Here is a 58974-nt window from a genome sequence, read left to right on the forward strand (position 1 = left end):
CCAGAGTTATGGCCCTTGAAAGGGCCAAAATTAGGTATTTTGACCTTGTCTGCACAATAGCAGCTTCATTTATGATTTGATTTTAACCAAACTTGCACACAATTTTTATCATCACAAGGTCTTGGTTCCTTTCTTGAACTGGCCAAATTCCATCATGGGTTCCAGAGTTATGGCCCCTTAAAGGTCAAAAATTGGCTATTTTGGCTTTGCAGCCATATAGAGACTTCATTTATGGTTTTATTTGATACAATCTTCCAAAATATCTTCAACAACAATAAATCTTAGATTCCATGACAAATCAGATCCAATCGTAGGTTCTAGAGTTAATTTATATCTGATTACCTCCCCTGATTGTAATGAAAATGGATTTATATCAGTAAGTACTTATAGGACTTATTTGAAATTTCATAATTGTCATATGTTGGACTGAGAAAATCAGGGTAGATAACTATGGACTGATTTTATGCCAAATTACCTCCCTTTATTTCAAATTAAAATGGGTATATCTCCGTAACTAATGAAGATGCTGATCTGAAATTTCATTTATGTCAACAGATTTATTTGGCAGAGCCTTCTATTGTTCACTTACAATTTTTTTTTTTTTTAATTACTTCCCTTTTACATTACTATAAATAGCTTATTTTTGGTAACTTTTTTATTATTGGCCGTAGGGAAAAACCGAGACCACTTTTCTGTGGTACAACATGGATGGTACCTCCAATTTGTAGGTGCATTTTGACATATCTGTACCTTGTAAGAATTGTTTTTTTCTTTTTGGTTAAATTTCTTCCCTTTGTTGTTCCTGTCCTTTGGACTTAAATATTTTTACTGAGGACCTTCTTGTCCTCAAGTGCAATGATAACAGGTGAGCGATATAGGGCCATCATGGCCCTCTTGTTGATACAAACTTCCAAAATATCTTCAGCAACAATAAATCTTGGATTCCATGGCAAATCAGATCCAATCGTAGGTTCCAGAGTTATTTTGTATCTGATTACCTTCCCTGATTGTAATCAAGAAGGATTTATATCAATAAGTACTTATAGGACTTATTTGAAATTTCATTATTATTATTAATTGGACTGAAACAATCAGGGTAGATAACTATGAACTGATTTTATGGCAAATTACCTCCCTTTATTTCAAATTAAAATAGGTATATCTCCATAACTAATGAAGATACTGATCTGAAATTTCATTTATGTCAACAGATTTATTTGGCAGATCCTTCTTTTGTTCACTTACAATATTTTTTTTTAATTACTTCCCTTTTATGTTACTATAAATAGCTTACTTTTAGTAACTTTTTATTATTGGTCATAGGGAAAAACCGAGACCACTTTTCTGTGGTACAACATGGATGGTACCTCCAATTTTTAGGTGTATTTTGACATATCTATACCTTGTAAGAATTTTTTTTTTCTTTTTGGTTAAATTTCTTCGCTTTGTTGTTCCTATCCTTAGATATTTTTCTGAGGACCTTCTTGTGCTCAAGTGCAATGATAACAGGTGAGCGATATAGGGCCATCATGGCCCTCTTGTTTCAGTTACTTCCCTTTTATGTTACTATAAATAGCTTATTAAGTAATTTTATTATTATTGGCCGTAGGTAAAAAACTGAGATCACTTTTCTGTGGTACAACATGGATGGTACCTCCAATTTTTAGGTGTATTTTGACATATCTGTACCTTGTAAGAATTTTTCATTTCTTTTTAGCTCACCTGTCACATAGTGACAAGGTGAGCTTTTGTGATCACCCTTCGTCCGTCTTCAGTCCGTGCGTCCGTCCGTCCGTGTGTGCGTCAACAATTTCGTGTCTGCACGATAGTGGTTTCATTTATGATTTTATTTTAACCAAACTTGCACACAACTTGTATCACCATAAGAGCTCTGTTCCTTTCTTGAACTGGCCAGATCCCATTACAGGTTCCAGAGTTATGGCCCCTGAAAGGGCCAAAATTAGCTATTTTGACCTTGTCTGCACAATAGCAGCTTTATTTATAATTTGATTTTTACCAAACTGGCACACAACTTGTATCACCATAAGATCTTAGTTCCTTTCTTGAACTGGTCAGATTCCATCATGGGTTCCAGAGTTATGGCCCCTGAAAGGCCAGAATTAGTTATTTTGACCTTGTCTACACAATAGCAGCTTCATTGATGATTTGATTTTAACCAAACTTGCACACAACTTGTATCACCATATGATCTTGGTTCCTTTCTTGAAGTGGCCAGATTCAGTTATGGGATCCAGAGTGATGGCCCCTGAAAGGGCCAGAATTAGCTATTTTGACCTTGTCTGCACAATAGCAGCTTCATTTATGATTTGAATTTAATCAAACTTGCACAAAACTTGTGTCACCATAAGATCTAGGTTCCTTTCTTGAACCAGCCAGATCCCATAATGGATTCCAGAGTTATGGCCCCTGAAAGGGCCAAAATTGGCTATTTGACCTTGTCTGCATAATAGCAGCTTCATTTATGATTTGATTTTAACCAAACTTGCACAAAACTTGTATCACTACAAGATCTTGGTTCCTTTCTTGAACTGGCCAGATTCCTTCATGGGTTCCAGAGTTATGGCCCCTTAAAGGTCCAAAATTGGCTATTTTTGGCTTTTGCAGCCATATAGACGTTGCGTACGTTGTTGGCGAACATCGGGAATTTGTAAGTTTCTTACACTTCAATGTTTCATGAAATTCGTTTTAGAAATACGGTTGTTTATATGCTTATATCACAAGAAAGGCAAAACAATCGCCCTGTTAATAAATGTGATCGCATCTACGTTAAATAATTAGTAAAAATTTAATTCGACATAGTATAATAGAAAAGAACACAAAAACATCATGTAAGATGTAACAAAATTTACCAATGCGCATTACATAACGGCTTAGTTAATTCATAAAATTATTTTTTTCCGTCCAATAAGAAGACTCGGTGACGTGACGTCAACTATATTTGACGTCATTTCAATCATTTGCTTCAATACTTTCTGTAACAAATCGGAAGCGAAAGACAGTTCCAACTGAAAACGTAAGATTTTATGTCTTTCCTCGATCGGATTTATTAAAACTTCTGTAGTTTCTTTAACTATTGTATGCTTTTTATAATATTTATTTTGACAAAAAGTACATAAATTCTACTTTTGAATTAGTAAGTTGTTGTCCTGTTTTAACTTGGATAATGGCGTTTAATATATGTATACTTTAATCTAGCCATATAGATGTGTCAAAAATTGCAAAAAATAAAATCACGAAGTTGTTACGTGCCGAAATATTTACAGAAATATGTATTTGTTTACAAATCTGCAACTACAGTCTGAAAGTACATACAATTAACTGCAAATTTATATGCATAAGTCTAACGTTGAATATAAATTAAATTTATCACATGAAAATTGCAAAAACTAGCCGAAATGTCACAACCGTGAAATTAATGTAACGTCGACGTTATGTTTGAAAACTAAATAACGTATACGCATTAAAATTGTATCTGAACATTGCAATATAATTCACTGTCTGATAAATAATTTGATTGAATAAGCATCATTCGACATCTATATCAAATATTTATTTTAAATATCGGAACGATATGTTTTATGAAAACTGTAGCCCAAACACCCCAAGTTATCCCTGTAACGTCAAAGCGGTTAAAAACGACGATAACGTCAGTTACGCTAATGTACGCCAACAATGAGCGTAACGTCATAGACTTCATTTATGGTTTTATTTGATACAAACTTCCAAAATATCTTCAACAACAATAAATCTTGGATTCCATGACAAATCAGATCCATTCGTAGGTTCCAGAGTTATTTTATATCTGATTACCTCCCCTGATTGTAATCAAAATGGATTTATATCAGTAAGTACTTATAGTACTTATTTGAAATTTCATTATTGTCATTAGTTGGACTGAGCCAATGAAGGTAGATAACTATGGACTGATTTTATGTCAAATTACCTCCCTTTATTTCAAATTAAAATGGGTATATCTCCGTAACTAATGAAGATACTGATCTGAAATTTCATTTATGTCAACAGATTTATTTGGCAGATCCTTCTTTTGTTAACTTACAATCATTTTTTTTTAAATTAATTCCCTTTTACGTTACTATAAATAGCTTGTTTTTAGTAACTTTTTTATTATTGGCCGTAGGGAAAAACCGAGACCACTTTTCTGTGATACAACATGGATGGTACCTCCAATTTTTAGGTGTATCTTGACATATCTGTACCTTGTAAGAATTTTTTTTTTGTTTTGTTTAATTTCTTCCCTTAGTTGTTCCTGTCCTTTGGACTTAGATATTTTTTCTGAGGACCTTCTTGTCCTCAAGTGCAATGATAACAGGTGAGCGATATAGGGCCATCATGGCCCTCTTGTTGGTTAAATTTTGCCGTTTGTTGTTCCTGTCCTTTGGACTTAGATATTTTTTCTGAGGACTTAGATTTACTTTTAATTTCTTCCCTTTGTTGTTCCTGTCCTTTGGGCTTCATCAGTCAAAATTTTGCTTGATGTAATCCTTTGGGCATAAAACTACTGGCCTGATTTGAAAATAATTTATTTGAAGTAACTTTAAGAAAATTTCAACTATATTTTCTCATAATTCTTTTGATTGATCTGGATTATGATTCTTTGATCTTCTTGTCCTTAAGTGCAATGATAACAGGTGAGCGATATAGGGCCATTTTGGCCCTCTTGTTGATTTTGTTGTTGACACATTTACAAATGTTTCCGCAAAAAAACAAAATGCTGTTGAACACAAAAAAAAAGAAGAAAGAAAAATTATATTATGTGTGAAATATCTGCGTTATTAGAATTGGCTCAGTTCTCACGAAAACTGCTGGCAAGAACAGTAAAAAGGTATGGAATCTTAGATTTATGCCAATTTCCTAATTTTTTTTTTTTTTTCAACCCAATAGTTTTTACAATGTCATTTTCCTTTATTTTTGTTAGCTCTCCTGTCACGTAGTTACAGGGTGAGCTTTGTGATCACATTTTGTCCGTCGTCCGCACATCCGTCCGTCGTCTGTTCACATTATTTCTTGTGAACATGATAGAGACCACATTTTGCGGTCAGTTTTAATCAAACGCACACACAACTTGTATTGGCATAATATCTTGGTTCCTTCCCAAAACTGGCCAGGTCCTGTCATGGGTTCCAGTTATGGCCCCTTAAAGGGCCAAAATTTGCTATTTTTGGCTTGTGAACACGATAGAGACAACATTTTGTAATCAACTTTAATCAAACTTGCACACAACTTGTATTGCATGATATCTCGGTTCCTTTTGAAAAGTTCCAGAGTTATTTGCCCTTAAAGGGCCAAAATTTGCTATTTTTGGATTGTGAACACGATAGAGACTACATTTTGCAATCAACTTCAATCAAACTTGCACACAACTTATATTTGCATACTATCTCAGTTCCTTTCGAAAACTGGCCAGATCCAGTCATGGGTTCAAGAGTTATGGCCCTCTGACTTCAGACAAGTTGTTGAGTACATTGGTGTAATTTGACCTTAAATTTACCTTAATTTTATGTTTTGCTTTATTTATCTGTTACTTTTGCACTAATGTTAGAGCCTTTCTCAGCGGGGGTTTTATTAATAATTTACATTGTGTTGTTTAACTTCATTGAAATGGGGTAAGTGCGAGGTTGGCATGCCCTAAATGTGTTTAATCCCCCAGTTTCCTTTATTTAGTTTACTGACTGTTCCAAGGCGGTGCCCCTATTTTCAACTGGTTGTTTTGTCTGTCTTGTATTGTCTGTTGCGTACGTTTTCTTGTTTGTTGTCAGCGTTTTTCCTCCGCCCCACTCCCCCTATTACCCTCTCCTTTCCCTTGCATTCACGCTACTTTTTGCATTCCCTCCCCCTTTACTTTCAGTAAGTTTTCGTGGCTCCCCTTTGTTTTGGCAGCCGAATCCCAAGACGGTACGCATGTAGAGACTTCATTTATTTCGAAACTGGGTCATATGGGGTCAAAAACTAGGTCACCAGGTCAAATCAAAGGAAAAGCTTGTTAATACTCTTGTTCATTTGATGTGCATGGAACTTGGTCAGAATGTTTGTGTGCAATAAATATTGGATAAATTTTTATTTGGGTTATGTAGGGTCAAAAGCTAGGTCACCAGGTCAAATCAAAGAATAAGCTTGTTTACACTCAAAATGGCCATGTTTTTTGGTCCAATCTTAATGAAAATTGGTCAGAATATTTGTCTCCATGAAATCACTAGGTAAAACATGTTTACACTGTTATTGTTTGTTACTCAGGTGAGTGATTAGGGCCATCTTGGCCCTCTTGTTTATTTATTTATTTTGGCACGAAAACTTGTTTGTAGCCAGTGTCCATAGCAATTAGGCTGAAAGTACACATAAAGATCATCCATTGGAAAAACGAAAGACTTATAAACTTTCCCTATGCTCTATCTGCAATCGGTCAACGCTGACACTAGTTTAGTCAATGCAGTTCATATTGAAATTAAAAATATCTTATGTTTGCCTCAAGGAATTTTACTTCAAATGGTCTCATTGCACACAGAGCAGGAAAGATTATGATTAATGTACATTGGCTGTTGGGAAAATCCGAAACCACCTTTCTGTGGTAAAACGTGGATGGTACCTCCAATTTTTAGGTGTACTTTGACATATCTGTACCTGGTAAGGACTTTTGTGTGGACTTTTTTAAAATTTCTATCCTTTGTTGTTCCTGTCCTTTGGGCTTCAACAGTCAAGTTCTTTAAATTTTGCTCCCATCCTCTGATAAAACCCTTCGGGCATATATTGTCCTGCTTGGCGGAGCTGTTGTCTTGATGTTCTCGAGGCCAAGTTCGAAACTGGGTCATATTGGGTCAAAACTAGGTCACCAGGTCAAATCAAAGGAGAAGCTTGTAAACACCCTAGAGGCCACATTTATGACCCTATCTTCATGAAACTTGGTTAGCATGTTTTTTTTTTATTATGATGAGTCCTATGCCAAATTCAAAACTGGGTCACCCAGTCAAATCAAAGGAAAAGCTTGTTAACATTTGAGGCTTCATTTATGACCATATTTTCATGAGACTTAGTCAGAATGTTTGACATGATGATTCCTTGGCCAAGTTGGCAACTGGGCCATGTGGGGTCAGAAACAAGATCACTTGGTCAGATGAAAGAAAAATCTTGTTAACACTCTAAAGACCACATTTTCAGTTTGAAACTCATGAGAATTGGTCAGAATGGTCTTGATGAAATTTATGACAAGTTCTAATATTGGTCATCTTGTGTCAAAAACTAGGGCACCTAGTCGAATCAAAGAAAATCGTGTATGCAATAGTGGCTGTATTTTTTCACAGAATATTTGTGGAATTTGATCAGAATGTTTGTCCAATCTGAGTAAAGTACTTGATCTTCTAAACAAAGATCTGAGAATGACCCATTTACATTCGTCTTCTGGATATTTTGGATTTCCAATATTGCTATTTTTATTTTCGCAAATGTATTTTTATTTGAACCAATCAGACAACTTGTTCGAATGTCAACGAGTAAGAAAAATGTGTAGTCAATCCAGGGCTCGAACCTGGGACCCCTCGCTTACAGAGCAAGTGGCCTACCGACTGAGCTAACCGGCTATCTGACACATTACGACATAAGAATTGTATACATCAAAAATCAAGGCTAACTATAGATTTGCAAAATATTGTAAGTTAAGCTCTGATTGGCTAGTGAAAGGGTCATCAGAACGAGGCTATCAATAGCTCGTTCTCAGATCCTAAGCGTAGCGTAATAGATGTACATTAGTCAAATTGAATGTTTGTCTTGATGAAATCTAGGTCAATTTTGAATATGGGTCATCTGAGGTCAAAAACTAGGTCACCTGGTCAAATAAAAGAAAAACTGTGTGTGCAATAGGGGCTGCAATTTTAACTGGATATTTGTGAAATTTGGTTTAGAATGATCTTGATGAAATCTAGGTCAAGTTTGAATATGGGTCATTTGAAGTCAAACTCTAGGTCATATTGTCAAAGAAAAAGCATGCATGCAATAGGGGCTGCATTTTTCACTGGATATTCATGGAATTTGAACAGATTGTCTTGATCAAATCTAGGTCAAGTTTGAATAGAGGTTATCTTGGGTAAAAAATTCAGGTTCGAATCTGGGTCATGTGGGGTCAAAAACTAGGGCACCGGGTCAAATCAAAGGAAAAGCTAGTTAACACTTTAGAGATCACATTTATGACCATAATTATCTTTATGAAACTTGGTCAGAATGTTAATTTTGATGATCAGGTGAGCGATACAGGGCCTTCATGGCCCTCTTGTTTAAGATAAAGCCTTGAAATTTAGATGATGTGTACAGTTTTGCACACTCAGATCTTAAAACTGACTTTCAGTTACCTTGAATGTGACCTACTGACCTGCCTTCTTAATATTTTAGCATCAATTTCCCATTTGAAACATGTGACTTATATCACTCAGGTGAGCGATTCAGGGACATCATGACCCTCTTGTTCTTTGTTATGCTCATAGCTCAAAAAGTACATGGCCTAGAATAATGAATCCTTTTTGTCGAGCCCGCTTGCGTTAACGAAGACATAGTTGTCCAAATGGCTGTTCGGTGTATGTGCGTGCATCAATGCGTGCGTGTGTCTGCATGCATGCGTCCGTGCATGCGTGCGTCCGGATTTGTTTGTCCGGACCATAACTTTGACATGCATGGAGCAATCTTGTTTATATTTGGCATGAATGTTAACCTCAGTGAGACGGAGTGTCATGCACAAGCCCCAGGTTCCTATCTCAAAGGTCAAGGTCACAGAGGTCAAAGGTCAAATTCAATAACGACTTTGTCTGGAGCATTGCTTCTTCATGCATGTAGGGATTTTGATGTAACTTGGCACAATTGTTCACTATCATGAGACGGAGTGTCATGCACAAGAATCAGGTCCCTAGGTCTAAGGTCAAGGTCACACTTAGAGGTCAAAGGATACAAGAATTACAACTTTGTCCGGAGCATTTCTTCTTCATGCATGGAGGGATTTTGATGTAACATGGCATAAATGTTCACCACCATGAGACGGAGTGTCATGCGCAAGAACCAGGTCCTTAGGTCTATGGTCAAGGTCACACTTAGAGGTCAAAGGTCAGATACAAGAATGACTTTGTCCGGAGCATTTCTTTTTCATGCATAGAGTAATTTTGATGTCACTTGGCACAATTGTTCACCATCATGAGACGGAGTGTCATGCGCAAGAACCTAGAATTACTTCCCTTTGTTGTTACTATAAATAGCTTATATTGTAACTTTTTTATTACTGGTCGTAGGGAAAATGACCACTTTTCTGCAGTACAACATGCATGTTACATCCAATGTTGAGGTGTATTTTGACCTATCTCTACTGGTAAGGATTTTTGTGTGGACTTATTATTTTTTTTTTTTTATTTTTTTTTTAAGATTTACTTCCCTTTGTTGTTACTACAAATAACTTATATTGTAACTTTTTGCAATTTTTTTTTTTATTTGGCATAAATGTTTGCCTCAATGCGACAGAGTGTCGTGTGCAACTCCCAGTCCTTTTGACAGCTGACGGGCTCGACATGTTGCCTGTGGGCATCTAGTTATAAAATGTTTTTTGAGGCTATACCTCCTTAGGACTGCAACATTTATATTATTGCCCCTGATTTGTGACAAATATACCAGTAGGGGTACACCCTGTGTCATACAGACACATTCTAGTTATATTTATATATTGAATGTCATTTTTCACTTATCGATGGCCATTTTGGGGGCCATCTTGAATTTGAGGACTTTGCCCAAGGGCTAGAAACTGGCATCAAATGATTTTGAATTTATTCTTTGTTTATCTTAACACTGAAGTATAGAAAGGGTGAGGTGAAGTTGACAAAGAAAACATTTTTAAAGACGTTAGGTTATGGACATACTTACATAATTATGACTTACATCAAATTATAGCAGTTTGTTTAGCATATAACTAGAAATTAGACGAGGTAATAATATGGCAGATAAATGTCTTCTTGATGCATCCAACCATCAAAAATTATTTTCATTTTTAAGTTGGTGTCTTGAGGATATGCAAACTAATCTAATGATCTAGTAGTGGAAACCGAGGTTGCTTAAATTATTAGAAAAACACTTGCAAAACGTAAGGTCATTTGATTTTTCTAATACCAAATACGTTTTTAACATGAAAGATTTATAATATAGGTCATGGTAGAAATCTCTATGAATTTCTTTCTTTCCAGGACGCCAGTATATGCTGATGAAGATGACAATGGTATGATAAACATTAAATTTTACATAATGCTTTATAAGAAAAAACTAGCCAAAAGACCTATAATTGTGTATACTTTGGTGAGCTATAGTAATTGTATAGGTTTATGGTTCGTTTGTTCTGTGTCAGCATTTTAGCTCACCTGAGCACAATGTACTTAAGGTGAGTTATTCTGATCACCCTATATCTGTCTTCTGTCTTTGTGTGTAGACTCAACAGTCTAGAGGTCACCATTGTAGCCCAGTTTTGATAACATTTAGTCAGAATATTACATGAATTTATATAAAACTGTGTTTACACCCTAGATGCCATGTTTTCTAATATCATCTTTATCAAATTTTATCAGAATGTTTGTCTTCATGAAATCTAGGACCAATAAAAGACTGGCATGCCTGAAGTAAAAAAAAAATAGGTCACTTGGTCAATGCATAGAAAAACGTTGTTGACACTCTAGAGGCCACAAATTCAGTTTAATCTTTAAACTTTCTCAGAATGTTTGTGTCAGTGAAATCTAGGTCAAGTTTAAAACAAGATTGTCAGCAGTCAAAAACTAGGGCACTTGGTTAAATCAAAGAAAAACCTTGTAAACACTCTAGAGGCAACATTGTCTGTTTGATCTTCAGTGTTTCTGTCTTTATGAAATCCAGGTCAGGTTCAAAACTTAATTTCCTGAGGTCAAAAGAACAACCTTCTTAACACTTTAGATGCCATATTTTCTTTTTTATGTTCTTAAAACTTTGTCAGAATGCTTGCCACTATTTAATTCAGATCAGGATCAAAACTGGGTTTTGAGATCAGAAACTAGTCAAATAAAGCAAAGACCTTGTAAATACTGAAGAAGTCTCATTTTCTCCTTGATCATCATCAATCTTTGTCACAGTGGTTTTTGTCAAGCCTGCTTGTGGTCAACTCGATATAGTCGTCACTTTCGGTGTATGTGTGTGCGTCCGTCCATGCAGATGTGCATCCGTGCGTCCATCCAATTTTGTCCGGACCATTATTAAACTTTGACATGTAAGGACCAATCTTGTTTATATTTGGCATGAATGTTAACCTCAATGAGAAGGCATGAAATGCGCAAACACCATGTTCCTGTCTCAAAGTTGAAGGTCACAGTTGGAGGTCAAAGGTTCAATTTAAGCTTGTTCGGACCATAACTTTTACATGCATGGACCAAATTTGTTTATATTTGGCATGAATGTTTTCCTCAATGAGAAGGAGTGTCATGCGCAAACCCCATGTTCCTATCTCAAAGGTCAAGGTCACAGTCGGAGGTCAAATTGAAGCTTGAAGCATTCCTTCTTCATGCATGGTTGATTTTTGATGTAACTTTGCTAGAATGTTCACCTTTATGAGACGGAGTGTCGTGCACAAGAGGGAGTCACTAGGTCAAAGGTCAAGATCACACTTAGAGGCCAAAGGTCAGATATGAGAATGACATTGTCTTCATGCATTAGGGGATTTTGATGTAACTTGGTACATATGTTCAACACTATGAGGCAATCTTGTTTTTAGAATTACTTCCCTTTGTTGTTACTATAAATAGCTTATATTGTAACTTTTTAGCTCACCTGTCACATAGTGACATGGTGAGCTTTTGTGATCACCCTTCGTCCATTGTCAGTCCGTGCGTGCGTGCGTCCGTCAACAATTTCTTGTCTGCACGATAGTGGTTTCATTTATGATTTTATTTTAACCAAACTTGCACACAACTTGTATCACCATAAGATCTCGGTTCCTTTCTTGAACTGGCTAGATCCCATTATGGGTTCCAGAGTTATGGCCGCTGAAAGGGCCAAAACCAGCTATTTTAACCTTGTCTGCTCAATAGCAGCTTCATTTATGATTTTATTTTAACCAAACTTGCACACAACTTGTATCACCGTAAGATCTTGGTTCCTTTCTTGAACTGGCCAGATCCCAATATGGGTTCCAGAGTTATGGCCCCTAAAAGGGCCAAAATCAGCTATTTTGACCTTGTCTGCACAATAGCAGCTTTATTGATGATTTGATTTTTACCAAACTGGCACACAACTTGTATCACCATAAGATCTTGGTTCTTTTCTTGAACTGGTCAGATCCCATTATGGGTTCCAGAGTTATGGCCCCTGAAAGGGTCAAAATTAGCTATTTTGACCTTGTCTGCACAATAGCAGCTTTATTTATGATTTGATTTTTACCAAACTGGCACACAACTTGTATCACCATAAGATCTCGGTTCCTTTCTTGAACTGGCTAGATCCCATTATGGGTTCCAGAGTTATGGCCGCTGAAAGGGCCAAAACCAGCTATTTTAACCTTGTCTGCTCAATAGCAGCTTCATTTATGATTTTATTTTAACCAAACTTGCACACAACTTGTATCACCATAAGATCTCGGTTCCTTTCTTGAACTGGCCAGATCCCAATATGGGTTCCAGAGTTATGGCCCCTAAAAGGGCCAAAATCAGCTATTTTGACCTTGTCTGCACAATAGCAGCTTCATTTATGATTTTATTTTAACCAAACTTGCACACAAATTGTATCACCATAAGATCTCGGTTCCTTTTTTGAACTGGCCAGATCCCATTATGGGTTCCAGAGTTAAGGCCCCGAAAAGGGCCAAAATCAGCTATTTTGACCTTGTCTGCACAATAGCAGCTTTATTGATGATTTGATTTTTACCAAACTGGCACACAACTTGTATCACCATAAGATCTTGGTTCTTTTCTTGAACCGGCCGGATCCCATAATGAGTTCCCGAGTTATGGCCCCTGAAAGGGCCAAAATTAGCTATTTTGACCTTGTCTGTACAATAGCAATTTCATTTATGATTTGATTTTAACCAAACTTGCACACAACTTGTATCACCACAAGATCTTGGTTCCTTTTTGAACTGGCGAGATTCCATCATGGGTTCCAGAGTTATGGTCCCTTAAAGGTCCAAAATTGGCTATTTTGGTTTTTGCAGCCATATAGAGACTTCATTTATGGTTTTATTTGATACAAACTTCCAAAATATCTTCAACAACAATAAATCTTGGGATTCCATGACAAATTAGAATCAATCGTAGGTTCCAGAGTTATTTTATATCTGATTACCTCCCCTGATTGTAGTCAAAATGGATTAATATCAGTAAGTACTTATAGGACTTATTTGAAATTTCATTATTGTCATTAGTTGGACTGAGCCAATCAGAGTAGTTAACTATTGACTGATTTTATGTCAAATTATCTCCCTTTATTAACCAGGTTTTCAACGAAAACCTGAGTTATTAGATTGGGGTATGTTGTTGGTCGGGCGGGCGGGCGGCGGCGTCAAACTGGTGTTTCCGGTCAATAACTTTTGTTTCGGTAAAGATATTTTAATAAAACTTGGTATGTATGTAGCTTATATCAAGACAAAGGCTTGGATTGATTTTGGGGTTTCTGGGGTCAAGGTCAAGGTCACTGTTACTTAAAATAGAAAAAGGGTTTCCGGTCAATAACTTAACTTAGGAATGAGCTATCATGATGAAACTTGGTGTATAGAAAACTTATATAAAGTTGTAGCTTGGGATTGATTTTGGGGTTTCTGGGATCAAGGTCAAGGTCATTGTTACTAAAAATAGGGTTAGGGTTAGGGTTTAGGGTTAGGGTTGTGCTTTAAAGTGGTGCACTGTGATTCAGTATACTTTTTTATTCTTATGAAAAGTGTTGAAAACCTGGTTTCGTGGCATTGCCGCGTTTCTTGTTTCAAATTGAAATGGGTATATCTCCGTAACTAATGAAAATACTGATCTGAAATTTCATTTATGTCAACAGATTTATTTGGCAGATCCTTCTTTTGTTCACTAATAATAATTTTTTTTAATTACTTCCCTTTTACATTACTATAAATAGCTTATTTTAGTAACTTTTTAATTATTGGCCGTAGGGAAAAATCAAGACCTCTTTTCTGTGGTACAACATGGATGGTACCTCCAATTTTTAGGTGGTTTTTGACATATCTGTACCTTGTAAGATTTTTTTTTCTTTTTGGTTAAATTTCTTTCCTTTGTTGTTCCTGTCCTATAGACTTAGATATTTTTTCTGAAGACCTTCTTATCCTCAAGTGCAATGATAACAGGTGAGCGATATAGGGCCATCATGGCCCTCTTGTTTATTACTGGCCATGGGGAAAAATTGAGACCCCTTTCCTGTGGTACATCATGCATGTTACATCCATTTTTGCGATGTATTTTGACCTATCTCTACCTGGTAAGCAGTTTTGTGTGGACTTATATTATATAGATTTTTTTATAATTGGTAAAAAAATCCATCAAATATAGGTGCTAGTGTAAATCAGTTCTTGCCAAATACTATAATAAATGTTACTTTTGTAGACAGGTGGCAGGCTAGACATTCTGCCCGTGGGCATGCAGAATGTATTTCTAGTTTTTTCTATAAAATCTTGATCAAGTTTAAAGCTTGGTTACCTGAGATCTTAAACTTGGTTGCAAGGCCAAGTCATAGAAAATGTTTTCAAACTCTAGAGATCTTCATAAATCTCTGTTAGAATGTTTGTTTGAAATCTAAGTCTGGTTCAAAACTTTTTTGAGCATTATCTTTCGTTTTCAAAGGAACTAATTAATTCCCTGTCACGAGTGGTGAGGGGTTATAGGAATTTTCTCCATCCGTATGTCCATCCGTAACACTTCCGTGTCCGGTCCATATCTCCTAAACCTATTGAAGGATTTTCATGGCACTTGGGTCAAATGATCACCCCATCAAGATGATGTGCTGAATTCATGACTCAGCCATGTCAGTTCAAAGTCACGGTTACAGCTCAAGGTCAAAGGTTTACCCTTTCACTATACATAGCAGTGGCGGGGGATTTAGCTGTATTTCAGACTGCCTTGTTCAAAGACAGTTTGAGCACAAAGTGCTGAAGATGAGTTTTTGTGATCGCCCTCTGTCCGTCATCCATCCGTCATCTGTCGTCATCAACAATTTTACTGTTAACACTCTAGAGGTCACACTGTTGGCCCAATGTTAATAAAACTTGGTCAAAATGTTGCCCTCAATAAAATCTTGGATGAGTTCGATATTAGGTCATCTGGGCTTAAAAACTATGTCACCAGGTCAAATCAAAGGAAAAGCTTGTTAACATTCAAGAGGCCACATTTATGACTGTATGTTCATGAGTATTGGTCAGAATGTTAATCTTGATGATCTTTAGGTCAAGTTCGAATCTGGGTCATGTGAGGTCAAAAAAAAGGTAACCAGGTCAAATCAAAGGAAAAGCTTGTTAACACTCTAGAGGCCACATTTATGGCCATATCTTTATAGAACTTATCTTGATGATCTTTAGGTCAAGTTCAAATCTGGGACAGGTGGGGTCAAAAACTAGGTCACTAGGTCAAATCAAAGGAAAAGCTTGTTAACATTCTAGAGGCCACATTTATGACTATAACTTCATGAAAATTAGTCAGAATGTTATTCTTGATGATCTATAGGTCAAGTTCTAATTTGGATCAGGTGAGGTCAAAAACTAGGTCACTAGGTCAAATCAAAGGGAGAAGCTAGTTAACACTCTAAAGGCCACATTTATGACTATATCTTAATGAGTCTTGGTCAGATTGTAAATCTTGATGATCTTAAAGCCAAATTTAAATCTGGTTCAGGAGGGGTCAAAAAACAAGGTCACCAGGTCAAATCAAAAGAAAAGCTAGTTAACACACTAGAGGCCACGTTCATAACCATATTTTAATGAAACTTGGTCAGTTTGTTGTTTGTTTTGGGTTTAACGCCGTTTTTCAACAGTATTTCAGTCATGTAACGGCGTACAGTTAACCTAACCAGTGTTCCTAGATTCTGTACCAGTACAAACCTGTTCTCCGCAAGTAACTGCCAACTTCCCCACATGAATTATCAGAGGTGGAGGACGAATGATTTCAGACACAATGTCTTTTATCAAATCGTCACGGAGAACATACGCCCCGCCCTGGGATCGAACTCACGACCCCATGATCCGTAGACCAAAGCTCTTCCTATTGAGCTAAGCGGGCGGGCCAGAATGTTAATCTTGATGACCTTAAGGACAAGTTCAATCTTGGTCAGGTGGGGTCTAAAGCTAGGTCACTAGATCAAATGAAATGTAAAGCTTGTTAACACTCTAGAGACCCCATTTATGATAGTATTTCTATGAAACTTGGTCAGAATGTTAATCTTTATGATCTATAGGTCAAGTTGAAATCTAAGTCAAGTGGAGTAAAAAACTAGGTCACCATGTCAAATCAAATTTAAAGCTTGTTAAGACTCTAGAGAACCCATTTATGTTAATATCTCTATGAAACTTGGTCAGAATGTTAATCTTTATGATCTTTAGGTCAAGTTGAAATCTAGGTCAGGTGGGGTCAGGAATTAGGTCACTAGGTGAAATCAAAGGAAAAGCTTGTTAACACTCTAGAGACCACATTTATGACCATATCTTCTTGAAACTTGGTCAGAATGTTAATCTTGATGACCTCTAAGCCAATTTCAAATCTGGGTCATGCAAGGTCAAAAACTAGGTCACATGGTCAAATCAAAAGAAAAGCTTGTCAACACTCTAGAGGCCACATTTATGAACCTATCTTCATGAAACTTTGTCAGAATGTTTATTTTGATGATCGTCAGGCCGAGTTTGAATCTTGGTCATGTTGGTTCAAAAACAAGGGCACTACCTGAGATCAAAGGAAAATCTTGTTAACACTCTAGAGACCACATTTTAAGTTTGAAACTCATGAGAATTGGTCAGAATGTTTGTCTCGATAAAATCTCTGCAAAATTGGAATCTGGGTCATCTGGAATCAAAAACTAGTTCACCTGGGCAAATCAAAGAAAAGCTAAATGTAGGTAATAGGGGCTGCATTTGTGAATGGATACTCATGAAATTTGACCAGAATGTTTGTCTTGATGAAATTTAGGTCAGGTTCAAATATGGGTAATCTGGGATTAAAAACTCGGTCACCTGGTCAAATCAAAGAGAAACATTATTATGCAATAGGGGCTGCATTTTTCATCTGATGTGCATGAAACTTGGCCAGAATGTTTGTCTTCATAAAGTCTCAAATGAGTTTTTATCTAGGTCACATTGGATCAAAAACTAGGTCAACAGGTCAAATCAAAGAAAAAGCTTGTTTACACTCAAGGGGCCACATTTTTTTATTCAATCTTCATAAAACTTTGTCAGAATGTTTAGTTTCATGAAGTCTTATTTGATTTCAGCTCAGGTTCATGTAGGGTCAAAAACTAGGTCACTTGGTAAATTCAAAGGAAAAGCTTGTTTATACTCTAGAGGCCACTTTTTTCTTTAATCTTCACGAAACTTTGTCACAATGTTTGCTTTCATGAAATCATGGACGAGTTCTAATCTGGGTCAAAAACTAGGTCACTAGGTCAAATTAAAGAAAATGCTTGTCTACACTCGGGCCACATTTTTGGTCAAATCATAATGAAAATTGAACAGAATATTTGTCTGTGAAATTTCGGACAGATTAAAAATTGGGTCCTGTTGGATAAAAGAACTAGGTCACTAGGCCAAATGGATGAATAAAACACTAGATGCCACATGTTTGCTCCAATCTTCATGAAACTTTTCAAAATGTTTATCTCCTTGAAAACTCAGAGGAGTCATGTGGTGTCAAAAAGTGGGTCATTACGTCAGACATGTTTGTTATGGAGTGCTACTTTCGTGAGCGACCTAATGCCATCATGGCCCTCTTGTTTCCAAAACAGTGCTCCATATTTGTATTCCTAAGATCTATATTTTTTCTGTAGGAATGCAAGACAACCCAATGTATGTATCAGCAGGACCACGGAATCAAAAACAAACAGCTGGAGAAAGTGGAGTAGGTGATGGTGCAGTTTATTCAACTGTTGACAAGAATAGAATTGTTGTTGACAGCAGCAAAAATGATGTTTATGCAGAAGTTGATAAGACAAACAAGGCAAAAGCAAACAAGGGTATTTAATTTAACATGTCTAACTAAACTCTTTATTTCTAATGCTAAGTGCCTTATTGTGAACATCTATTATATGTCATTCTTAACTGCTTTGATACACATTTGGTCATACAAGCTGACAGATATAACCAGTAAAAGATATTTTATAACGCTTTCCCATCATTTTTTCTGCATTCTTGAATCCCTTGATGGGTGTTCTGTAACATCTTTGCTGTGACCATTCTCAAGTTTGTTCAGTTTGTTCCACTATACACACAAAGATGACCTTACTACATATTTATACCATCCCTCACACCCATTATCCCTTTGAAGAAGTGGGGATATATTGTATTACACAGGTCAGTGGTTCTGTCCAGGTGCTTGCTCCTGATGAAATAATGCCTAGAGGGGCATCTTGGATCTTCCTCTACCATTAAAAGCTAGAGAATGAGCTATATGAACCAAATTGTGTATGAAACCCAACAAAACACATTTAACTTAGAATATGAGTATTTTAACTCTATCTCTGTTATTGCTAAATGAATTTGTTTCAGTCTTGTTCCACCTCATCATACACATCATATGATGAAAGTTCTAGCACCTGTTAGGTGGGTGGGGGGGGGGGGGGTGCCAAAAGCGTCTACCATGCACCCCCTCTAAATTTTTTTTTTTTTAGGTATCAAATTGTTCGGCAGGACCAACTCTTTCAAAATAAAATATGTTCCCATGAAAAAAACTTTTTTGAACTATATATGATTTTACCGTTTCCATGGCAACCATTCATTTTTGAAAAGACAACCATGTAGATGATAATCAGCCATATCTTGGTTAGTTTTGGTCATAAATCAATAAAAATGGTATCAAAATAAAGCTGAGACATTGGACATTGAAAAGCAATATTTTTATTTTAACTAATTTGCATATTCATGAAATTTAATGAGAATGTTATAAAATGACAAAATTTTGTTAAAAAATAACGTTTTCTAAATTGTAAATCAATTTAAATGTTTCAAACAGTTTTGATCTGGTCTTAAAGTCTCTCAGTCTTTTCCAAAATAGTATTTTGTTAATCTAATGATATATTTTTTTCCCTCCAAAATAGGTATGTTTAGCTAATTTGCATGAAATAAACCACTGCCACAACCAACGTCTCAGGAAATAAGATGCCACTAAAATTGAATAAAATCATATAATTATTATTTATCAATAAAATAACGATTATGTGAGCTATAAAAACAATTCTAGATTCATTACATGCCAGATAATTAACATTTTCTTTTGCAAATGTTTTCTCAGTTAAAGCTACCATTTTTTGGGCAGTGAAACCTTCCCAAAGTCGCCAAACTACGTATACCGACATTGGTGTAATTGTACTTACAAATGCAGTTACTTCCTTTCTCCTCACATACGCTATAAAGTAGTTCAGTGCTTCTATGAAATTCAAGGGACTGAGAGTAAACAGATTGATACCATTTATTTAGCATATGCAATAAATGTGAATACTTATGATTTGTAAATGAAAAATATGGCAGCTCTCTGTTATCCTTTCAGATAGCATTAGAAAATTTTACATAACGAAGGTAAATCAGTTCACCCCCTGTGAATGAAATATCCGTATGAATGGAACTTTTTCATCTTTGGTACGGTAAAACTTAATGACAGAATACACAGAATGTGTAATATGCAGATATAAAGCTAATAAATCATGCGAAATGTAAGACATATTTAACAAAAATATACATCGAATTAAAATTTAATCGAAACATTTAGATAATGTTTATGTTGTTGAAACGGAAACGGGATTCCAGGTACCACTTCGTTATAGCTTATGAACTCGGTCTATAAATAGCTCATTTAAACAAACACTGGTTCCGAGCAGTTTCATTCATAACAAATGTCGATATGAATTATACTGCGCATTATTGATTATATGTTTAATAAAAGTATTACTTTTACTAGGTATGATTTTTGCATATAATACAATAAATGATGAGAACAAAATATGATAAATGTATAGGGGAAGCTTAAGTTTTAAAACTAAATTCTCCCAGATCAGTTGTTATAGGTTCTAGGGGAGGTAAGTACTATGTGGAATTGCCACAGTTATGCGAGAAGAAACAAATGACCACATTCTACAGTGTGTATATCAAAACAGCTTACCTGTTATATTTTGCTACATAAATAATGTTTACATTTACAATAGAACTAATAATATTATTTGATTTAATGACAGTTTGTTTGCTTGTTGGTTTTTTCTTGTCATTTTTTTGTTCTGAATATAACTATCATATATCATTGTTCCGCACTAGGTTTCATTTTTAGCTCACCTGTCACAAAGTGACAAGGTGAGCTTTTGTGATCGTGCGGTGTCCGTCGTCCGTGTGTGCTTCCGTGCGTCCGTAAACTTTTGCTTGTGACCACTATAGAGGTAACATTTTTCATGGGATCTTTATGAAAGTAGGTCAGAATGTTCATCTTGATGATATATAGGTCAAGTTCGAAACTGGGTCATGTGCGGTCCAAAACTAGGTCTTAAAATAGAAAATCCTTGTGACCTCCCTAGAGGCCATATTTTTCAATGGATCTTCATGAAAATTGGTCAGAATGTTCACCTTGATGATATCTAGTTCCAGTTTGAAACTGGGTCAGGTGCGGTCAAAAACTAGGTCAGTTGGTCTAAAAATAGAAAAATCTTGTTACCTCTCTAGAGGCCATACTTTTCAATGGATCTTCATGAAAATTGGTCAGAATGTTCACCTTGATGATATCTACTTCAAGTTCGAAACTGGGTCGAGTGCTGTCAAAAACTAGGTCATTAGGTCAAATAATAGAAAAACCTTGTGACCTCTCTAGAGGCGATTTTTATAATGGGATCTGTATGAAAGTTGGTCTGAATGTTCATCTTGATAATATCTAGGTCAAGTTGGAAACTTGGTCAACTGCGGTCAAAAACTAGGTCAGTAGGTCTAAAAATAGAAAAACATTGTGACCTCCCTAGAGGCCATATTTTTCAATGGATCTTCATGAAAATTGGTCAGAATGTTCACTTTGATGATATCTAGTTCTAGTTCGAAACTGGGTCAAGTGCCATCAAAAACTAGGTCAGTAGGTCAAATAATAGAAAAACCTTGTGACCTCTCTAGATGCGATATTTTTCATGGGATCTGTATGAAAGTTGGTCTGAATATTCATCTTGATGATATCTAGGTCAAGTTCAAAACTGGGTCAACTGCGGTCAAAAACTAGGTCAGTAGGTCTACGTAATCCGTGTGACCGTGCGTAAACTTTTGCTTGTGACCACTCTAGTTTAAGATCCAGCCTTGAAATTTGGATGACATGTACAGTTTTGCACACCAATCTTTAAATTGTCTTTCAATGACCATAAATGTGACCTACTGATCTACTTTCTAATATTTTAGAATCAGTTTGCCATTTGAAATGTGGTTCAATATACTTAGGTGAGCGATTCAGGGTCATTATGACCCTCTTGTTTAAACAACTATTACCGCGTCCTTTTTAGCTCACCTGTCACAAAGTGACAAGGTGAGCTTTTGTGATCGTGCTGCGTGGCCGTCCGTGTGTGCATGCGTCCATCCGTAAACTTTTGCTTGTGACCACTCTAGAGGTCACATTTTTAATGGGATCTTTATGAAAGTTGGTCAGAATGTTCACCTTGATGATATCTAGGTTAAGTTCAAAACTGGGTCACGTGCCATCAAAAACTAGGCCAGTAGGTCTAAAAATAGAAAAACCTTGTGACCTCTCTAGAGGCCATATTTTTCACAAGATCTTCATGAAAGTTGGTCTGAATGTTCACCTTGATGATATCTAGGGCAAGTTCGAAACTGGGTCACGTGCCTTAAAAAAACTAGGTCAGTAGGTCAAATAATAGAAAATCCTTGTGACCTCTCTGGAGGTCATATTTTTCATGGGATCTGCATGAAAATTGGTCAGAATGTTCATCTTGATGATATTTAGGCCAAGTTCGAAACTAGGTAAAGTACGGTGCAAAACTAGGTCAGTAGATCAAATAATAGAAAAATGTTGTGACCTCTGTAGAGGCCGTATTTTTCATTGGATCTGCATGAAAATTGATCAGAATGTTCATCTTGATGATATCTATGTCAAGTTTGAAACCGGGTCAACTGCGGTCAAAAACTAGGTCAGTAGGTCAGATAATAGAAAATCCTTCTGACCTCTCTAGAGGTCATATTTTTCATGGGATCTGCATGAAAATTGGTCTGAATGTTCATCTTGATGATGTTTAGGTCAAGTTCGAAACTGGGTCACGTCCGATCCAAAACTAGTTCGTAGGTCAAATAATAGAAAAACCTTGTGACCTCTGTAGAGGCCATATTTTTCATGGGATCTGCATGAAAATTGGTCAGAATGTTCATCTTGATGATATCTAGATCAAGTTCGAAATTGGGGCAACTGCGATCCAAAACTAGGTCAGTAGGTCTAAAAATAGAAAATTCTTGTGACCTCCCTAGAGCCCATATTTTTCATGGGATCTTCATGAAAATTGGTCAGAATGTTCACATTCATGATATCTAAGTCAAGTTTGAAACTGGGTCACGTGCAGTCCAAAACTAGGTCATTAGGTCAAATAATAGAAAAACCTTGTGACCTCTCTGGAGGTCATAATTTTCATGGGATCTGTATGAAAATCGGTCAGAATGTTCATCTTGATGATATGTAGGTCAAGTTCGAAACAGGGTCATGTGCGTCAAAAACTAGGTCAGTAGGTCAAATAATAGAAAAACCTTGTGACCTCTGTAGAGGCCATATTTTTTATGGGATCTGTATCAAAGTTGGACTGAATGTTCACCTTGATGATATCTAGGTCAAGTTTGAAACCGGGTCAACTGCGGTCAAAAACTATGTCACTAGGTCTCAACATAGAAAGACCTTTTGACCTCTCTAGAGGCCATATTTTTCAATGGATCTTCATGAAAATTGGTGAGAATGTTCACCTTTATGATATCTAGGTCAAGTTCGAAACTGGGTCACATGCGGTCAAAACTAGGTCAGTACGTCTAAAAATAGAAAAACCTTGTGACCTCTCTGGAGGCCGTATTTTTCATGAGATCTTCATGAAAATATGTGAGAATGTTCACCTTGATGATATCTAGGTCAAGTACAAAACTGGGTCACATGCCTTCAAAAACTAGGTTATGTCAAATAATAGAAAAACCTTGTGACCCCTCTAGAGGCCATATTTTTCAATGGATCTTCATGAAAATTGGTCAGAATTTTTACCTTGATGATATCTAGGTCAAGTTCAGAAGTAGGTCATATGAGCTCAAAAACTAGGTCACTATGTCAAATAATAGAAAAAACGACGTTATACTCAGTTCATGTGGGGGCAGGTGAGCGATTCAGGACCATCATGGTCCTCTTGTTTAGCTCACCTGTCACAAAGTGACAAGGTGAGCTTTTGTGATCGTGCGGCGTCCGTCGTCCGTGTGTCCATTCGTGCGTGCATGCATTAAACTTTCGCTTGTGACCACCCTAGAGGTCACATTTTTCATGGGATTTTTATGAAAGTTGGTCAGAATGTTCAGCTTGATGATATGTAGGTCAAGTTCGAAACTAGGTCACGTGCTGTCAAAAACTAGGTCAGTAGTTCTAAAAATAGAAAAACATTATGACCTCTCTAGAGGCAATATTTCTCAATGGATCGTCATGAAAATTGGTCAGAATGTTGACCTTGATGATATCTAGTTCAAGTTCGAAACTGGGTTATGTGCGTTCCAAAAACTCGGTCAGTTGGTCTAAAAATAGATAAACCTTTTGACCTCTCTAGAGGCCATATTTTTCATGGGATCTGTATGAAAGTTGGTCTGAATGTTCACCTTGATGATATCTAGGTCAAGTTGGAAACTGGGTCAACTGCGGTTAAAAACTAGGTCAGTAGGTCTAAAAATAGAAACATGTTTTGATCTCTCTAGAGGCCATATATTTCAAGGATCTTCATGAAAATTGGTCAGAATGTTCACCTTGATGATATCTAGGTCAAGATTGAAACTGGGTCACATGCGGTCAAAAACTAGGTCAGCAGGTCTAAAAATAGAAAAAACCTTGTGACCTCTCTAGAGGCCATATTTTTCATGAGATCTTCATGAAAATTGGTCAGAATGTTCCCCTTGATGATATCTAGGTCAAGTTCAAAACTGGGTCACGTGCCTTCAAAAAACTAGGTCATTAGGTCAAATAATAGAAAAACCTTGTGACCTCTCTAGAGGCCATATTTTTCAATGGATCTTCATGAAAATTGGTCAGAATTTTTATCTTGATGATATCTAGGTCAGGTTCAAAACTGGGTCACATGAGCTCGAAAACTAGGTCACTATGTTAAGTAATAGAAAAAAACGATGTCATACTGAGTTCAGAACTGGGTCATGTGGGGACAGGTGAGTGATTCAGGACCATCATGGTCCTCTTGTTTTAATTTCGTATAGTTTATGTTATTTCCTCAGGCTCAAGCAGAGTCAAATTTCAAAGTGATAACCACTGCGCAAAACAATTGCAGAGAATTCATTATAGCAATTTTTTTTTTTATAAAAGAAACCTGAAAGTATTGCATAACAATTATAAAACACAACATAAATCTCTGTATTCTTTTTTTGTCTCACCTGAGCCAAAGGCTCATAGTGAGCTTTTATGACCGCTCAATGTTCGTCGTGCGGCGTGCGTTGTGCGTCCGTCAACAATTTCTAAAAAAATCTTCTTTAAAACCACTGACCAGAATTACACCAAACTTCACAAGAATGATCCTTGGGTGGCCCCATTCCAAAATTGTTCAAAGAATTGAATTCCATGCAGAACTCTGGTTGCCATGGTAACCAGAAAGAAAAACTTTAAAAATCTTCTTGTCCAAAACAGCAAGGCATAGAGCCTTGATATTTGGCATGTGACATCATTTTATGGTCCTCTATCAAAATTGTTCAAATTATGGGGTGAAAAGAGGCCCCTTCCCTGGGGTCACAAGTTTTACATAGACTTATATAGAAAAAAACTTTAAAAATCTTCTTGTCTAAAACCACGAGACCTAGGCCTTTGATATTTGGTAACATAGATTTATAAACAGAAAAAAAATCTTCTTGTCCGAAAAAAAGGCCTAGGACTTTGATATTTGGTATGTAAGCATTGCCTAGTGGATCTTTAACAAGATTGTTCAAATTATGCACCTGGGGTGAAAAGAGGTCCCACCCTGGGGGTCAGTTGTTATATGTGTTATATAGGAATAAATACTTAAAAAAATTATCAGATCATATTTCCTAGACTGTTTAATTATAATTACCTGAGGACCCAAAGTGATAAGGGATCACTTGACCGTGACCTTGACCTATGACCTACTTTCTGGTTTTTTAAGATACAGCCTTGAAATTTGGATGTCATGTATAGTTTTGCATACCGATCTTAAAACTGACTTTCAGTGACCATGAATCTGACCTACTGACCTACTTTCTAATACTTTAGCATCAGTTTGGCATTTTAAACATATGGCTCGTATTACTCAGGTGAGCAATTCAGGGTCATCATGACCCTCTTGTTTATTTAAGTAGTTTTTATTGTAGCCCTCATGTATATAATGAATGTATTTGTATCATGTTTTTGTATATGTGTACGAACTGAGAGTTAAATGAAATAAACTTGAAACTTGAAATCTGCCGATAACATTTTTTCTAGGTGCTTCAAGTAAAATGATTTAATCGGACAGAAATTAAGCTCCAACACTGAAAAAATAATACCTTGCTCTCTGCATTCAAAAATAATCATAGTGCAGAAGTAAAACCTACCTAAATTTCTTCCACAGAATAAATGAAGCCCGCCTGCTTAGCTCAGTAGGGAGAGCGTTGGTCTATGGATCGAGGGGTCGCGAGTTCAATCCCCGGGCGGGGCGTATGTTCTCCGTGACGATTTGATAAAAGACATTGTGTCTGAAATCATTCGTCCTCCACCACTGATAATTCATGTGGGGAAGTTGGCAGTTACTTGCGGAGAACAGGTTTGTACTGGTATAGAATCCAGGAACACTGGTTAGGTTAACTGCTCGCCGTTACATGACTGAAATACTGTTGAAAAATGGCGTTAAACCCAAAACAAAACAAAAAAAAAACAGAATAAATGCAAAATAAAGAACTTTTACCAGATGTAGCTTTGTATTTTCAAAGATGTCTGAACCTTCACCCTTCTGTATTAGAGGTTAAATTACTTTGAAGAGCAAGAAATGGCTAAACAATGATTTTCTTCCCCTTTTGTACAACAAGTCAATATTAAGTCTTAAAAAAATATTTTAATAGATAAAACAACAAATATAAAGAATAAAAGTTTGGTCCTAGTAAAGTTTGAACCTACGCCCTCCTGAAAACTTAGTTAAACTAGGTTTATGGTAGGAATTTAATACTCTTCAAAAAGGAGGTACACTATTACGGGTCCATCAATTTTCCTACCTATCGCATTTTTGAAGGAAAAGGAGTAGATCATAACCATTAACAGTCCGGTTGATAGCGGGGTTCCAGCCAAAAATTTCCCTCAGACCGACAAGAAAATCGACCCGTCAGTACTTCAGTGCATTGATAAAATAAAAATTTAGTTTTAATCGTATACACTTGTAAATTTTATAAATGTATTGATTTTTGTCTACGCGTTGAACTACTTTAATTATGCGGTAAATATTTGTCATGTGACAAAGGCTAATGAATCACGGAAAACTATATTAATCCACTAAAAATATAAGTCATCGTTAGCACCAATTTTTATAACGTGAAAATCATGGATAAAGATTTTTATGAAGTATTTGCAAAAAATAGTAGTCACTCATAATTTAAAATGTCATAGGGTAGACACTGTAACTAAAAAATTAAAACCAGATTTTTTTTAACATTTAGACTCCAAATATTGCTAAGTGCATCAGATAATATAAACACAATATTAAAATGTTGTGTGTTATTTTTAAAAGAGATATTTACTCCGAAAAATTTAGTCCCCATAACATTTTTGGAGTAGTTAAGTAGTTCCTGGATTTAGTACTTTTGGAAATAGGATAGACAACTCCTGAATGACTATCTCATCAAATTTGCTGATATAAAAATAAACTTACGTATTTTCCCAGGATACCCTCATTAAAGTCTGTTTCTTCATGTCATTCAGACATGGAATGTAAACAAATCCAGGAACTACTTAACAGTACAAGGACATCAAACAACCTTTTTTATTTTCCCTCAGGACAAGTACACAGTCATGTTAGGTCATACTTGTAGTTAACAAACCAACATGTAAAACAATTAATTAGCTCATCAAAGAAATGAAGACTATTAACTTCACAGTATTTTATTACCTCCCTTCATTATATTTATCATCTACATCTACATAATTGTACCCCCCCCCCCCCCCCCACGACAACAAAGTTGTAAGGGGGGGGGGGGTGTATACTGGTTTCAGGTTGTCTGTCTGTCCGTCTGGCCGTCTGTCCGTAGACGCAATCTTGTGCGCACCATCTCTCCTTATCCCCTTGACAGAATTTAATGAAACTTCACACAAGTGATCAGTACCAACAGTAGTTGTGCATGGGACATGTTAGGTTCTTTTAGAAAAAAAATTTGCAGAGTTATGGGACTTTGTTTTTTTTTTGTTACTATACTATATACATAGACACAATCTTGTGCGCACCATCTCTCCTCATCCCCTAGACACAGTTTAATGAAACTTCACACAAGTGATCAGTACCAACAGTAGTTGTGCATGGGGCATGTTAGGTTCTTTTAGAAAAAAAATTTGCAGAGTTATGGGACTTTGTTTTTTTGTTACTATACTATATACATAGACACAATCTTGTGCGCACCATCTCTCCTCATCCCCTTGACACAGTTTAATGAAACTTCACACAAGTGATCAGTAACAACAGTAGTTGTGCATGGGGCATGTTAGGTTCTTTCAGAGACAAAAATTGCAGAGTTATGGGACTTTGTTTCTTGTTAACATACTATGTACATACAGTCTGCATAAGCAATCTTGTGCGGGCCTAATCTACCAAACCCTTACACACAGTTTAATGAAACTTCACACAAGTGATCAGTACCAACCCTAGTTGTGCATGCTGCATGTTACATTCTTTTAGATAAATATTCTGCATAGTTATGGGACTTTGTTTTTTGTTACTATACTGTATACATACAGTCTATATACATACAGTCCACATAATTATGCAATCTTGTGTGCGTCAAATTGCAATGTACTGTGTCAGTGCATGCGGGGGGTACATTCATCACCTTTAGTGATAGCTCTAGTTTTTTATGGAATTACCTCCCTTTATTTCATATAAGCTTTCTTACATTGCAATTTAATCAGTCAGTATTTTTACCTTAATTTTCAGACAAATAAATATATGTTTTTTTAAATCCATGGTAAGATTAAAAGCATATATTATATTAAAGAATACCGTAAAAACATTTATCACACATGAATGCAAGGTATACACAAAAAAATAATGTTGAGCCTTGTTGCCAATGACAATGTTGAAAAATAGTAAAGCTCAGATGGCATAACAGTGAGATAAAGCCTATTTCAAGTTAATAATTCCCATATTAACTTATGACTACAAAAATTTAAGGTATGTTGCTATTCCCATTTCAGTCCAACATATCTAAAGAAATAAATACTACTAATCTTGGACGAGTTCGATATTGGGTCATCTGGGGTCAAAAACTAGGTCACCAGGTCAAATCAAAGGAAAAGGTTGTTAACACTCTAGAGGACACAATTTTCGCCCAATCTTAATGAAACTTGGTCAGAATGTTACTCTCAATAAAATCTTGGACGAGTTCGATATTGGGTCATCTTGGGTCAAAAACTAGGTCACCAGGTCAAATCATAGGAAAATCTTGTTAACACTGTAGAGGTCACAATTTTGGCCCAATCTTAATGAAACTTAGTCAGAATATTACTCTCAATACAGTCTTGGACGTGTTCGATATTGGGTCATGTAGGATCAAAAACTAGGTCACCAGGTCAAATCAAAGGAAAAGCTTGTTAACACTCTAGAGGTCATAATTTCGGCCCAATCTTAATGAAACTTGGTCAGAATATAACTCTCAATAAAATCTTGGACAAATTCAATATTGGGTCATCTGGGGTCAAAAACTAGGTCACCTGGTCAAATCAAAGGAAAAGCTTTTTTAACACTGTAGAGGCCACATTTATAACCATATCTTCATGAATTTTTTTCAGAATGTTAATCTTGATGATCTATAGGTCAGGTTCAAATCTGGGTCAGGTGGGGTCAAAAACTAGGGCACCAGGTCAAATCAGAGGAAAGCTAGTTAACACTTTAGAGATCACATTTATGACCATATCTTTATGAAACTTGTTCAGAATGTTATTCTTGATGATCTTTAGGTCAATAGGTCAGGTGAGCGATACAGGGCCTTTATGGCCCTCTTGTTTAAGATACAGCCTTGAAAATTAGATGACGTACACAGTTTTGCACACAAATTGTAAAACTGAATTTCATTGACCATGAATGTGACCTACTGACTTTCTTAATATTTTATCATCATTTTGACATTTGAAACATGTAGCTCATATTACTCAGGTGAGCGATCCAGGGTCATCATGACCCTCTTGTATGTTTAGGTCAACTTTTTCTCTTAAACTATCAAAGCTATTGCTTTGAAACTTACAACACTTGTACACCATCATAAGCTGACCCTGTACATCAAGAAACATAACTCCATCCTGCTTTTTAGCTCGACTATTCAAAGAATAGTCTAGCTATTCTACTCACCCTGGCGTCTGCGTCGGCGTCGGCGTCACACCTTGGTTAAGTTTTTGCATGCAAGTACATACAGCTATCATTTAAAGGCATATAGCTTTGAAACTTATTTATTCTTTTTCTAGGTCAATTACCAACCTCACTGGGTCAAGTTCCATAACTCTAACATGTATTTTGAGCAAATTATGCCCCCTTTTGGACTTAGAAAATTCTGGTTAAAGTTTTACATGCAAGTTACTATCTCCAAAACTAATGCAGATATTGAATTGAAACTTCACATGTGTCTTCGGGGTTATAAAACTAGTTGATAGCACCAAGTCCATAACTCTGACCTTCATTTTGGCCAAATTATGCCCCCTTTTGGACTTAGAAAATTCTGGTTAAAGTTTTGCGTGCAAGTACATACAGCTATTACTAAAAGGCATATAGATTTGAAACTTATGTTTTCTTTTTCAAGATCAATTACCTACCTCACTGGGTCAAGTCCCATAACTCTGACATGTATTTTGGGCAAATTATGCCCCCTTTTGGACTTAGAAAATCCTGGTTAAAGTTTTACATGCAAGTTACTATCTCCAAAACTACTACAGAATAATGATATTACATTGAAACTTCACATGTGTCTTCGGGGTTATAAAACTAGTTGATAGCATCAAGTCCCATAACTCTGATATGCATTTTGGTCAAATTATGTCCCCTTTCGAACTTAAAACTCTTTTGATATTTAACATTTTGGGTAATATTTCCTGCTTCTGTGACAATATTTCGAATAGTCGAGCTTGGCTGTCTTACGGACAGCTCTTGTTGCAATAATTATTGCCCCTTTTGGACTTAGAAAATCAGTTTTTTTTGGTTGAGTATTATGTTTAAGTCAGCAATTCTCATACACTATCAAAGTTATTGCTTTAAAACTTGCAACAGGTTTTCACCGTCACAAGCGGACGCTGTACATCAAGAAACATAACTCTATCCTGCTTTTTGCAAGAATGATTGCCCTTCATGGGTAGGACAATATTTCTATTATACAAAAAAATCAGATGAGCGTCAGCACCCGCAAGGCGGTGCTCTTGTTCTTATTTCTTTTATCTTGATTATGTAGTGTACTTATCTGGAATAATGAGATATTTTAAAATGTATATTTCTTTATTCCCCTGGATGGAAATAAATAAAACATATAAACAAAACAACCATTTATACCAACCAAATTGTAAAATACTTAAGTTTTGTTGATGTTAGTAATTATATGTTGAGACATCAAAACAACATAAAATATAACTGAAAAATTGTGGTACATTATTTCTAGATTAGATTAGACTGTATTATACAAATGTTTATATGAAAGTATGTGACAAATCTGGTTGAATAATATATTAAATAAGTTATGGTAAAATGTTGAACTGCTTTAACATTAATCTACAAGTGATGAATGAGTTCATCTAACCATAAATTTGATATTTTATGCCTTATTAAGAAAACTATAACATACAAGAAATGACTCACAGACAGTATAAGTTGCTGAATGACTGGGTCAGTCTCCACCACAAGTAATATGAAACTTCAAAAGTCCAATGAAAGGTTATTCTTTAAATTAGATTGATCACATTTAACATTTCTGTGAATGCAATTGTTAAATTAATACTTGCTTCTTACATGCATGCCATAATGGAAATAAATAATGATTTAACAATATATGTATACAGTCTTGTCATAAACACATTCTGTGCAGATGATATACATAGAAAAGTCAACATATTTCATGTGTGGGTCCATCTCAGTTTACAGCTGGTGCATGGATGTCTCACACTTGAATATACATCATGCAGCAAAGTTGGGGTAAAGTCCATTTCACGTGACAACACTTTCGTAGCACTTCTGGAAATACAAAAGTAAAACTTTATTACATAAAGAGAATAAAACATAGCAGTTTGTAAAACAATTAAAACATCGTTTTTGACATTTGCAGATATTCTTAGAAATATATTATCAAGCAGCAAGTCGGGTTACTCTACATATTGACATTTTGTCTAATTTCAACTTGTCTAAGGAATCTCCTGTCTTAAGCAGCAAGATTATGTTGCTACTTGGCTTGTTGCTTTATTTAAATTTTACATTTACTTAGATTCACTAAATGACAAGTTATATATATAATAGGACTGTCTGAAAAGATTGCATATTTTGTAACATTCAGTGTACATATTCAGTAAAATAGTGAAAACAATAAACAGATAATGTTCTGATGATGTTCACCTGTGACCTCATCTGAAAGCTCCAACAACAACCTACAACGTCTGATTAGTATATGATGTAATAATGACAAAATAGCTAAAGTGTTTTTAGCTCACCTGAGCAATGATCAGGCGAGTTTTTGTGATCGCTCGGTGTCTGGCGTCTGTCTTCTATCTCTCTGTCAAAATTTAGCTTGTGTATACGATAGAGGCTGTATTTTTCAACTGATCTTCATGAAATTTTGTCAGAATCATCTCCTTGATGAAATCTAGGCCGAGTTCGAAAATGGGTCATCTGGGGTCAAAAACTAGGTCACTAGGTCAAATTAAAGAAAAACCTTGTGTATGCAATAGAGGCTGTATTTTTGTGCGCCCCCCCCCCCCCCCCCCCCCCCCCCCCCCCCCCCCCCATGAGTGGTGGGTGCATATAGATTTGGTCTTGTCCGCCCGTCTGTGCGTCCGTCCGTCTGTGCGTCCGTCCGTCTGTCCGAAGTTCGTGACGCGCCTAGCTCGAAAAGTATTTGATATAAATTGATGAAACCTTGCATGAGTCTTTATCATGATATGAACTTGCGCACCTCCTATTTTACGTCTGGCTCCGCCCCCTATTTTCAGAGTTATGGCCCCTGAAATAGTCAAAAATGCACATTTTTACCTTGTGACAAGCCTAGCTCAAAAAGTATTTGATATAGATTCATGAAACCTTGCATGAGTCTTAATCATGATATGAACTTGGGCACCTCCTATTTTTCATCTGGCTCCGCCCCCTATTTTCAGAGTTATGGCCCCTGAAATAGTCAAAAATGCACATTTTCACCTTGTGACATGCCTAGCTCAAAAAGTATTTGATATAGATTCATGAAATCTTGCATGAGTCTTAATCATGATATGAACTTGGGCACCTCCTATTTTTCGTCTGGCTCCGCCCCCTATTTTCAGAGTTATGGCCCCTGAAATAGTCAAAAATGCACATTTTCACCTTGTGACATGCCTAGCTCAAGAAGTATTTGATATAAATTCATGAAACCTTGCATGAGTCTTAATCATGATATGAATTTGCGCACCTCCTATTTTTCATTTGGGTCCGCCCCCTATTTTTAGAGTTATGGCCCCTGAAATAGTCAAAAATGTACATTTTCACTTTGTGACGCACCTAGCTCAAAAAGTATTTAATATAAATGGTTGAAAACTTGCATAAGTCTTAATCATGATATAAACTTGCACACCTCTAATTTTTTGGCTGGCTCCACCCCCTATTTTTAAAGTTATGGCCCCTGAAATAGCAAAAAAATGCACTTTTTCACCTAATTATGTGCCTAGCTCAAAAAGTATTTGATGTAAATTCAGAAAACCTTGCTGGAGTCTTTATCGTGATGTGACCTTGCACACTTGGCATTCTTCTTAAGAATCTTAGCTCTTATTACAAAGTTATGGCCCTTGAAATAGCCAAAATAGTGGATTCTTTATTTGTGATTCACATAGCTCAAAAAGTATATGGCCTAGAATAATGAATCCTTTTCATAAAATGTTTGTTGAGGCTATACCCTCAAACTGAGACTACAAACATTTGAATTATTGCCCCTTATTTGTGACAAATGTACCAGTGGGGGGCACACCCTGTGTCCTACAGACACATTCTAGTTCAATTTTTCTTCACGAATTTTGGTCAGATTAATTACCTTGATGAAATCTAGGCCGAGTTAGAAAATGGGTCATCTGGGGTCAAAAACTAGGTTAAATCAAAGAGAAACCTTGTGTATATGATAGAGGCTGTATTTGTGAGTCTTAATCATGATATATACAATTTTTAGTCTGGGCAGGCCATATTTCTAGAGTTATGGCCCCTGAAATAGTCAAAAATGCACATTTTCACCTTGTAACACGCCTAGCTCAAAAAGTATTTGATATAAATTGAAGAAACCTTGCATGAGTCTTTATCATGATATGAACTTGTGCACCTACTATTTTTTATCTGAGTCTGTTCCCTATTTCCAGAGTTATGGCCCCTGAAATAGCAAAAAAATGCACATTTTCACCTAATTATGTGCCTCACTCAGAAAGTGTTTAATGTAAATTCATGAAACCTTGCTTGAGTCTTTATCATAATGTGACCTTGCACACTTGGCATTCTTCTTGAGAATTTTAGCGTTTATTACAGAGTTATGGGCCTTTGTGATGCTAATAGCTCAAAAAGTATATGGTATAGAATAATGAATCCTTTTCATAATTTTTTTTGAGGCTATACCCCATTAAGACTGCAAACATTTGAATTTTTTCCCCTTACTTCTGACAACTGTACCAATGGGGGCACACCCTGTGTCCTACAGACACATTCTAGTTTTCAATTCATCTTCATGAATTTTGGATAGAATGATTGCCTAGATGAAATCTAGGTCAAGTTCGAATATGGGTCATCTGGAGTCAAAAATTTTGTCACTAGATCAAATCAAAGAAAACCCTTGTGTATGCAATAGAGGCTGTATTTTTCAATTGATCTTCATGAAATTTAATCAGAATGTTTTTTTGGATGAAATCTAGGTCGAGTTTGAATATGGGTCATCTGGGATCAAAAAGTAGGTCATTAGGTGAAATCAAAGAAAAACTTTGTGTATGCGATAGAGACTATATTTTTCAATTGATCTTCATGAAATTAAGTCAGAATGATTGCCTTGATGAAGTCTAGGTCAAGTTAGAATATGGGTCATCTTGGGTCAAAAAATAGGTCACTAGGTCAAATCAAAGGAAAACCTTGTGTATGAGATAGAGGCTGTATTTTTCAATTGAGCTTCATGAAATTTGGTCAGAATGATTGCCTTGATGAAATCTAGGTCAAGTTTGAAAGTGGGTCATCTGGGTTCAAAAAGTAGGTCACTAGATTAAATCAAAGAAAAACCCCGTGTATGTGATAGAGGCTGTATTTTTCAACCGATCTTCATGAAATTTGGTCAAAATGTTAGCTTTGTTGAAATCTAGGTCAAGTTCGAATATGGGTTCAACAACTAGGTCACTTGGTCAAATCAAGGCAAAACCTTGTGTGTGCAATAGGGGCTGTATTTTACACTGGATTTTCATAAAATTTAGTCAGAATGGTTGCCTTGATGAAATCTAGGTCAAGGTCGAATATGGGTTGTCTTGGATCAAAAACTAGGTCACTAGTCAAATCAAAGAAAAACCTTTTGTATGCGACAGAGGCTGTATTTTTCAATTGATCTTCATGAAATTTGGTCAGAATGATGATAGCCTTTATGAAATCTAGGTTAAGTTTGAATATGGGTCATCTGGGCCTAAAAACTAGATCTCTATGTCAAATCAAAGAAAATACTTGTTTATACTCAAGGTTTTTGCTCCAATTTTAATGATAATTTGTCAGAATATTTTTTCCATGAAATCACTAGGTCAAACCTGTTTACACTGTTATGTTTCTCAGGTGAGCGACCTAGGGCCATCTTGGCCCTCTTGTTATATTACATGCAAAAACAATGAACTTGAGAACAGCCAAAACTTCACCTTATGAGTAATAGATGTTCACTTTTCGACTTGTTGTAAGTGTTGTTTTTAGCTTGACTATACGAAGTATAAGGAGAGCTGTCCTACTTGACCCGGCGTCGGCGTCTTTCCGCGTCCCCACCTTGGTTAAAGTTTTTTTTACACTTTCTCTTTTTTGAACTTATCTCTGTAATTACTTGATGGATTTGATTCAAACTTTAAATACTTATTCCTCATCATCATCCACGTCATCTGACATAAGGGCCATAACTCTGGCACCAATATTTCATGAATTATCCCCCCTTTTCACCTAGATTTTCAGGTTAAAGTTTTGATGTACTTTAACTCTATCTCGGTTATTACTGAATGGATATGATTCAAACTTAAAATAGTTGTTCAACATCATCACCCACATCATATGACATAAGGTGCATAACTCTGGCACCATTTTTTTCTTGAATTATTCCCCCTTTTTACTTAGAATTTCAGGTTAAAGTTTTTGTGCACTTTCACTCTACCTCAGCTATTACTGAATGGATTTGATTCAAACTTAAAGTAGTTGTTCAGCATCATCACCCACATCATATGACACAAGATGCATAACTCTGACACAATTTTTCATGAATTATTCCCCTTTTTACTTAGAATTTCAGGTTAAAGTTTTATGCAGTTTCACTCTATCTCTGTTATTACTGAATGGATCTGATTCAAACTTAAACAATTGTTCAACATCATTACCCTTATCATATGACACAAGGTGCATAACTCTGGGACCAATTTTTCATGAATTATTTTCCCTTTTTACTTAGAATTTTAGGTTAAAGTTTTGATGCACTTTCACTCTGTCTCTGTTATTACTGAATGGATTTGATTCAAACTTAAAATAGTTGTTCAACATCATCACCCACACCATATGACGCAAGGTGCATAACTCTGGCACCAATATTTAATGAATTATGCCCCTTTTTGCTTAGGGTATACTTATATAGTGTTTTGATACATTTTATCTTTACCTCTCTTATTACTTTAAGTTGATATTTTTGACATAGACTCAGACTATTGTGCAATGTCTTCATCCACAATTGGAGTCATTAAACACTCCAGTGACAGCTCTAGTTTCCTCAGATGTGCCCAGTTTCACTATCCAGCATCGAAATAGTCGAGCGCGCTGTCTCCTGTGACAGCTCTTGTTCTTAAAGCATTTGAAAACAATAGATATTATAAGTACAGTGTAACCTCTCTAGAGCAACACCCTGTGGGATATACAAATATTTTTAGTTATGTTGAGGTTGTTGTTCTAGAGAGATGAATTTGATAGTTATATTTCAGCTTAGGGAAATTCTGATGATGTTGTAGAGAGATTTTTGCTTCAGAGTGAGCTACTCTGGAGAGGTTATACTGTATAAATTGCTTCAAACTTCATCTCTTTCAACTGAGCTAAATGAAGAAAAACAACGAAAGATTCTCCAAATTTAGAATTTCCTTGTTTACAATTTGACATTTAATGTGAGGCAACTGTGCAGACATATTTTAAGCTTCACTATTCGGAGAATAGGGGGGCTATACTACTCGCCCTGGCGTCGGCGTGACCCTTCTTGGTTAAAGGTTTTCGGCAACCTTTGTTTTTCTGTCATATCTTTGTTATTATTGCTTATATCTTACTGTAACCTCACATAAACATTGTCCAGTATACAAACAATATATGTTTAGGGACTGAGCCCATTATACCCAAGGTCAAGGTCACCAGGCTGTTATACTTAGGTTATTTTTAAGGTTAAAGTTTTTCGGCAACTTTTGTTTTCTGTCATATCTTTGTTACTATTGCTTATATCTTACTGTAACTTCACATAAACATTGTCCAGTATACAAATAAAGTATGTATAGGGGCTTAGCCCATTATACCCAAGGTCAAGGTCACCAAGGTGCTATACTCAGGTTCTTTTTAAGGTTAAAGTTTTTCGGCAACCTTTGTTTTTCTGTCATATCTTTGTTACTATTGCTTATATCTTACTGTAGCTTTACATAAACATTGTCCAGCATACAAACAAAGTATGTATAGGGACTTGGCTGGGCCCATTATACCCAAGGTCAATTTCACCAAGCTGTTATACTCGGGTTATTTTTAAGGTTAAAGGTTTTCGGCAACCTTTGTTTTTCTGTCATATCTTTGTTACTATTGCTTATGTCTTACTGTAAGTTCAAATAAACATTGTCCAGCATACAAACAAAGTATGTGCAGGGGCTGAGCCCATTATACCCAAGGTCAAGGTCACCAAGAAGTTATACTTTGAATTATTTTCATGTTAAATTTTTTCGAGAGCTTTGTTTATAGACATATCTTTGGTACTTTAAAAGATAATGACTTAAAATTAAAAGTATTTGTTTATAATCATCTGCATGTGTGGCTACACACCCCATAACTCTAATTGTGTTTTTGACAGAATTATGCCCCTTTTGTACTTAAACATTTTTGCAATCTTTGCTTTCTGGATATAACTTTAATGCAATATAAGATAAAGACTTGAAACTTAAAATGTATCTTTATCATCATCATCTGCATGTGTGGTAACAATCCCCATAACTTTCATTTGTATTTTTGACCGAATTATGCCCCTTTTATACTTAGATTTTTTACAAACATCGTTTTCTGGACATAACTTTGGTACTATATAAGATAATGACTCGAAACTCAAAATATATCTTTATCATCATCATCTGCATGTGTTGTAACAATTCTAATAACTCAAATTTGTGTATTGGATGGAATTTTGCCCCTTGATGTATCTTCCTTTTAAAGTAGAGGTCTCTTATTCAGACATATATTTATTTTACTGTCAAATCCCCGAATAGTGGAGCGCGCTGTCTGACGGACAGCTCTTGTTATGTTATACAAGGCTGCCTTTAACCATTTTATTTCAGTGAACAAATTGTCAGTCTCGTCAAAATCATGTGAAAAAGGTCACAGTAAAAAACATTAATTCTAATCATTTCATATATATTGCAAAGTCAGCTTTACAGAACTTACTGGAAAGGCATACACTACTGATCTAGTCATTTCAATACATTTTCAGTCATTTGCATATAAGAAGATATTTACAGAATTCTCCGTTTCTCTTCATTGTAACCTCTGACAACAAAGTTGTAAGGGGGGTATACTGGTTTCAGGTTGTCTGTCTGTCTGTCCGTCCTTCTGTCCGCCTGTCCGTAGACACAATTTTGTGCGCACCATCTCTCCTCATCCCCTTGACACAATTTAATGAAACTTCACACAAATGATCAGTAACAACAGTAGTTGTGCATGGGGCATGTTAGGTTCTTTCAGAAAAAAAAATTGCAGAGTTACGGGACTTTGTTTTTTGTTACTATACTATATACATAGACACAATCTTGTGCGCACCATCTCTCCTCATCCCCTTGACACAGTTTAATGAAACTTCACACAAATGATCAGTAACAACAGTAGTTGTGCATGGGGCATGTTAGGTTCTTTCAGAAAAAAAAAATTGCAGAGTTACGGGACTTTGTTTTTTGTTACTATACTATATACATAGACACAATCTTGTGCGCACCATCTCTCCTCATCCCCTTGACACAGTTTAATGAAACTTCACACAATTGATCAGTAACAATAGTAGTTGTGCATGGGGCATGTTAGGTTTTTTCAAAAAAAAATTGCAGAGTTACGGGACTTTTTTTTTTGTTACTATACTATATACATAGACACAATCTTGTGCGCACCATCTCACCTGATCCCCTTGACACAGTTTTAATGAAACTTCACACAAGTCATCAGTAACAACAGTAGTTGTGCATGGTGCATGTTTGGTTCTTTCAGAAATTTTTTTTGCAGAGTTACGGGACTTTGTTTTTTTTGTTACTATACTATATACATAGACACAATCTTGTGCACACCATCTCTCCTCATCCCCTTGACACAATTTAATGAAACTTCACACAAGTGATCAGTAACGTCAGTAGTTGTGCATGGGGCATGTTAGGTTCTTTCAACAACAAAAATTGCAGAGTTTTGAGTTTTGGAACTTTGTTTCTTGTTAACATACTATGTACATACAGTCTGCATATGCAATCTTGTGCGCGCCTAATCTTCCAAACCCTTGCACACAATTTAATGAAACTTCACACAAGTGATCAGTACCAACCCTAGTTGTGCATGGTGCATGTTACATTCTTTTAGATAAATATTCTGCATAGTTATGGGACTTTGTTTTCTGTTACTATACTGTATACATACAGTCTATATACATAAAGTCCACATAATTATGCAGTGTTGTGTGCGTCAAATTGCAATGTACTGTGTCAGTGCATGCGGGGGGTACATTCATCACCTTTAGTGATAGCTCTAGTTTTCAAAAAATCTGTACGATGAATATAAACCAAAACATTCTTCTATGTGTCAGCTATCAGACATATATTTCAACAAATATTGTCAACTTACCTTGTTTTTAGAAGAAGACAAAATTCCATCAACTTTCGCTTCCCCGCAAAAACTGTACCGGTGCGCACATAAAAAATCTGAAAATGTGATTTTCAAAATAACACAGTCAGACCACAGTTATTTCCCTTGAAAGCAAAATGCTCTAGGGAAATGCCTACATTAGGGCCCCTTTCTTATATATTACTGATATGATGCTAGTCTTGCCAACCTTCTTGTGGTATTTTTAGCCCACCATCATCAGATGGTGGGCTATTCAAATCACTCTGCGTCCGTCCACAGAAACTACTGTGGGGATTTTGACCAAACTTTGTCAGAATAATGTATTGGTACCCTAGTTGTGTCCACCTGAAAATCAGACTGGTTCAACAATTTTTGAGTAAGTAAAGTTATGGCCCTTTGTTTATTTTTATAATTTACATATATTTATATAGGGAAAAACTTTGAAAATCTTCTTCTCCAAAACCACAGGGCCTAGGGCTGTGATATTTGGTATGTAGCATCATCTAGTGGTCCTCTACCAAGACTGTTCAAATTATTTCCCAGGGGTCAAATATGGTCCCGCCCTGGGGGTCACCTGGTTTATATAGACATATAGGGAAAAACTTTGAAAAATCTCTTGTCCAAAACCACAGGGCCTAGGGCTTTGATATTTTGTATATGATATCATCTAGTGGTCTTCTACTAAGATTGTTCAAATTATTCCCCTAGGGTCAAATATGGCCCCGCCCTGGGGGGTCACATGGTTTACATAGACTTATATAGGGAAAAACTTTGAAAATCTTCTTGTCCAAACCACAAAGACTAGGGCTTTGATATTTGTAATGTAGCATCATCTAGTGGTTCTCTACAAAGTTTGTTCATAGGGTCAAATGTTGCCCCACCCCGGGGGTCACATGGTTCATATAGACTTATATAGGGAAAAACGTTTAGAATCTTCATGTCCATAACCTACATCATTCAAATAAGGACCTCTTTGTATAGTTTTGAGTGGCAAGATGAACCTTGACATGAGTTGACCTTGATCTTGATCTAGTGACCTACTTTCACATTTCTTTAGCTACAGCCTTCAAATTTGAACCATATGCATAGGTTTGTGTACCGAAACTTTGACCTTGACATCGACCTAGTGACCTACTTTCACATTTTTTAAGGTACAGGCTTCAAATTTGGACCACATGCATAGTTTTATGATCCTAAATGAAATTTGACCTTGATTTTGACCTAGTGACCTGTTTTCACATTTCTCAAGCTATAGCCTTCAAATTTGGACCACATGCATAGTTTTGTGTACCGAAATGAACTTTGATTTTGAGATTTACCTAGTGACCTACTTTCACATTTCTGAAGCTTTTTCACATTAATGTAGCTACAGCCTTCAAATTTGGACCACATGCATAGGTTTGTAAACCGAAACAAACTTCCACCTTGACATTGACCTAGTGACCTACTTTCACATTTGTGAAGGTACAGGCTTCAAATTTGGACCACATGCATAGTTTTGTGTTCTGAAATGAATTTGACCTTGATTTTGACCTAGTGACCTACTTTCACATTTCGCAAGCTATAGCCTTCAAATTTGGACCACATGCATAGTTTTGTGTACCGAAATGAATTTTGATCTTGAGATTGATCTAGTGACCTACTTTCACATTTCTGAAGCTACAGGCTTCAAATTTTGACCACATGCATATTTTTGTGTTCTGAACCGAAATTTTCACTGATATTTACCTAGTACCTACTTTCACATTTCTCAAGCTACAGCCTCCAGATTTGAAGCACATGCATAGTTCTGTCTACCAAAATGAACTTTGACCTTGAAATTGATCTAATGACCTACTTTTACTTTGGACTACATGCACAGTGTTGTGTACCGAAATGAAATTTGACATTGATTTTGACCTTGAACTAGTCTTGAAAGTTGGAACATTCAGAAAAGGCTCAATGGTGGGCGGCAAGATCACTCTGATCTCTTGTGTTGATGTTCTACTAGTCTTGCTCAACTATTTTCAAGTGCGCACACTTCTAAGTGAATCTGTTAGATATCTTGAAATATAGAAAATATTGGACTTTAAACATACTGAATGTTTAATCTCACTTCGTATTTTTGTAAGATTTAAAAAAAAAATGTAACACAGGTTTGTAAGATTTCAAAAACATTGTTACACAGTTAAGATAAATATTTTGACATTTTCTGTTTGTTGTCTTGCTTTTATGCATTGACATCTCACTTTGGAAGATCCTGTCATGATTGTCTATCGAACCTGCTTTCAGTCTAGTATGTTTGATTTTCCTAGAACCTTGCGAAAGACACGAACAACCACTTACGATTTTGGTGTCGAGGTCAAAGCGACCTTTAAAACCTTAGTCTGCTTTTACTGATGATCAGATTTCATACATACAGACATTGGTTCCCTATTAGATCTATTATATCTAGAGTCAAGTCAAAGATTATGATTTGTTTGTTTGTTTGGTTTAACGTTGCACCGACACAATTATAGGTCTTATGGTGACTTTCCAGCTTTGATGGTGGAGGAAGACCCCAGGTGCCCCTCGTGCATTATTACATCACGAGCGGGCTCCTGGGTAGAACCACCGACCTTTCATAAGCCAGCTGGATGGCTTCCTCACATTTAGAATTCCAAGTCCCGAGTGAGGCGCAAACCCACATCGATGTGGGGCAAGTGATTTGAAGTCAGCGACCTTAACCACTCGGCCACGGAGGCCCCAGATTATGATTAGAGTAACCTTTACCGACTTTGGTCTGGATGTGGGTTACTTTTTTGGTTCAATGAGTTAAAAAAAACTAGAAGCATTTAGTGAAATATTGCAAAATGATGGAATCTTTTCTTGCCTGGCTTCTCTATTAAAATGCATACCAGTTCAGCTTCGCCTCCCTACAGTCCTCTCAGGGCTGTTTCTGGAACAAAGCTTCAAAACTATACAAGTTATTGACTTTAGACTTGGAATAAAGGTGAGTGGTTATGAAACGATTTGAGGAGTGAAACAATCCACATTACTCCCCCAACCGTCTACATTAACCATCCGCCCCTCCCCAAATATAAAAAAAGAAATAAAAAAGAAAAATATTTACCTACAGTTTCTTGTGCCTTAGTATTCCATCACCACTGCCGCACAACCCCCTCCCCCCGCAACCACATTTCATTTCTGCTTCAACACACACACCTCAGAAAAAAAATGTTTGATGTACTGATTTCACCAATTAAATCACCTATTCTTAGGAAATACAACATAAAAACATCTGCCATAAGTGCCATTCTAATAGGTGCATGTGCTGTCCTCATCTTAATACTAACTCGACAATACGTTCTACTTTTAATAACAGAAATTTCAGTATAAATTTTCATTCAAACATTTCATGAAATTCCTCTGATATTATCTATGTTCTTACATGAAATGCCCATAATTGTGGTATACAGTATGTTGGGCAAACGAAAAGACCTCTTAAAACCAGATTTCGGGAACACTGTTACAAAATTCGTAACAATAATAAATTCCGAAACTTCTTATACAATCATTTTCATAAAACTGGACATTCGGTTAAAGATGTTTCTGTTCAAGCTGTTGAACAATTAAAGTATGAGGTTAACCTGACTTCTGGCTTCAAGACAAAACTCAGACATGTCTCTGAACTTAAATGGATTAAATTTCTACAAACACCCTTTCCATTAGGTTTAAATGATAACATTTATCAAAAGGGAAATATTTCGAAAGATTCCGGAATTGATATATTCTCTGTCTATTCCCCAAGAAGAGGCAATACTCGTTCTCATGGTGTCCGACGAAATGGGAATATCCAACGTAAACTTCGCAAAAGAATGAGTGTTGCTGGTTGCCATATGATACTAAAACGTTCTGGTAGACATGCTATGCTATCGTGTTTAACCTCCTTACCTGTTTCTTCATTGAGGCAAATTGATCATAAAGCTTATAATATTTATATGCCTACACATCCATTTTACGACACAGCTTCATTGATACAAACGTATACACAACATTTTCTTAGACCTCATATTGATTCTGAATCCGATCATAAAGGAAATTTTCTAAAATTATCTTTCATAAATAAAGGAATCGAGTTTATTATACCCCCACAAAACGAAGTTTGGGGGGGGGGGGTATATAGGAGTGAGCTTGGCGGTCGGTCGGTTGGTCCGTTGGTTTTGCATGGTTTCCAGATGATAACTCAAGAAAGGATTGACCAATTGAAATAATTTTTGTTACACAGATGTAACATCATGAAATACAGGTCAAGTTCGAATTTGGGGTCAGTAGGTCAAAGGTCAAGGTCACAGTGACCCTGAACAGTTAAACGGTTTCCGGATGATAACTTGAGAACGCTTGGGCCTAGGATCATAGATTTTGGTACACAGATGTAACATCATGAAATGCAGGTCAAGTTCGACTTTGAGGTCTGTAGGTCAAAGGTCAAGGTCACAGTGACTCAGAACAGTTAAATGGTTTCCGGATGATAACTTGAGAATGCTTGGGCCAAGGATCATAAATTTTAGTACACAGGTGTAACATCATGAAATACAGGTCAAGTTCTACTTTGAGTTCAGTAGGTCAAAGGTCAAGGTCACAGTGACTTGGAACATTTAAACGGTTTCCGGATGATAACTTAAGAACGCTTGGGCCTAGGATCATAAATTTTGGTACACAGATGTAACATCATGAAATGCAGGTCAAGTTCGACTTGAGGTCTGTAGGTCAAAGGTCAAGGTCACAGTGACTCAGAACAGTTAAATGGTTTCCGGATGATAACTTGAGAATGCTTGGGCCAAGGATCATAAATTTTAGTACACAGGTGTAACATCATGAAATACAGGCCAAGTTCTACTTTGAGTTCAGTAGGTCAAAGGTCAAGGTCACAGTGACTTGGAACATTTAAACGGTTTCCTGATGATAACTTAAGAATGCTTGGGCCTAGGATCATGAAAATTGATAGGGAGGTTGGTTATGACTAGCAGATGACCCCTAATGATTTTGAGATCAGTAGGTCACAGGTCAAGGTGACAGTGACCCGGAACATTTAAACAGTTTTCGGACAATAACTTGAGAATGCTTGGGACTAGGATCAGGAAACTTAATCTGGAGGTTGGTCATGTCAAGCAGATGACCCATATTGATTTTGAGTTCCAAAGGTCAAAGGTCATTTAAACCTTTTACGGACAATAACTTGAGAACGCTTGGGCGGAGGATCATGAAACTTCATAGGGAGGTTGATCATGACTAGCAGATGACCTCTGTTGATTTTGTGATTAGTAGGTCAAAGGTCAAGCAAGTTTGGCTTTGACATTGGCTTAGCTCTGTGACAAGGCCATATTGTTGGGGTATAATTCGTCACTCTTGTGACAACTCTAGTTGATTTACGTAGTATTTTGAGAGACCAATCTGTAGTTAACTCTATTCCTAAATATTTCAAGAATTCAAGAATTCAGAAACGCCTATTATCTGTTACAAATATAATAAACCAGTTAGAAATGTTATATTTAATTACAATCAAATTGTCTCGGATTTAGATATAGAACTTAATGTTCCAAATAGTTGTAACTGTAAAGAATCTAAATACTGTTACCAACCAGCTGGCCATGTCATAACGGGTAATTTTAAGATTTTTAATGATAAAAGAATCAGAAATATTTTTTCCAAATGCCTAAAATATAGAATTCCCTCGTCCATTAACTTTGAAAAATGTCTCTCTGAAATAACTCAGTCTATTGATGACTATATTAAAAAGTAGTGTCGGAAATGCAGATCAGAACGCTCTCACCGAATGGAAAAAGAATATATTTAAAATCATTAAAACGCGAGTTAAATTTTATGAATCAAATCCTTCCTTATTACCTCCTAAACCCAAGTTTTCACTTCAAAGTTTAAAGAAAGCTTTATCCAGGGTACATTCGAATTTTGTTTTCACTCCTGCAGACAAAGCTTCTAATATTATTATTATTATATGACGCTTTTATTACACAGAAGTATTACAAAATGAACTGAAACATACAAAAACTTACCAGTTATCACAACTACATGAGGAAGCTATTGCAAAAAGTCATGCAAATCATTGTATAAATTTTAATGTCGCACTTGACGACAGTCAAATGAAGCTCCCTACTCTTTACTGGATCCCTAAACTTCACAAAACTCCATATAAAGCTCGATTCATTGCAAATTCAACCTTATGCACTACAAAAAGCATGTTTGTACTTTTGACTTCTTTTCTTACTGCAATTAAAGACCACATACAGAAGTATTGCTCCAAGGTTTATGAGAACTCGGGTGTTAATCTTTTTTGGTCCATCAAGAACTCTGGAGATGTTATCAAAAAGCTAAAAAACAAACACTTCAAATGTTCGAAGATAAGTACTTATGATTTTTCTACTCTTTATACTAATCTACCACATAATCTTATTAAATACAAACTTGTAGCTTTAATTGAGAAAACATTTGCAAGAGAAAATGTTAATTATCTAGCTTGTAATGAAACTAGAGCATTCTTTTCTAACAGTGCATTTAAGAGATACAACCTATGGAGTTGTGATCAGGTTTGTGAAGCTCTAAAGTTTCTACTAGATAATATATTTATCAAATTTGGCAATAAATCTTACAGACAAGTAATTGGTATCCCGATGGGAACCAACTCCGCCCCCCTCATTGCTGATTTATTGTTATACTGTTATGAACGAGATTTCATGCTTAGTTTATCCACTGAGACACAATTTGAAATTATTGAAGCTTTTAATCAAGGTATCTTGATGATATTTTAAATATGGACAACGAATATTTTTCAGAAATGGTGAAATATATTTACCCTAAAGAGTTACAACTTAACAAGGCTAATACTTTGGATTTAGAAGCGTCATTTCTGGATTAAAATTTAACAATTGTGAATAATAATCTAGAAACGAACATATATGATAAAAGGGACAATTTTAATTTTGAAATTGTCAACTTTCCCCATCTTGATGGAGATGTCCCTCGAGCAACATCATATGGTGTCTATATTTCACAGCTTATTCGTTTTGCAAGAGCTTGCTCAAATATAGATGATTTTAATGACAGAAATCTTCATATCACGAAGAAATTGTTACAACAGGGTTACCGTTACCATAAGCTACGGAAAGCTTTTAGTAAATTTTACTACAGATCATCTGAACTGTTAGAAAAATACAATACGACCCTTTAAACACTTTTAAAACTTGGACTTACAAACCCGGAATACTATGGAGATGTAGTTTATAAAATTCGGAATATTAAACATACCCCTTATTGTAATCATTTTTTTGTAAAGTTGGTTAAAAAGTTTATCAAAAGAAATACTGTTGAAAAACGGCGTTAAACCCAAAACAAACAAACAAATTATCAAAAGAGGATACGATGCGAAAATCGTGAAGCACAGTGCATGTTTAGTGATTGACCCCTCTACAGTTAATTGCTACACTTTCCTATTTGATGGTGCGATGATTAATAAAGTGTAGGAATCCATGATGCTTTTCTCCTAAATCCTACATACAATGGACGGAGGGAGTTGATATTTGTCTTACAGTTTTCTTAGTCGTGCCCTTAAAAGTTAGGCTCTTGTTGCTCTGACTTCAGACAAGTTGTTAAGTACATTTGTGTAATTGTACCTTAAATTTACCTTAATTTTATGTTTTGCTTTATTTATCTGTTACTTTTGCACTAATGTTAGAGCCTTTCTCAGCGGGGATTTTATTTACATTGTGTTGTTTAACTTGTTGATAATAGGGTAAGTGTGAGGTTGGCATGCCCTAAATGCGTTTAAACCCCCAGTTTCCTTTATTTAGGTTACTGACCGTTCCAAGGTGGTGCCCCTATTTTCCACTGGTTGTTTTGTCTGTCTTGTAATGTCTGTTGCGTATGTTTTCTTGTTTGTTGTAAGCGTTTTTCCTCCACCCCACAGCCCGCCCGCTTAGCTCAGTAGGTAGAGCGTCGGTCTACGGATCGCGGGGTCGTGAGTTCAATCCTCGGGCGGGGCGTATGTTCTCCGTGACTATTTGATAAACGACATTGTGTCTGAAATCATTAGTCCTCCACCTCTGATTCATGTGGGGAAGTTGGCATTACTTGCGGAGAACAGGTTTGTACTGGTACAGAATCCAGGACCACTGGTTAGGTTAACTGCCCGCCGTTATATGACTGAAATACTGTTGAAAAACGTCGTTAAACGCAAAACAAACAAACAAACAAACAAATCCTCCGCCCCACTCCCCCTATTGCCCTCTCTTTTCCCTTGCATTTACGCTACTTTTTTGCATCCCCTCCCCCTTTACTTTTAGTAAGTTTTTGTGGCTCCCCTTTGTTTTGGCAGCTGAATCCAAAGACGGTACTTAATTTTTTTTCCTACGTGTGTGGGTGCGTTTGTATGCTTGTGAGTCTATAACAGTCCCCTACTGTTTTCTTATGTGTTGCTTGTTCGTTTTTCTATGTTATTTAGTTGATCGTAGTTGTGTGTTTATCTTTGGTACATGAGTGTCTGTGCTATTGTGGTTTACGTTGTAGTGCGACTGTTTTTAAAGAACATTGCATTCCCTTGTACATTCGTCCTTGTTCAACTTTCTCCTTCGGATTCCTCCCCCACCCCGACCCCATTTCGCCCCTTGCCGTTTCCTTCCCCTCCATCAATATTTGGCATAATTTAATATGTACTTGTTGGATGTTTGAAGCAACCCGTCTGAAATATTTCTTTTTGTTGTGGGCCTACTATGTAAATGCGTGGCTCTGGGGCTGTGTTTTGGTGCTCTGTGCTTCCGAGAAATCTACCCTTACATATTATCTTTTAAATCTAAAACTGCAGGCGTCTATTTCCCAACTTTGTGGAACACTTGTTCTCTTTTCAAATATTGCGTACATAGATTGAACTGTTCTGAGTGTGTGATTCATTTACAGGAAAGCAAAAAAAGGAAAAGAGCAAGCAGGGGTTCATGAAAGATAAGAAGGGGAAGAAATTGATGCAAGACGGTAAATACAATGTTTTGTGTTATATCACATAGATGATGATGTAACAAATGAACAGTTAACATAAGCTGTAACCATAAAGATCTTGCTACCTTGAATTCTACAGCAAAGTTAGATGGACTTATCAAGTTACACAAGTCTTCAGACATTTCTTTAATTATTTAAAGTTAATTGTTGCTTGGATATTACATAAATTATCAACTATTCAGTTTCAGTATGATAGAGTTGATGGTAAAATGATAGACAAAACAAAATCTGTCTGTAAAGACTATCTTGACTTTGGGAAATGATAAAAAGTCTTGTGTTGACAGGTGGTCTCTCAGCACTAAGCTCACATGAACCGAATGTTGAGAATGAGTATTTGTAAAGGTGGAAAGCCCATCATCAATAATCAATGTTCCGTTGTGCACAATATGAATAAACAACTGGTCAGAATAACATCAACTTTTGATAAATAGAATCCTGGCAATGTCTTCTCTAAAGTTTGTTAAACCCCCCCCCAAACATGTTTGGTGGGGGGTGTGTATATAGGAGTCAGTTTTGTCGCATCCCGTCCGGTACCGTCGTGTCGCGTTGCGTCCTGTCCCGTCGCGAAATCTATTATCTCAGTTATTACTAAATGGATTTGATTCAAACTGAAAATAGATGTTCCACTTTATCACCCACATCATGTGACACAAGGTGCATAACTCTGACACCAAGTTTACATGAATTATGTCCCCTTTTACTTAGAATTTAAGGTTAATTTTGTTGTATTTTCACTATATCTCAGTTATTACTAAATGGATTTGATTCAAACTTATAATAGATGTTCCACCTTATCACCCACATCATGTGACACAAGGTGCATAACTCTGACACCAAGTTCACATGAATTATGTCCCCTTTTACTTAGAATTTAAGGTTAATTTTGTTGTATTTTCACTATAACTCAGTTATTACTAAATGGATTTGATTCAAACTTAAAATAGTTGTTCCACCTCATCACCCACATCAAGTGACACAAGGTACATAACCCTGACACCATTTTTAGCTCATCTGATTTTTTGAAAAAAAAATGAGTTATTGTCATCACTTGAGCGGTTGTCGGCGTCGGCGTCGGCGTTGCCTGGTTAAGTTTTATGTTTAGGTCAGCTTTTCTCCTAAACTATCAAAGCTATTGCTTTGAAACTTGGAATACTTGTTCACCATCATAAGCTGACCCTGTATAGCAAGAAACATAACTCCATCTTGCTTTTTGCAAGATTTATGGCCCCTTTTGTACTTAGAAAATATCAGATTTCTTGGTTAAGTTTTATGTTTAGGTCAACTTTTCTCCTAAACTATCAAAGCTATTGCTTTGAAACTTGGAATACTTGTTCACCATCATAAGCAGACCCTGTACATCAAGAAACATAACTCCATCTTGCTTTTTGCAAGAATTATTGCCCCTTTTGGACTTAGAAAATCAGTTTTCTTGGTTAAGTTTTATGTTTAGGTCAGCTTTTATCCTAAACTATCAAAGCTATTGCTTTAAAACTTGCAACACTTGTTCACCATCATAAGCTGACCCTGTACAGCAAGAAACATAACTCCATCCTGCTTTTTGCAAGATTTATGGCCCCTTTTGGACTTAGAAAATATCAGATTTCTTGGTTAAGTTTTATGTTTAGGTCAACTTTTTCTCTTAAACTATCAAAGCTATTGCTTTGAAACTTGCAACACTTGTTCACCATCATAAGCTGACCCCGTACAGCAAGCAACATAACTCCATCCTGCTTTTTGCAATAAGTATTGCCCCTTTTGGACTTAGAAAATCATTTTCTTGGTTGAGTATTATGTTTAAGTCAACTTTTCTCATAAACTATCAAAGCTATTGCTTTAAAACTTGCAACAGTTTTTCACCATCATAAGTGGACACTGTACATCAAGAAACATAACTCTATCCTGCTTTTTGCAAAAATGATGGCCCTTTTTAGACTTAGAAAATCATGGGTAGGACAATATTTCTATTATACAAAAAAAATCAGATGAGCGTCAGCACCCGCAAGGAGGTGCTCTTGTTTTCATGAATTATGCCCCTTTTTACTTAGAATTTAAGGTTAATTTTGATGTATTTTCACTATATCTCAGTTACTACTGAATGGATTTGATTCAAACTTAAAATAGATGTTCCACCTCATCACCCACATCATGTGACACAAGGTGCATAACTCTGACAACAATTTTTCTTGAATTATGTCCCCTTTTACTTAGAATTTAAGGTTAATTTTGATGTATTTTCACTATATCTCATTCTGATTGGCTTAGAGCCAAAGGGAAGTAACCTTTTTTATACGCCCGAAGGGACGTATTATGTTATGACGCTGGTGTCTGTCTGTCCGTCTGTCCGTTAGCAATTTCCGTCTGTCCGTTAGCAATTTCGTGTCCGCTCTGTAACTCTTGAACCCCTTGAAGGATTTCAAGGAAACTTGACACAAATGTTCACCACACTGAGACGATGTGCAGAGCGCATGGTTTGGATGTCTCGCTTCAAGGTCAAGGTCACACTTAGGAGTCAAAGGTCATATCAGTTTGTTTCGTGTCCGCTCTGTAACTCTTGAACCCCTTGAAGGATTTCAAAGAAACTTGACACAAATGTTCACCTCACCAAGACGACGTGCAGTGCGCATGTTCGGGATGACTCGCTTCAAGGTCAAGGTCACACTTAGGGGTCAAAGGTCATATCAGTTTGTTTCGTGTCCGCTCTGTAACTCTTGATCCCCTTGAAGGATTTCAAAGAAACTTGACACAAATGTTCACCACACCAAGACGACGTGCAGAGCGCATGTTCCGGATGACTCGCTTCAAGGTCAAGGTCACACTTAGGGGTCAAAAGTCATATCAGTTTGTTTTGTGTCCGCTCTGTAACTCTTGAACTGCTGGAAGGATTTCAAAGAAACCTGGCAGAAATGTTCACCACACTGAGATGATATGCAGAGAGCATGTTCCGGATGACTCGCTTCAAGGTCAAGGTCACACTTAAGGGTCAAAGGTCATATATGACTTTGCTTTGTGTATATTGCTCTGCATTGCAGTGCTCTTGTTTTTATTTGGCAGATCTCTTTTTTGTACTTACAATATTTTTTTTATGTTACTATAAATAGCTTATTTTGAAACTTTTTTATTATTGGCCGTAGGGAAAAACCGAGACCACTTTTCTGTGGTACAACATGGATGGTACTTCCAATTTTTAGGTCTATTTTTACATACCTGTACCTGATAAGGATTTTTTTGTAGGCCTTGAATATTTTTTTGTGGATTTGTTTTTTGAAGTTTTCCTTTTGTTGTTCCAGTCCTTTGGGCTACAACAGTCAAGTTCTTAAAATTTTGCTCCCATCCTATGATATAAGCCTTCGGGCGTATATTGCCCCGCTTGGCGGCGCTCTTGTTTAACTTTTGTACTGAGTTTCTTCCCCTTAAATTCCAGGAATTCCTCTATTTTTAGAAATCCTGTTTTTAGATTTTCAGTATTTTAGGTATTTTTCTAACTTTTTTATTTTAAGTCCTATGCAAAAAGTGAATACATTTTTATGTGGTAACATGGGTTGGTAAGACATTTTTTTGTATTCACTTTTAGTGTATCTCTAATATTAGAGATTTTTTATATTTACTAGTATTACTATATTAGTATTATACTAGTATTACTTATATGTGGAAGCCCAGGATGAAGTACTCCAAAGACGAGTAAAATTCTTTTGAAGTATTAAGCTTTTTTTGACATTTTTATATTATTCTAAGTATTTTTAACATTTCTTATGGTTGCCATTCTTCTGTCACAAGCCCGTATGGTGGGGGTATGAGTCACTCCTGTGACAGTTCTAGTTGAAATTGTTCCGCTTGACCTCTTTAAAGGGCCTATGTTGTTAAAAAACAAAAATAACACCTTTAAATGACTTCTTCTCAAGAACTGCTGTCATCAAACTTGGTTTGAGGCCTCATAATAAGGTCGCAAGTATGTTCAAACAGAAGTAGTTTGCACTTTTAGATTTGGTCAGTAGCATCATTATAAGGTCTCCTTTGAAATCAGTCCAAATGGGGGCACTTGGCTCCTTGCAGGGGCCGCAAGAGCTAAAAATAGAAATACATTCAAATGACTTCTTATGAACCACTTGATGAAACTCATCAAACTTGGCCAGTAGCATTATTATCCCCCGCCGATGAAATCAGGAGGGGGGTATTGAAATGGCGTTGTCCGTCTGTCACGTCCGTGCATGCGTCCGTGTGTCTGTGCGTCCGTCCGCAGCCATTTCTCGGTAACTAGCAGGTACAATTTCATGAAACTTGAAATAAACATGAACCAACATACTGTGATGATGTCCATCAAGTTTTTAGCTCACCCTGTGTCCGTCGTCGTCCGTCCGTCCGTCGTCAGTCGTCAACAATTTGACTGTTAACACTCTAGAGGTCACAATTTTGGCCGAATATTAATGAAACTTGGTCAGAATGTTACCCTTAATAAAATCTTGGAAGAGTTCAATATTGGGTCATGTGGAGTCAAAAACTAGGTCACCAGGTCAAATCAAAGGAAAAGCTTGTTAACACTCTAGGGGTCACAATTTTCACCCAATCTTAATGAAACTTGGTCAGAATGTTACTCTCAATAAAATCTTGGATGAGTTTGATTTTGGGTCATCTGGGATTAAAAAATAGGTCACCAGGTCAAATCAAAGGAAAAGCTTGTTAACACTCTAGAGGTCACAATTTTGGCCTAATCTTAATGAAACTTAGTCAGAATGTTACCCTCAATAAAATCTTGGATATTTGGATATTGGGTCATCTGGGGTTAAAAACTAGGTCACCGTGTCAAGTCAAAGGAAGAGCTTGTTAATACTGTAGAGGCCACATTTATGACCATATCTTAATGAGACTTGGTCAGAATGTTAATCTTGATGGTCTTGAGGTCCAGATTGAATCTGGGTCATGTAGGATAAATAACTAGGTCACCAGAACAAATCAAAGGAAAAGCTAGTTAACACTGTAGAGGCCACATTTATGACCATATCTTAATGAAACTTGGTCAGAGTCTGGATCTTGATGATCTTTAGGTCAATTATAGATCTGGGTCAGGAGGGGTCAAAAACTAGGTCACTAGGTCAAATCAAAAGAAAAGATTGTTAACACTCTAGAGGCAACATTTATGACTATATCTTCATGAAACTTAGTCAGAATGTTAATCTTGATGATCTTTAGATAAAGTTTGAATCTGGGTCATGTGGGGTCAAAAACTAGGTCACCGGGTCAAATCAGAGGAAAAGCTAGTTAACACTTTAGAGACCACATTTATGACCATATCTTAATGAAACCTGGTCAGAATATTAATCTTGATGATCTTTAGGTCAGTAGGTCAGGTGAGCGATACAGTGCCTTCATGGCCCTCTTGTTTTTTTAATTGGTCAATTTCCCTTAGAGTTATTGCCCTTGATTTAATGAAAAATGCCCAAAAATGTCCGTCCACAGCCATTTCTTAGTAACTAGCTGGTAGAATTTCATAATACTTCAAATGAACATGAACCAACATACTGCGATGATGCCCGTCAAGTTTTTTTTTTTTTTGATTGGTCAATTTCCCTTAGAGTTATTGCCCTTGATTTAATGAAAAATACACGTCTGCAGCCATTTCTCAGTAACAAGCTGGTAGAATTTTATGAAACTTGAAATAAATATGAACCAACATACTTCGATAATGCCTGTCTTTTTTTTTTAGTTGGTCAATTTACTTTAGAGTAATTTCCCTTTAATTGTTTAAAAATCTACAGATTTGTACATAACAGACCAACCAATTGGTAGAATTTCATTAAACTTCTTTCATTATTTTCCATGAACATTTATTATAAACATGTGAAGTTGTGTACCCACTCCTGGTCACAACTTTGCCTTGGTCACACCCCTCCCCCTCCCCCTCCCCCCGCAAAAAAATGTATATAAAGTAATTTTTCATTCCTTTTTATTTTTTTTTTTTTTTTCAAACCTTCCATGAATATTTATCAACCTGCAAAGTTTTACCGTTCCCCCACCTCATTCGTCCACCCAGTCATGCCCACCACCCCAATCATGCATCACCCATCACCCCCCCACCTCCCATTTCATTCTTAATCTTTAATCAACATGTGATATTTTGTACCTTCACCCGGTCACTCCTACTGCCCCCCCCCCCCCCCCCCCCCCCACCACACCACACCACAAAAAAAAATAATTTTCTGTTAAATTGATTTTGTCTAATGAAATTATTTGCTTCTTAGTAACATCCTTAACTTTTTGCCGGATATATTTTTTTGCCATTCCTCACCACAAACCCTTTCGGCGGGGAATACCAATTCATTGAATTTGCTTGTTATTATTCTCATCCATCAGAGGTTCATACAAATCCTAAGATGAACCTCTAATTTATTTATTTCGTTTATTTGGTGAGCATGCTCACTTGTAATTACAGGGTTCCCACGGTCAGGGAAAAGTCAGGGAAAAACATATTTTTTTCAAGGTCAGGGAAAAGTCAGGGAATTTTGTAATTGGTCAGGGAAATTTGGAAATTTAGCAAAAGTCAGGGAAATTTGAAACCAAAAGTCAAAAGCAGGAAAATAAAGTTGTGAAAAAAGTAAAAAGGATGAAAATAAAAGGCAAAAGCAGTTTCTTTTCATTTGGCTAAACCAAACATTTAAAAAAAAATACAGTCTGTTAAACAAAATTATTTTTAACTTTTAACATGATTAAGACTGTATGAATGAATGCTATGAACTGTGTAGTCCTGCATAGTTGCAAATTAATTTCATCATTTTACTATATAAGCCATAGTAAAACTTTTCTGTTATTTATGTTTGTATGGAAAAGTTATTTAAGAAAACTTAGTACATACCATTCTTACAGTCATATTTACCATTTTCTTTACTCAGATTACTGCTTACAGATTGTAATGTGCAAAACAATGCTATTTTGATTTACCGTAATAATTCTATTTATAGCCCATGCTCTAATAAACGCCCAGTCCCGACTTTTTGTAAAAAAAAAAACGGCCTTTTTTTCGAAAAAAATCAAAAATAGGATGTTATCTAATAAGCGCCCATCCTATGAATCTTAGAAAATAATCCTACCTTTTATCAGTTAAACAGCGAGTTTTCTTATTTCCCATCTGATGTAAGATCGTACATCACTTTTCTTGTCTTTAATTCCATATATTTTATATGAACACAGTATTTCAATGCCCATTCCTTGCACGAACAATAGCACTATCACTGTATTCATTTTCAAGTTCAAATATGCATGTCAGTATAGTTCAGAAAGGATGATTATTTTTATGAATATGATAACCTTTCATGGCTGCTTTAACTGAAACTAACACACATGCCGACATATCATATATACATTGTAATGTATATTGACCCAGGTAAACATGTGCTAATGCAAAGGCGCGCGCTTTTCGTAATTACGTCACGTCACTAGTCTGGCATTTCGAGACAGGGACCAAGGGAAATTTAATCAATATTGGATTCAAGGCGCTTTGATCTAAAACAATAGGGTGTTGTTTAAATTTGCTTGAAAATGACAGAATCACGAACAAAAATACTTGATACTATATTCATGACAGAATAAATTAAATTTAAATCATGTATTTTCTGAGTTTAGCTTGGCCGGTTATAGTACCGATCTAGTACGGCCGTTATCGATTTTTGTACGACTATCACATCATTACTTTCTTATAGTCACCGGTATGTTCGAAAATAAATATTACATCAAGATTTTGAATGTTTGCTGGTGATTTGTCTCTAATATTCACCCATCCCTAACTTCTGAGCCGACCGTGTTTCTAATAAACGCCCGGGCTATAAATAGAATTATTACGGTATTTTATATCTAAATAGACCTTAGTCTTCTGGTCAACTCTTCTTAGTAAAGATCAAAACTAGTTTTCAAGTGCAAAAGTGTTTATGGAAGTTCAGTGTTTAATAAGTTTGAATGGTTATTATTGGTGGATTTTGTTAAAAGTAAAAGTCTATTTTAATAGAATTCTATGCAGCATCTTAATTTTACTCTGTAATATTTTAGAATTCAGCTAACAGAGAAAGACTGAAAGATTAAGAGATATAGAAAAGATGCAAACAAATTGCATACTTAGGGTGGATATTAGGACTTATTTGGCATCATAGAGAAACAATTAAAAATGGAAAGTTAAACAAAAAAGAAATCAAACGCTGATACCATTGTACATATAGAGGGTTTAAGTAAAGTTAACTACAGCTGGAAAAGTAATTCAGTATGGTAAAAATGTGTAAAGTATGATTTTTATAAGTCATTAAATACTGATGTGTTGAGGCATTTAAAGCTGTATACTCTTTACTGTATTGCATTTTCAACTTTCGAAAAATAAACAGGCATTTCTGCTTTTAATGATTCTATGTCAGATCTTTAAATATATTTGTAGAATGCAAACTCAAATACTGTAATGTAAAAAGGAAACAAACAATTTCTAAATATATTGCAACATACATATGCTATTAAGTATACAAGAAGACTACCCCTATTAATTATGTGTAAAATGCCATTTTCTACAAAAAATGTACGAATAAAGGCAAATTTTCATAAAATGTTGTACATTTGTCAGAACAGACACAGTAGAAAAATCCAAAACTTGATCATAGGTAGTCTTTTAGTGAATAGTATGGACCTTTCTTGTTGTCTGTTAAATCACACTAAAATAATATAGCGATCTGTTAAACTGGAACAAACTTTCCTTACACCCTTTAGTTATCAATATAACAAGAAATATGGTAAGGCTTGGCTGATGGTGAAAATGGAGGCCACATTAATCAATAGATGACCGGGTAAGCGTCCCAGAACGCGAAAGTTTTGGTCAGGGAAAATTGGAGTTTGGTCAGTGAAAAGTCAGGGAAAAGTCAGGGAATTTTATTTTCTCTGCTTTGTGGGAACCCTGAATTACTGCCAGGGGTGGTTTAAACCAATCGGTGTCCACCATTATTTAGCATGCCGAATCAAAACTGCGATTGATAAAGTTCCATTAAATGTGATGTTAAGAAATTTACATCAACAAACAATGATTGTTCCGTGTCTTGGGAAGGAACACTTTGAATTGGTAAGTCACACTTGGCTGAGCAACTGACCTAGAAAGCTCTTGTAGTATTTATTTTCTGGAACGCCGTCGACAGGTAGTTAGTCTTAGATAACCTAAGATACTTTTTAAACAATTTTATTGCACTTTTTGTTTACAATGGGTAAATATGAACCATCATGAGAAAAAGAAAAACAATTTTCATAACTGCCGTTCCTATAGACATTTCCATATCCAGCACGAGTGAGAGCTGTTTACCAAAGTATTTACAAAATGCTACATAATAAAAGCAACTTTATGAAAACAAATTATAGCTTTCCCCAGTAATTATCAAATACATTAGAAACACAGGACATAACACTACAAGTATATTGATTTATGGACTTCTAGACTCCAGGTTTAAAGTTCCAGTCACCGGACCCCTAGCCACTTCCAAAACAAAAAAAAACTTTTCTTCTCATTAACCGCTTGATGAATGTCCATCAGGCTTGGTCTGTAAAAATATAAATGCCTTTAAATGACTTCTTCTCATGAACCGCTCGATGGATCTGTATCAGACTTGATTTGTTGAATCGTTATAAGGTTCTGTGAAAAGTTCATTCAAATGGTGCACTCGGTCCTTGTTGAAATAGACACTTTTAAATGGAGAACTGTATTCTTCTGAAAATACATGAACTGTTTGGATACTTTCCGGAAATTACCTGAAGAGTTAATAAAATAGTCATTAAACGCCAACAAGTTTGAGGAGGTATATAGGAGTGATC

At 36.1% G+C, this 58974-nt stretch overlaps 1 protein-coding gene across 1 annotated transcript; it reads left to right on the plus strand.

Moving 5' to 3' along the window:
• The first annotated feature begins 10215 nt into the window (after window positions 1-10215).
• LOC128554189 (uncharacterized) lies at window positions 10216-49180 on the plus strand. The gene is made up of 3 exons (XM_053535436.1): window positions 10216-10270; window positions 18028-18213; window positions 49063-49180. The coding sequence occupies exons 1-3, from the start codon at window positions 10219-10221 to the stop codon at window positions 49164-49166; spliced, it is 342 nt and encodes a 113-aa protein (XP_053391411.1). The 5' UTR covers window positions 10216-10218; the 3' UTR covers window positions 49167-49180.
• The last annotated feature ends 9794 nt before the right edge of the window (window positions 49181-58974 follow it).

Source organism: Mercenaria mercenaria, unplaced genomic scaffold (genome assembly GCF_021730395.1).
Source record: "Mercenaria mercenaria strain notata unplaced genomic scaffold, MADL_Memer_1 contig_4812, whole genome shotgun sequence".
In the NCBI taxonomy this organism is placed as follows: Eukaryota; Metazoa; Mollusca; class Bivalvia; order Venerida; family Veneridae; genus Mercenaria; species Mercenaria mercenaria.

Excerpts from the sequence above, each read along its gene's own strand:
- LOC128554189 (XM_053535436.1), top strand. The coding sequence starts at position 10,219 with ATGAATTTCTTTCTTTCCAGGACGCCAGTATATGCTGATGAAGATGAC. Across the intron at positions 10,271-18,027 it reads TGCTGATGAAGATGACAATG|GAATGCAAGACAACCCAATG; the intron begins GTATGATAAACA and ends TTTTTTCTGTAG. Across the intron at positions 18,214-49,062 it reads CAAGGCAAAAGCAAACAAGG|GAAAGCAAAAAAAGGAAAAG; the intron begins GTATTTAATTTA and ends ATTCATTTACAG.